The sequence below is a fragment of the Lactuca saligna genome, chromosome 8 (genome assembly GCF_052625555.1).
Source record: "Lactuca saligna cultivar CGN05327 chromosome 8, ASM5262555v1, whole genome shotgun sequence".
In the NCBI taxonomy this organism is placed as follows: Eukaryota; Viridiplantae; Streptophyta; class Magnoliopsida; order Asterales; family Asteraceae; genus Lactuca; species Lactuca saligna.
In genome coordinates, this window is record NC_136424.1 from 165,771,572 (window position 1) to 165,842,678 (window position 71,107).

General features: G+C 37.6%; 6 protein-coding genes across 9 annotated transcripts; 2 read left to right on the forward strand and 4 right to left on the reverse strand.

Annotated features, from left to right (window-relative positions):
- Positions 1–18,328: 18,328 nt before the first annotated feature.
- LOC145010272 (uncharacterized) lies at positions 18,329–18,791 on the reverse strand. Its single transcript, XM_078968835.1, has 2 exons — positions 18,630–18,791; positions 18,329–18,544 (listed from the first exon to the last, which is right to left on the reverse strand). Exons 1-2 carry the CDS (start codon positions 18,789–18,791, stop codon positions 18,329–18,331), a joined length of 378 nt encoding a protein of 125 aa, XP_078824961.1.
- A 930-nt stretch (positions 18,792–19,721) lies between these two features.
- Positions 19,722–23,206, forward strand: LOC145010963 (chloride channel protein CLC-e-like). Its single transcript, XM_078969559.1, has 7 exons — positions 19,722–20,201; positions 20,278–20,662; positions 20,784–20,984; positions 21,068–21,534; positions 21,607–22,235; positions 22,322–22,393; positions 22,771–23,206. The coding sequence occupies exons 1-6, from the start codon at positions 19,824–19,826 to the stop codon at positions 22,380–22,382; spliced, it is 2,121 nt and encodes a 706-aa protein (XP_078825685.1). The 5' UTR covers positions 19,722–19,823; the 3' UTR covers positions 22,383–22,393; positions 22,771–23,206.
- A 1,511-nt stretch (positions 23,207–24,717) lies between these two features.
- On the forward strand, positions 24,718–27,203 carry FRS9 (FAR1-related sequence 9). 2 transcript variants are annotated; one of them, XM_078970457.1, is made up of 3 exons: positions 24,718–24,869; positions 25,261–26,774; positions 26,880–27,203. In XM_078970457.1, exons 2-3 carry the CDS (start codon positions 25,296–25,298, stop codon positions 27,045–27,047), a joined length of 1,647 nt encoding a protein of 548 aa, XP_078826583.1. In that variant the 5' UTR covers positions 24,718–24,869; positions 25,261–25,295; the 3' UTR covers positions 27,048–27,203. The 2 variants fall into 2 exon arrangements, with proteins under 2 accessions (XP_078826583.1, XP_078826584.1); XM_078970458.1 differs by lacking the exon at positions 24,718–24,869 and having other exon boundaries at positions 24,877–26,774.
- Positions 27,204–29,169: 1,966 nt separating this feature from the next.
- On the reverse strand, positions 29,170–32,393 carry LOC145009303 (protein FAR1-RELATED SEQUENCE 5-like). Its single transcript, XM_078968005.1, has 3 exons — positions 32,024–32,393; positions 29,651–31,932; positions 29,170–29,511 (listed from the first exon to the last, which is right to left on the reverse strand). The coding sequence occupies exons 2-3, from the start codon at positions 31,829–31,831 to the stop codon at positions 29,338–29,340; spliced, it is 2,355 nt and encodes a 784-aa protein (XP_078824131.1). The 5' UTR covers positions 31,832–31,932; positions 32,024–32,393; the 3' UTR covers positions 29,170–29,337.
- A 1,599-nt stretch (positions 32,394–33,992) lies between these two features.
- On the reverse strand, positions 33,993–40,876 carry LOC145011464 (brefeldin A-inhibited guanine nucleotide-exchange protein 1-like). Of its 3 annotated transcripts, none has more exons than XM_078970191.1 (11): positions 39,604–40,873; positions 38,880–39,197; positions 38,409–38,745; positions 37,909–38,331; positions 37,511–37,803; positions 37,159–37,432; positions 36,567–37,066; positions 36,146–36,467; positions 35,681–36,056; positions 34,911–35,569; positions 33,993–34,794 (listed from the first exon to the last, which is right to left on the reverse strand). In XM_078970191.1, the coding sequence occupies exons 1-11, from the start codon at positions 40,626–40,628 to the stop codon at positions 34,198–34,200; spliced, it is 5,124 nt and encodes a 1,707-aa protein (XP_078826317.1). In that variant the 5' UTR covers positions 40,629–40,873; the 3' UTR covers positions 33,993–34,197. The 3 variants fall into 3 exon arrangements, with proteins under 3 accessions (XP_078826317.1, XP_078826319.1, XP_078826318.1); XM_078970192.1 differs by having other exon boundaries at positions 34,657–34,794; positions 34,867–35,569; positions 39,604–40,876; XM_078970193.1 differs by lacking the exon at positions 39,604–40,873 and having other exon boundaries at positions 34,075–34,794; positions 38,409–38,755; positions 38,880–39,052.
- Positions 40,877–52,647: 11,771 nt separating this feature from the next.
- On the reverse strand, positions 52,648–56,133 carry ERS (glutamate tRNA synthetase). Its single transcript, XM_078969388.1, has 13 exons — positions 55,674–56,133; positions 55,484–55,602; positions 55,155–55,276; positions 54,633–54,815; positions 54,432–54,550; positions 54,280–54,328; positions 54,087–54,188; positions 53,911–54,013; positions 53,752–53,815; positions 53,552–53,666; positions 53,365–53,465; positions 53,137–53,293; positions 52,648–53,046 (listed from the first exon to the last, which is right to left on the reverse strand). Exons 1-13 carry the CDS (start codon positions 55,976–55,978, stop codon positions 52,825–52,827), a joined length of 1,761 nt encoding a protein of 586 aa, XP_078825514.1. The 5' UTR covers positions 55,979–56,133; the 3' UTR covers positions 52,648–52,824.
- Positions 56,134–71,107: the final 14,974 nt, after the last annotated feature.

Here is a 71,107-nt window from a genome sequence, read left to right on the forward strand (position 1 = left end):
AGTCTATACTCTTCAAGCGCGGCGAATTCAATACATTATATAAATCGGAGATAGAATGAGAATTAGCCAACGGTGTCTAAATGAAAGTTATAGTACTCATAAATACCAACAAGTAGATATAAATAACGTTGAAAACGGAGCATGTATGCGAAAGATATGGATGAAGCTTAGTCTCTACTCTTTGAGCGCGATAAATACGATACAGTTTTTGAAAATCTGAGATAGAATGAGAATTAGCTGATGCGGTCTAAATGAAAGTTGTAGTACTCGTAAATACCAATGCGTGGATATAAAGAACTTAGAAAACGGAGCTTGTACGCGGAAGATACGAACGAATCTTAGGGACTACTCTACTATAAAACTCTTATAAATAAGAGATGAACTCTTCATAATTTCATCACACCATAACCTTTCTTTCTCTCTCTAACTTCTCTCTAGCCTCCCTAAACCCCTCCCAAGTCTACGGAACCTCCCTAGCATGAGAAGGAAGCCCCGAAGCGCCCGACAACTTCGAAAAAAAAAGCTTTCAGCTCGGAAACGCAGCTCCAGTGAAGCCCGGTTTTGAGAAAAACCCGTTGTAAGTGAGCTACGTCTAACCAACCATTAGTATAGCTTATGTTTTAATATATTAATAGTAGAAAGAGTATTAATTATTCTCAGTGAATATTCTACTAAACCCTAGTGGTAATGATACTAGGTTTTGTCGAAGGAAATTGTTTTAAGAGTAACGAAGCGTTGTCTGAGTTCGGATTCACCACCTCAACAGGTGAGTGCATGGTCTCTTTCATCTTACACATAGATATGAAGTATTTTATATAAAATACATGATATGTGTGCATATTATCTGTATACTTGCTATCTATGTTGGAAGAACGATTTTATACAAGTCTTATATGATTTAAACTGTATATGTATTTTATATCTACAAAAATGTTAGGGTAAAACATGGGAAGATGTAATAGACGATGTTTGAAAAAATGATGAGAGGCATCGATGTTGTTTTTGTTGATTCTGTCAACTAGCAGAGTATGGATGATGACCACGGACTCTTCTAGACAGTCCAGCGGAACGCTAGCAGGCTCGCAACCTGTAGGTGTTTATGAACGATGTGTTTACCGGTGTACTCCATCCCCCTCATGGTTGCCTTAAGGACATTTATTGTTGAGGAATCCCCTTAGTATTAGTGTCCATCCCGATGTTGATACTTAGTCTAGGTCCCTTATGATAGGTGTTTTAGGGACGTAATGTGAGGATAACGGGAACGGGTAATCGGGTTATTGTTGGTTGATGAAATTAATAAACTTATTTATTGTGGATCGAAAACCCTATGTGCTCACCAGGCTCCCAAGCCTGACTCACTCAGTTTCTTGTATTACAGGCAGTGGCGCACGAGCATAGATATCATGTTTTGGATGAGAGATTAGATATAGGCCTGTAGATATGAATAAATGTAATAAGGATTATATTGTACTGTTTATTCTTTTGATCTGTATCGAACATGACATCTCCAGGTTTTTTTAATGAAATACATTTCTATAGAAATGCTTTCATAAAGCGTTATCATATTTTATTATGGAACAAATTCCGCAACACTTTTATTTAAAATGTTACTCTGATTTTTAAACAAAGCATAAACAAAATCTGTCTTTTCTGGCCGTGAAAATGGAGATGTCACAGTTGGTATCAGAGCATTAGTTTAAACGAACTATTTGTAGGATTTCTAGGCTTAAGCTTAGAATGCTAAGCGATGATTGTGAGAGGAGTGTCTAGTATATTTTAGACACAAGCACTAGTTTATTTTAGGAAAGATGCCTAAAATGCTTTTATGTGCTTTATGCTATTATTCATACGGATCTATGGTCTGTTGTCGATCGGATCTGGAAACCTTATGTGTTTACGATTCTAAAGGTACGACTATGATATTAGAACTAGCATATAAACATTTCGGAGAGATAAGGTTGATTTAAATGTCTATCCAAAACAAAGATCTAAATTCACCTTATTCGGTGTATAAATCAAAATGGCAAGAACCCGCAGTGAAGCTGGGAATGCGAATGGGAATAGAAATCAACCACCTGTGATTGAACAAATACCGGTTGTGATAGCCGCTCCAGAGCCAATCGCTATGGCCGGAGTACAAGTGATGATCGAAATGATGTTGGATCGTCAAATGGAGGAAACCAGGTGTTTACTCCAACAAAATTGAGAGGAAGCTACCATATCGATCGAACATCTCGAACTGAATGATGGGCAGTCAGAAGGAGGTAACTACAGTGGGACTGTTGGTCAAGCCAACCCACCAATAGTTCTTCGAAACATCCAGGATGGAGGAAATGACGAACATGTATGCAAGTACAAGGATTTTATGGCATCCAAACCACCGTGTCTATCTGGAAGCCCGACACCGGTGGAAGTCATAAACTGGATCTCCGAGATGGAGACAATGTTTGAGAGTTGTGAGTGCAGCAACAGGCAGAAGACCTCTCTCACGGTTCTTCTGTTAAAATCTAGAGTATTGAGTTGGTGGAAGTTACTAGATGATTCAATTCCCAAGGGTGAAGCAGGCAAGATGTCTTGGGAGGATATTCTGGTACAACTGAAAATGCAATACTACTCCGAGCAGGATCTTTTGGAAATCAACAATGAGTTCCAAAATCTGAAGAAGGGAAGAATGAGCGTTACTAAATACACTGCAAGTTTTATAGAGAAAATGAAGCTTGTTCCATACCTGGTTCCAACTTAAATCTCCAAGGTTAACAAGTTTGCCCTCGGATTACCAGCAGACTTTGGTGCAATGGTCATGCAAGCAACCACTCTAAAAGCCGCCATCTGGGTTGCTAAGAATGTGGAGACCCAGATACGAGAAAATGGTCTGAAGAGAGCAGAGGTTGGAGAGAAAAGGAAATTTTATGGGTCGTCGAATTTCAGCAATAAGAGCAGGTTCTCAAAATCTGGTATGAAGAATTCTGGAGGAGGTGAAGCCAAATGGTGCGAAAAATGCAACAAGAAGCACCAAGGAAAATGTGACGGAGGGGGTCACTTGATTCAAGTGTGGAAATCCCGATCACTATTCCAACGAGTGCACATTCACTAAGAAGGTCTGTTATGAGTGCAATAAGGAAGGGGACATTTCGAGGGACTGCCCGAAGAAGAAGGAGGCACGAAGACCCAACATTCCACCAAAGCCGAAGGCAAGAGCCTCCCAGATGACACTCGAGGCTGCAAAGGAGGCAGTAGACGTCGCTTCAGGTACCTTTCTTGTAAATGGATTACCTATAAATATACTATTTGATTCCGGAGCAAACTAGTCCATTGTATCACATACGTTTGGTGGGAACTGGGAAACTAGCATTACCCGTAGAGATAATTGATAATGCCCTGATTGTAGAAGTTGCCAATGGCAGGTTTGTACCTATTAGTAATCGTATTAAGAACATAGCCATCGACTTAAATGGAAACGAATTACATGAAGAGTTGTTGCCCATAGAGTTGAACAGTTTCGACATCGTTCTAGGAGTGGATTGGCTTAGCGCCAACGATGCCGAGATATTATGTCGAAAGAAGATAGTAAGGGTAAATCCCCCTGGAAAGGAGTCATTTATGGTGTACAGGGACAAACGTATAATGAATTCTGGAATCATCTCCCTGATGAAAGCCCGGAAATGTTTGTCCAAGGGATACACATTATATTTGGCATTCATGATCGATGCTAAGAAAAAGAAAAAGGAGGTGAAAAATATACCGATCGTGTGTGATTATCCGAAATTCTTTCCCGAAGATCTTCCTGGATTACCACCTGAAAAACAAGTGGAGTTTCGGATAAACTTGTTACCAAAGACGACACCAATAGCAAAAACAGTGTACCGATTAGCACCGACGGAGATGAAGGAGCTCATGATGCAACTTCAGGAGTTGTTGGACAACGGTTTCATTCGACCTAGTTCATCCCCCTGGGGAGATCCGGTGTTATTCGTGAAAAAGAAGGATGAAAGCATGAGAATGTGTATAGACTACCAAGAGTTAAACAAGCCAATGGTGAAGAACAAGTATCCATTACCAAGGATTGATGACCTATTCGATCAGCTGCAAGGTTCAAGCTACTTCTCAAAGATCGATCTTAGGTTAGGATATCATCAGCTGAAGGTGAGAGAGCAAGATATTGAGAAGACTGCATTCAGAACTAGATACGGACACTACAAGTTCTTGGTTATGTTATTTGGACTAACTAATGCTCCAGCAGCGTTCATGGATTTAATGAACAGGGTTTGTAAGCCATTGCTCGAAAAATTCGTGATAGTGTTCATATATGACATTCTCATCTACTCGAAAAGCTAGGAGGAGCATGGCCAGCATCTACGAGAATTTTTGGAAGTGTTGAAGAGGGAGAACCTTTATGTAAAGTTCTCCAAATGCAATTTTTGGATCCGAGAAGTCCAATTCTTGGGTCATGTGGTTAACCAAGAAGGGATAATGGTTGACCCAACAAAAATCAAAGCAGTGATGAAGTGGGAATGATCAAAAAGTACCATGGAGATTTGAAGCTTTCTGGGATTAGCTGGATACTACCAACGATTTATCCAAGGCTTTTCTTCGATAGCTGCTCCATTAACAGCTTTGACCCACAAAGGAGCTATGTATACGTGGAGTGAAAAGCACGAAGAAGCATTCGAGAAGCTAAAGAAGAAATTATGTGAAGCACCGATTCTTTCTCTACCCGATGGAGTTGAATGCTTCGCAGTCTATAGTGACGCATCTAGAGTCGGGTTGGGTTGTGTTCTGACCAAAATAGAAAAGGTGATAACATACGCATCTCGACAATTGAAGGGGCATGAAAAGAGCTACCCAACTCATGATCTGGAGTTGGCAGCGGTAGTTTTTGCCTTGAAGATATGGACACATTACCTCTGTGGCACGAAGTGCAAACCTTCACTGATCATAAGAGTCTCCAGTATCTCTTTAATCATAATGAATTAAATATGAGGCAATAACGTTGGCTAGAGTTACTCAAGGACTATGACTGTGAGATACTTTACCACCCTGATAAAGCAAATGTTGTCGCTGATGCTCTCAGTCGAAAAGTCAACCTTGAGAGAAAAAGGCCAAGAGCGTTGAGAATAGAAGTTGTCTCGATGATTGTGGAAAGTATCAGGAAAGCTCAAAAAAGAAGCTTCAGAGATGAATGACCAAAAAGAAGAACGTTTGGCCCAAACGTTAGTTTTCGGTACAAACAGTCAACGACTGAAGGTATTCCAAGATCGAATTTGGGTACCTAAGACGGAAGGAATAAGAAATCTTCTGATGGAAGAAGCGCACAAGACCATCTACTCAATTCATCCTGGTAACACTAAAATGTATAGGGACCTAAAACCCTACTACTAGTGGCCGATGATGAAGCTCGATGTTGCAAAGTATGTAGCCGAGTGTGTGACATGTGCAAGAGTTAAGGTACAACATCAGAAACCATATGGGAGTTTAGAACCTTTGCCTATACCCATGGGTAAATGGGAAGACATCACCATGGATTTTGTAACTAAACTACCCACAACGAAGAACGCTCACGACATGATTTGGGTGGTCGTGGATCGTTTCACTAAGAGTACGCACTTCGTGGCAGCCAACGAGAGGTGGTCTATGGATAAGCTCACAAATGCTTATGTGAAGGAGATAGTAAGACTTCACAGTGTTCCTCTTACAATTGTATCGGATCGTGATAGTCGTTTCACATCAAGGTTCTGGAGAGGTCTACAAGAGGAATTGGGTACGAAGTTGTGTTTGAGTATAGCTTACCATCCGCAGACTGATGGTCGGAGCGAAAGAACGAATCAAACACTTGAAGATATGCTGAGAGCATGAACCCTAAATTTCCAAGGTAACTGGAATGAGCACTTACCTTTGGTATAATTTTCCTACAACAACAGTTTCCACTCGAGCATCAAGATGGCACCCTATCAAGATTTGTACGGACAGGAGTGTCGTATGCCTTCTTGTTGGCTTGAGGCTGGGGAAAAGTAGTTTATGGGTCCCGAGATAGTCCATGAGACTACTGAGAAGTTGAAGGTGATTAGGGAAAGAATGTTAGCAGCTCAGGATCGTCAAAAGAGCTATGCTGACAAGAAAAGACGACCAATGACTTTTGAAGTTGGAGATTCCATTTTGCTTAAAGTCTCACCGTGGAAGGGACTTATAAGATTCGGGAAACGGGGAATGTTAAGTCTAAGGTTTATTGGACCGTTCAAAGTTCTTCAAAGAATTAGGAATCATGCTTACAAGCTCGAATTACCCGAAAATATAGATGGTATTCATAACACTTTCCATGTGTGTTATTTGAGAAAGTTCACGAGAGAAGTGCCCGACATAATTCCAATCTCAGAGTTAAGAATGGATAAGAATAAGAGGCTCATCGAAGAGCCCGAGGCAATCGTTGACCGTAAGACTAAGACGTTACGACGCAAGATGGTTAATTTAGTGCTAGTCCGTTAGAACCATTCGAATGGGCCGAATCTCACATGGGAGACAGAGAGTGACATGATGAGTCGCTATCTACATCTGTTTGTTGATGCATGATTCCGGGACGGAATCATCCTAAGGGGGAGAGAATTGTAATGCCCGTGTTTCAAGGCTAAGCATTTGTAGATGATGTAATAGTCTAGTTCAACTATTGTAACTCTTTTTGAAGTAATAAAGATGAATTATTTGAGTATTATGTGAATTTATGTGCTTTATACTTAGTTATAAAGGTATAATAAATAAAGAATAAAAATAAGCATCAAAATTAAAGTGTGAGATAAACCTGATATCTTTACATAAAGTTGTATTCATCGAAACAAGGATTCTGGATATATAAGGAACACCAAAATCCGAGTTATAACGAAGAAGTTATGGACTGTCGAAGTTTCACGGCAAAACCGGCTCGGCACCGGGAAACGTAAAAAGTGAATTTACAATATAGGATGTTTCGACCTTAGTAATCTAAACGAAAGTCGTATAATATGTTAAACCGAGAGAGTCCATAAAAAGAACGCCCAAATCTGACTTCGTATTAGGAAGTTATGATTTTTCTAAGATTTAGCATAACGGTTCACAACCAGAATTCAAATTTTAGATTGGTCGATTTTCAGCCAAAATAAACTAAACGAGAAATGAATATATCGTTAATAGTAGTTAAACGATAAAAACACAGTTGAAAACGGGGCTCGTATGCGAAAGATATGGACCAAGCTTAATCTTTACTCTTCGAGCACGGCGAATTCGATACAGTTTTATAAATCTGAGATAGAATGAGAATTAACCAACAGTGTCTAAATGAAAGTTGTAGTACTCATAAATACTAACACATGGATATAAATAACGTCAAAAACAGAGCTCGTATTCGAAAGATATGGACGAAGCTTAGTCTCTACTCTTCGAGTGCTATAAATACGATACAGTTTTTGTAATTCTGAGATAGAATGAGAATTAGCCGACGGGGTCTAAATGAAAGTTGTAGTACTCATAAATACCAATGTGTGGATATAAAGAACGTAGAAAACGGAGCTCGTACGCGGAAGATACGGACGAAGCTTAGGGACTACTCTACTATAAAACTCCTATAAATAAGAGATGAACTCTTCATAATTTCTTCACACCATAACCTTTCTTTCTCTCTATAAATTCTCTCTAGCCTCCCTAAACCCCTCCCAAGTCTAGGGAACCACCCTAGCACGAGAAGGAAGCCTCGGAGCCCCCGACAGCTCCAAGAAGAAAAGCCTTCGGCTCGAAAATGTTGCTCCAACAAAGCCTGGTTTTGAGAAAACCCCGTTGTAAGTGAGCTACGCCTAACCTAACTTCATTATAGCTTATGTTATAATGTAGTAATAATAGAAAGACTATTAATTAGTCTCGGTGAATATTAGACTAAACCCTAGTGGTAATGATACTAGGTTCTATCGAAGGAAATTGTTTTAAGAGTAACGAAGTGTTGTCTGAGCTCGGAATCACCACCTCAACAGGTGAGTGCATGGTTCCTTTTATCTTACACATAGATATGAAGTATTTTATATAAACTACGTTCTATGTGTGCATATTATCTGTATACTTTCTATCTATGATGGATGAATGATTTTATACAAGTCTTATATGATTTAAACTGTATATGTATTTTATATCTACAAAAATGTTAGGGTAAAACATGGGAAGATGTAATAGACGATGTGTGATAAAATGATGAGAGGCATCGATGTTGTTTTTGTTGATTTTGTCATCTAGTGGAATATGGATGACGACCACGGACTCTTCTAGACACTCCAGCGGAATGCTAGCATGCTCGCAACCTGTAGGTGTTTATGAACGATGTGTTTACCGGTGTACTCCATCCCCTTCATGGTTGCCTTAAGGACATTTATTGCTGAGGAATCCCCTTAGCATTAGTGTCCATCCCGATGTTGATCCTTAGTCTAGGTCCCTTATGATAGGTGTTTTTGGGACGTAATGTGAGGATAACGGGAACGGGTAATCGGGTTATTGTTGGTTGATGAAATTAATAAACTTATTTATTGTGGGTTAAAAACCTTATGTGTTCACCAAGCTCCCAAGCCTGACCCACTCAGTTTCTTGTATCACAAGCAGTGGCGCACGAGCATAGATATGATGTTTGGGATGAGAGATTACGGATATAGGCTTGTAGATATGAATAAATGTAGTAAGGCTTATATTGTACTGTTTATTCTTTTGATCTGTATCGAACATGACATCCCAAGGTTTTTTAATGAAATACATTTCTATGGAAATGCTTTGATAAATCGTTATCATATTTTATTATGGGAACAAATTCCGCAACACTTTTATTTAAAATGTTACTCTGATTTTTAAACAAAACATAAACAAAATCGATCTTTTTTCTCCGTGAAAATGGGGATGTCACATGGGAGGAGGTAGGACATGGTATTGAAGATGATGACACAATTGATGTGATTACATGGCGTAACATCCCGGCTAAGTTTAGGGGCGAGTTTGCACCAATAATTGAGGTGCAGCAGTTAGCATAGGAATTCTAGGATCTACAGCAGACTACGGAGATGGTGGTGGAGATCACAGCTAAGTTTAGGGAGAGGGCCCTTTTTGTCCCGCAGTATGTAGCGAACTAGGAAATGAAGAAGGCCTGATATCACGAGATGTTGAGGAGCAACATCAGATAGTCTGTGAGCCGGTCCAACTACAAGACGCTGGAGAATATGATTGCTCGAGCCAGGGAAGGGGAGATCAACTTACAGGCAGAGAGGAAGAGGAAGTCAGATGGGGTTCATACATCCGCGGGATCGGGCAGGAGGGCCAAGGTATCAGATTCTAGATTGAGGGGTCATCAGGATCGAACCATTGTGGCAAGTGCAGCAGGACACATGAGGGTGCATGTAGGAGTGGCAGTGGCGATGATTATGGTTGCTTCGAGTGTGGTCGGATCGATCATTATAGCAGGGATTGTACTGCTACCATCACCCAGGGATCAGACTTGATATGCTTTCATCGCAGTCAGCGGGGAAACAAGAAGGCCCAATATCCAAGTTTGTCTACAGTGGGACAGGTGATAGCACCTTCCCCTGCGAAATTGAGGATCATCGACGGCCGTCAGGGCCGGGCAGAGGCTCCTGCAGCGAGGAGCGGGGATTTCTTGTTTACTACAGAAGAGGCATGAGCAGCTTCCGATGTTACAGGTGTGTATCTTTTGCTTTCCTATCAGTTTTTATTTCTGATTTTATTGTCATTGTCTTGCATCTATATGAGTAATTGTATCCTGGAGTTATAGTTTCTGCTTATGATCGGGTTATATGTCATCTGCATACCATGATTCTCAGAGTAGTAGTGTAAGGTCATCTCCTTATATAGTGGGTTCTCAGGATGTGGTAGATGTAGCAAGTGCGATTGGAACTTGGTAGGTGTTATGTTAGTCTTCATAAATCGTATTTCTTTAGTGTTGGTTAGGTTTGGGAACACTAACATTGGTAAGCGTTGGTCTCCAACAGATTGATCATTGAATAGTAAAAAGGATTGGGAATCATTCTAGTTTTGTGTGTTGTAAGATACTAGTTGAATCAGAGTGGGGGAGAATCATTTACGTATCCAGGAATAGAAGTAGATGAGAAACTAGGATGAGTTCGCATTTCCATTGGGTAGGAAGATGGCCCAAGTGGCTGTATGGTTCAAGGAGTGTGAGAGTTGCAAGTTTGGGAAACTTCCCCAATTTTGGGTTCACGTCTTCTTAGTGTTTTATAGCATGTGTTGGGGAATCAGATTGGGAATTCCCGTCAGGACGTAATTTCAGTCAGGATGCTAGACCGCGTGAGTGCTCGACTTGGGACGTGTTCAGATTGGTAATCAACGGTAAGACCATGTTCATCGGTTGAGTTAGCGTGGGAAGTATTATAAGACTGTGGGATAGTCGTAGCATTCACCAGCAGCCAGATAGCATGGAAGTGTTATACGACTACGAGACACCCGTAGCATTTTTCATGCAGACAGATAGTGTGAGGAAGTGTTGTTAGACTACAGGATAAGTCGTAGAATTTACAGGTTCATTCAGATAAGCTAGATCCAGGTGGGTTAGTTCGCAGGATCGTGGAGAGGCCACAACAAGATTGGAATCAGGAAAGGATAGGTAGTGGGAATTTGAGGTTGAGTTGGGCCTGTATAGCCCTAGATAGATGGGACCTGTGGGAAAGGCCGCTCCATGATACAGTTTGGGTGGGACTCGTGGGTGAGATCCGTGTGCTTATAGCATTGTAGGTGGGAACTGGCAGTGACCGTTGGGGTCAAGGAATGGGGTCGGGGATCCCAGGATTTATAAAGCCAAGAGTGGCAGTAGATAGGGAAATTTTGATAGCCAAAGTTTTATTCGGAAGTCGCGGGAAGCGACTAAGAGAGTGTTCATTGGCTCAGCAACCGGGTGGGAAACCTGTATTCCAGATAGTTGACAGTTAATTTGGGACCTGGGAGGTCTCGGTTCATTTAGAAAGTGGATGAAAGGCATAACGATGTTCGGGCAGAAGAAGTGATGTGAGGATTCTTGTGTGTGGGGTAACTTGCAGATCGAAAGAATGAAGACACTTACAGTTAGACTAATCAATCTCAGAGTAATTGACTTGACCCTATTACACAGCTCTCTTCTGAGTCTAACCATTGCAGGTATGAATCTTCTACTCGAAGGATTATCTGAGCCTTCTATCAAGTATAATTGTCCTTCAGATGGTTATGTGTGGGCAGTCTATCAGGGAGACAGACCACTATAGATTTCAAATTTCGGATAGGAAGAGGTGGTTTTGCAGGAGTTCAGGACTTGTTTTCTTCGAGTTGGAATTTTGGTTTGGGTTCGGTTATCTCGGGAAGGTTGTTTTCTATGCAGAATCATCAGTTACCCAAGTTTTTATCAAGGTCATAGTGCTCCTAAGGCTTCACCTTGTAGGGGTGACATCTGATATAAGGTAGCGAGGCCTGTAGAAGCGGCATGTGAGTGGTATCCGAAGGGATTGGCAGCGGCAGACTTCGTGGACGAAGTCTAGTTTAAGTGGGGGAGATTTGTAACATCTCGGGAATTATAAGATTCATATGGCATGCATAAGCTTGAATCAATTAAGTATGGAAGTTTTTCAAGCCTAGGACTTTAATTGCTAGTTTGGTGTTGGGGGAAAGGCTCGAACGCGGGTCGTTCATATCTTGAACGCTCAGCATTCAGTGCATGAAGTTGGACATGGAGGCCAAGACGAACATGGGGCGTACCAAGGAGGAACACAATGCTTTCACCTTTTGCACTCAAAACCCTAAGTGTGCAGTATCTAAGCAACCTAAGACCCAAGGCTCTTCATTCTCTCGAATGCTAACCCTAATTGTGAGTGTGTGAGATTGGAAGACCATCCTTGAGTGTATTTTAGAGTTCTTGAAGAAGAATGACAACCTTGGAGTCTCGTTTATCAAGGAAGAGCTTTTGGATCCAGGTTCTCCAGCTCATTTGTAAGCCTCAGAAGGTATAAAGTTTCTATCTTGCTATCTTATAGCTTAAGATCTAAATTAGGGCTTGGTTTGACTTCTTATGATCATATGGATTCTCTTTGGGAGTTTAAGCTACTCCAAGAGCCTAGGGTTGAAGATCCTCACATTTTTGAGTTGTTAGAGTCATAAAAATGGTAACTTGATGGTTGAGTACAAACCATGCAAAGGTTTTGGGTCTTGGTTTATGGATTGGAAACCTTAATGGATGTTTGGGTCCTTTTTGGGCCATGAAAAGGTGCCAAGTCAAGGACTTTATGGATTAAGACTTTGATAGGAAGCTATTTTGAAGATTTAAGCTTTGGACTTAAAGTATTAAGTCATTTGTGTGTTTTTGGTTTCTGTTCTGGAATGTCGTGCGTAAGGATAAGGAACGTCGCGCGTTCCGGCTTGGTGTCATGATGGATGGTCCGGTGATGAACGCCCAGCGTACCATAAGGGAATGCCTAATGTTCGTGTCACCAGAGGACTTTTTGGGTGTAACACCCATAAAATTCAAGCCAATTTAAAAAATTTTAACCCATTCAAAAACCATTAAGTTATACAACTTGTTTTCAAAATAGTTTAAACATCAGAGTATCCCCAGAACCAAATCACAAAATCATGAAATATGAGGAGCGGCACGATCACGCCTTTGCCTTGCCACGATCTCCTGATGTACCTGAAACAATAAACTGAAACTGTAAGCCTGAAATCTTAGTGAGTTTCCCCCAAAATACCAACCACATACAACCATAATCATATCATATCATATCACAATACAGAACAGCCATGCCTCTCAAGTCTGCAGTGTGACTAGTCTGCCCTCAACAGGCCTTCTGTCCACCTGGTCCACTCTCTGGGTCTACAGTATGAATGGACCGCCCGCACCAGGCCCTCAGTCTATCTGGATCTATCCCGAGCCTTCGGTATGACTGGATCGCCATATGGGACTACAATCTATCTGGACCGCTCGTAGGGTATGTTGGCCTTTAGCACAAAGTAGGACCTCCTCAACCCAAACATCAAGCAAATAACCATGTGCCCATATAACAGTTAATCACATCACATTCGATAGACAAACAAATCAATCTAGCAGATCATAAAGCATAGCAACATCCTAACCAGGATAACGACGTAACCGGTCACTAACATAGCATCATCCTATATACCAGGATACCGACCTAAACCAGGTCACTAACATAATATTGTCCTAATTACCAGGATGCCGATCTAAACAGATCAATAAGCACATCAAACAATACACGTACAGATATCAGATATAACTATTTCACAAATCATCGATCATAGTAATCTCTCATAACCAAAACACCGACCTAACCAGGTCACTAACATATCAATCCTAACGGATCATAAGAGCATGACAGCATACTGTCTATCCGGATACCGATCTAACATATCATAACCACATGTAGCATATTGTAACCATGATAACAACTAAAAGGATCGGCATTGGTGCCTTAGACCCTATTGATATAGTGAGGATAACTCACCTTGCAACTGTCGAACTGAATCACGAGAGCACAATCCCGAAGCACTGCCTCAAACTCCAACACCTATATCCATCAATAACCATTGACATAAATATCCAAATTACCATAATATCCCTGAAGGTCAAAGTCAACCTTCCGATTGACTCTACTCGCCGAGTCACCCCATGACTCGTCGAGTTCAACAATCTCCGAATCTCATCCTGACCAACTCGCTGAATCACCACTCAACTCACTGCTCTGAGTCTTAACCAGAAAAGGTTGAAGGTTCTGCTTGTGACTCACCGAGTCCAAGAATAGACTCGTCGAGTCCACAACAATCTTCATCAGACTCGACGAGTTGTTCTTCAACTCGCTAAGTCCAAGCTCATTATCATACGACTCGCCAAGTCACCTATGTGAATCACCGAGTTACTACACAACTCAAGCCTAAAACCCTAGCCTAACTCGCCGAGTCATCTCCTAGACTCACCGAGTTCAAACGTTCATGTCCAAAATCGAGAGATTCGAGCTACTCCTTTGCTCCAAAAAATAGATCTGGATCTCTAGAGTCCATTAGCAACATAAAGTTGCTACCTTTACGTGTGTCATGCCCCATTACTCCAAAAACCAAGCTACAAAGGAACTTAACTCCTAAGGAATGGCTTTTGCATAACAACTAGAAAGGCTTTCTGCATCAGTGATCCACATAGAACTCAGATCTGGAGTTTCAACTCCAGATCTAACTCATGCACCAAGATCTCATCAATATTTCTCCAACCAAACCCTGAAACTCCATGAAAATGGAACTAGAAAGGAGAAGGCCAAGGATAACGATTCCTTACCTCCAAAATGACCTCCCACTGAAGTATAATCCGGATCTCTTCAAGTCTCCTTGATCCAAGCTTCTTGATCTTCAAGATCCCTTCACAAATCACACCAATTTGGTTCCAAGGCTTCTCACAAACGAAATTAGGGTTTCTGGATCTCAAAGGGGGCTAAGGGGGCTGAGGGGAGGACATTAAGTCATTTAAATAGGGTGCAAACCTGAAGATTAGGGATTTTTCCTCATCCAGCACCGACTCGGCGAGTCCAGCCGCCGACTCGGCGAGTCAGGCCACTTAATCACGTGCCCGACACTCGCTTCGACTCGACGAGTCAAGAGACCTACTCGCCGAGTCCCATCCTGTATTTTCATATAGCACCGTTCAACTTCTTGCTTCTGAACTTGGGATGTTACATTGGGATTTTGGTCTCGAACTTGGTTTGGGGTTTGGCCTTTCTATTTTGGTCCATGAGTGGACTAATCTGATTAAATTTCCCAGTTGGGCCTCAGGAGTTGGGGTTGGGCCTTTGTGGGCCCAGTTTAGAATTTAGACCTTAGAGGACCCAGTTGGCAGTTGGGCTTTAGTGGGCCCAATAGGCTTGGTCATTTGAGCCATTAGAAAATTATTATTATTGGATAAGAACCATGGGGCTTTTGAGTAAGGCCCATATTTAGTTGGGCCCAATTTAGAATATTGGGCCATTAGTTGGCCATTAGTGGGCTTGAGAAGTCTACCTAGTATTGGGCCTGTCATGTTATCGTTTTGGGCCTTAGGGATGGACTAAATTAGATTAGGGGTAAAATGGTAATTTTACCCTAAGAAGGATTATTCGGCCTTATGGAAGTGTTTATCTTTTGGGCCAAGTTTTGGGTAGATTTCATTTTGAGACAAGAGTATGTGAGGGGTGGAATGGTCTTTTACCCCAGTGAGGACTAATGGTTAAGTTATGAGAATCCCGAACTTATCTAATTTGTATGATTATCAATAGCTTGGGGAGTCGAGAGATCAGCAGTTTGGGGATCTGCCAGCTAACAGCCAGAGGTTTATCCCTGGGATTCTGCATTCAGCTTTGTGAGGTGAGTTTTCTCCTGTAGGAATGGGTCGAAGGCACCAATGTCGGCTCGTTTATGTATGTTATTATGTTCCAAACTAAGGTCTGATGTCGGGCAATGCCAATGTAAGTTATTATGTTTCCGGATTCCAATCTGATGTCAGGCGGTGCCCGAGGAATGTTTGTATGTTTGATGTCTTCGTGATTTTTGCATGTGCTTGTTTTATATGCTTCCAAATTTCGGTCTGATGCCAGGAAAAGCCCGAGGAATGTTTATATGTATGTTTCTGAACTACGGTTTGATGTCGGGTGGTACCCAATGAAGGAATGCATGTTTAGTTATACTTGTATGTGTCTGGTGGGGAGACAAGTGTGGGCGGGGTCCCGTATCTCATCACTAGTTAGAGTGGACAGGGTTTCATATCTCATCATTAGTAGAGTAGTGGAGGGGCCCATGATAGGCGACGCCTTAGGATTGGAATATATAGTATTATGTATGATTCCTTCTGTGCTAGCATGATTATATGTTATTTTTTGTATGTGTATAGCAGGCAGGGCCCAGTGACAGGCGAGGCCTGGGAGAAACAAATATGTATACCGAGTGGGGCTTGATGCTAGGCGGGGCCTGATACCGGACTTTGTCCGATGTTGGGCAGGGCCCGAGGAAGGGGTGGGGGACCAATTTATGTGATTATGTGTATGATATATGGTAGTTTGGGGAGACTCACTAAGCTTTGTGCTTATAGTTTTCAGTTTTTGTACTTCCGATAGCAAGAGGAAGAGCTCGGGATGACTGCAGTGCACACACCATTTGTTTAGCCTGTGATGTTTTTACTTTGATATGTTTGACATATGTTTATGATATTTTAAGATACATGACTTCTAATTTTTATGTGATGAATTGTTAACTATGATTTTATTAATGATTTAAAACGAAACTTTTGGTCCGTATTTTGGGATGTTTCATGTCACCCCGATGAAAATCCTTAGGCTAGGTCCCTTATAATAGATGCTTTAGGGACGTAATGTGAGGATAACCAGAATGAGTAATTGGGTTGAATGATTTGATGAAATTAAAAAACTTAATTATTTTGGGTTTAATACCCTATGTGTTTACCAAGCTCCCAAGCCTGACCCACTCAGTTTCTTGAATACATGTAGTGGCAAAAGAGCACATGAGTGATGGTTTGATGAGAGATCAATGGATTATAGGCCTTTAGAATAAATAGATGTTGTAAGGCTTATGTTGTTTCTGTTTATGTTTTTTGATTTGTATTGACAATGACATTTCGAGGTTTTTAATATAATGAAAATACATTTCTTCGGAAATGATTTGATAAATTTTTTATCATATTTTTGGGAACAAATTCCGCAACATATTTCTTCAAAAGTATACTCTAATTTTCAAATAAAGCATAAACAAATCGGTCATTCTGGTCGTGAAAATGGGGATGTCACACCTAGGATGAGGCGTTTGCATGCACTTGATTGTCAACGTATTCTCGATGTTACTAATGTATGTAGTTTAGACCACCTTATAATTTATAATTTGATATGACATAAATAACTTACGATTAACCTTTATATATTGTTTTTTTATGCAATGTCCCCGTAGCAAGTTGTTGCAGCCTACCGCACAAGAGCGTTCTACTAGGTAGTGGATTGAGAGTGTCGAGTGGATAAATGTTGCATATTATGCTAATGTTTGAGTTATGGTTTTCTTTGTCAAGGTTTTAAAACAATTTCCTTTTGAGGATGTAGCAAAAACAAGTTTATCCTTTCGAAAAACATTTTGTAGAATATTATGATATCGTACAAACATCACTACATGTTCTTTAAATCAACAGTATCATATTGTTGGCTACCTTTTTGACTAGTATGTCTACTCTTAGACTTAACGTTACTTTTGCCACTTGATTTGGTCCTACTTGAAGATTCAATTTTTATTGACTCTGTAGGAAATGAAATTTCACAGCTTCTGTTTGTGTGACCGATCCTTTAGCAACGACTACATTTTTTCTTAATCGGACATTCACCTTGGGATGGGAAACGGTTATGGTTTTTAGGTTGTCGGGCTTGTCATTTGTCCTTCAATGGTGGCAAAACAACCATGACTTCATTTGGTTCTTCGTATTCAGTTGGAACTAGCATAGGAAACACAATCTCTACATATTTTGATCGATATGTTTCCATTGTGAAGTATGACGACACCCATGCACTACAATGTTGATATTAGTTCCTTGAATATTGGCATAAGGTATACCCAACAATTACCATTTCCACACATACAATAATGACTTTCCAAGTTTACTATACCATTTTTCATTTGGTCAGACAGGTCAGTCACCTCATTTCTACTTTGATCAATCCGGTATACCCGAAAAGCAGAAGATTTGTTGATCCTCCTGTCGATGACCTTCTCAACATACTTAATAACATCCATTTTGCTTATAGTTATAACAAACATTTATGTATATGTTGTAATGCATAGTAAATTACACTAAAATTATAATTGAAGTATTGCAATATAGGGAAACACTTACCTCCAACATTACGTCACTAGCACCATCATTGTTGCATAGTTGCTCGAAAGAAATCGATCAAGATTGTTATCAGTAGTTTCTGTGCATCTCTTGGTAATGCATTGACGGACTCGGAACTGTTTGATGTCATAATATTGTACCAAACCACATGGAAACATGACCTTGCCCATCTCTCATTACCGATTCTGTCTAGCCATGTCAAACCATCATCATTTAGTGCACGACGTAGCCTACTCAAGCTTTTTTTGAAATCAGATTCTCGCTAAGCCTTTGCAGCCTCCCAAAACAAAATCTTTGTTCTCTCTTGCTTGTCGATCTTTGCTCTAATATTCATCTACAAATGGAGACAGTAGAGTCCATGATATGAATTCGGGAACACAGCTTGAATGGTCATTTCAATTGAAGTGGATCTATCTGATATGATAGCTAAGATGGCATGTCCCCAATACATTCTTTTAGTCTTGATAAAAACCAAATCCATGACTCTTCACTTTCAGTTTTCCCAACGCCAAATGCAATGGGGAGGATTTGGTTATTCCCATCCATGCCTACTGCTAAGAACATGGTGCCTAAGTATTTCGCTTTAAGGTGTGCGCCGTCAATGATAATAATAGGACGCAAACATCTTTGAAACGCTCGAACCTAAAAAGTCATTAATAATCTAATTATAATGAACGCATGTGTATGGACATTAAATATAAAGAAGTATGTATATAAAATATATTACCGTGCAACCGATAGCCATGAAAAAGTATTCAAATTTGTTATCATCACTCGTCTTCATATGTGTAACCGTCCCTGGATTCTTATTCTCCAAGTTGTAATAGTATAAAGGTAGTCTTTGAAAGCTTTCTTCAAGTGTCCCTCTCAATAGATTTAGAGCATACATTTTAGCATTCCATACTTGCCGGTATGAAATATGTACACAAAGACGGTCTATTTAAAGTTCGTTGTATCTGTTTCTCCCGCAACATATTATCGGTACTATCAGCTAATATGCCCTTCGAGAAGTGATCCAATACCTTTTTGTTGGCTTGTCGATGATGGGGACGTAGATACGCTGGCAAGTATGGAATGCTAACGAAGTTGATATCATTGTTTATATCTACACCAAAGCATATGTCCAGAGCAAGATACGCTGCTATTGCCCTCCACTAGAAACTAGAACTCGAAAGAAACATGTATACTTACTTATTCCAGAATGTTTATGGAAAGTATCGAACACACAAATGTATTGCATATTCGGAAGAAAAATGTAGAAAAACCCTAATTCTAGCTCTCTGGAGCGTACGGCCGTTCTGGATTTCAGTCCGGAATACACTTTTTCAATCTGGAAGATATGAAGTGTCAGATTTCGGACCTCATCATCACCAACCGGTACCCACTTCGGAACAATATCATAAATACTTCGGAATCAGGGGCGTAGCTAAGCTTCAACAAGGTAGGTCCTAGGACCTACCTTTTTTTTTAATACAACAAATATATATAGAAAATATGAAGGACCTATCTCATTTTTGCTAAAAAAATCCACCTAGTTTTGCTAAAAGGCGTAACTATTTTAGTTTTATTTGTATAAGGAACCATGTGGTTTTTGGTTCTAGATTCACCTCTGTTCGGAATATCGTATTACAGATCACACATCCGGAACAAAACTCCGTTCTCCGGAATATGGTATTTCGGATCAAGTTGTTATTTTCAAAAAAATATATATATATTAGTTATTTTTATTAAATGGTTGTTTATAATGGTTAAATTACTCAATTTCCAAAAAAAAATAATACTATTAGTTACTATATAAAACTTAAATATAATAAGATGACAGAAATCGTATCCGTTAAGGCTGAAAGACGTGGTGGTCGTTTGCAGTTTGCAGAGAGTTAGAGTTGTACGAAAAACCAAACATTCTCCTGCATTTTGGATTATGCGGACTGTAATTCCAATTGCTAATGCTCGTAATCTTCTTCATCAAGCGTCGTATAACAATCACACTTCATCATCACTCTCATTCCCAGTCTTTCGCCTCGCTGCCGGTAGCCTTCAGCGCAATGTTCATCATGCTTTATGTTTCCACCCTCGTCCTCTATCCATTTTTTGGATCGTCAGAGCTGACAAACCTCAAAGAATACAATCGGCTCGAGCCACTAAGGATGATCAATTGCCATTGGAGCGTGGAGGTCAGAAAGATTTGGGTGGAGTGGGGGCGGAAGAAGCTACCCTTTTAGGAGAAAACAGTGGCATTATCTCCGCCTGTTTTGTTGGTCTCCTCACTGGCCTCTGTGTTGTTCTCTTCAACAACGCGGTATGCGATTTCCCCTTGTAATTCTTCTAATTTTGCATCAAAATGTCACAATCTGCTAATGAGTAATTTGTATTAGGTGCACGAAATCCGTGATATTTGCTGGGACGGAATCCCATCTCGAGGTGCTTCATGGTTAAGAGAGTTGCCAAACGAGAAAATGTGGATGCGAGTAATCTTGATACCCACTTGTGGAGGATTAATCGTTAGCTTGTTGAACATTTTTCAAACTACCTTTTTAGATGAAGGAGATTCAGCAGATAGGTTAAAAGCTGTTATGAAACCGATACTGAAAGGGGTAGCAGCTGCTGTAACACTTGGAACTGGGAATTCTCTTGGCCCTGAAGGTCCAAGTGTTGAGATTGGCGCATCAGTTGCTAAAGGAATCGGTTCATTGTTTGATAAAAATGCTCAAAGAAAACTTTCTCTTAAAGCTGCAGGATCAGCTGCTGGAATTTCATCTGGTTAATTCTACTTTCTTTTCTTCTGTGAGATCTAATTTCCAATATCGATCATGTTCATGTTCTCTATTAATCACTTACACAATAACATGTATTCTTGTTGATTTGTGGGATTTGATTTCAGGGTTCAACGCTGCTGTTGCTGGATGCTTTTTCGCTGTTGAATCAGTGTTATGGCCATCACCTGCTGAGTCATCATTATCACTCACCAATACAACATCAACAGTTATTCTCAGTGCTGTGATAGCTTCTGTAGTATCAGAAATCGGCCTTGGATCTGAACCTGCATTCACTGTTCCAGATTATGATTTCCGTTCAGCAACCGGTATTTGTTCAAAATTACAATTTTACCCTTCTAGGTAATCCCAAGTCCCAACTCTAACATCTTCTTCAACCTTTTTGTTTCAGAACTTCCATTATACCTTCTATTAGGTATCTTTTGTGGGCTTGTATCTTTAAGCTTTTCTTCATGCACATCATGGATGATGATGACAACAAACAAGATTCAAAACACCTTCTCCATACCAAAACCAGTATTCCCAATACTTGGTGGCTTTACAGTTGGGCTCATAGCCTTGTTGTATCCAGAAATTCTCTATTGGGGATTTGAAAATGTTGATACCCTTTTAGAGACACGACCCTTTGTGAAAGGTCTTTCAGTTGATCTTTTATTACAACTAATAGCAGTTAAAATAGTAGCAACATCATTTTGCAGAGCATGTGGATTAGTAGGAGGATATTATGCTCCATCTCTTTTCATTGGTGCAGCTACTGGAATGGCATATGGGAAAATATTCGGTTCTTTCATTCCTCAGTTTAACTCAATCTTTCATATATCAGGCATGGAGGTTGCATCACCACAAGCATATGGCCTTGTAATATTCATTACTTTTATAGTTTTATTAATATACAAAAAGATGAGAATAATAATAGGGAAATTTTTGTAGGTTGGGATGGCTGCTACACTTGCAGGGGTGTGTCAAGTGCCACTTACTTCAGTGTTGCTTTTATTTGAGCTTACACATGATTATCGAATAGTGTTGCCACTTTTGGGAGCTGTAGGGTTATCTTCATGGATAACATCAAGGTCTTTAAAGAAAAAGGATGATGGTGAAAATGATTTTTCAAAAAAGAAAGAGAATGAAAACAATAATAAGTTTGGGACGAAAGAGCTTCTTGTATCGGAAGCCATGAGAAGAGAGTATGTGAGTGTGGTAATGAGCACCATGTTAATGGAAGTAGTGGCTTTGATGCTTGGAAATAACCAATCTTATGTTCTCATAGTTGATGATGATAACCTCTTGATAGGTTTACTCACACTTGGAGATATACAAGACTTTTGTAAATTATCACAACAAACTAACAAAATACCTCAGGAACTGATTGTGTCTGAAGTATGTTCACTGAAGAATGACATGTGTAGATTCCCACAAACTGTAACACCAAAGATGAGTTTATACTCAGCTGAAGTGATTATGAATATGCATGGTGTAACTCACTTGCCAGTTATTTCAGAAGAACAGAAAGCCTTCCCAGTTGGAATCTTAGATAGAGAATCTATCAGTTTAGCTTGCAGGTTTCCCAAAAAAATTCATCTCATGTGATTATTGTCAAAAAATAAAAGTAAAAGATTCATATAAATTGTCGTTCTAAATGGTGTAGGGCTTTGGAAACAAGAGAACACCTTGTATGGTTTTCCACACTCAACAAACCCACAACTTGATTTAGAGAGAGGTATGTAGTGTATTAGTATTACAGTATTGTACTATTAATATAGTACAATACTGTAATACTAGCGGTACTAGTAGTACACTACTGTACTACTAGTACTGTAATACTAGCCGTGTAGCATTGTACTAGTATAGTACTATGCTATAGTACAATACTTTATAGTTTACTAGTAGAGTATTGATACTCATGATAATGGGACAAAGGTTGCAATAAAAATGTGATATAAGGATATTAAAGGACATGACAGGTTGTACTATGTTAATTGGACAAAAAAAATTATCATCGAAAATAGCCCTAGAAAGTTGACTTTACACTTGTGTGTGGTATTTTATGATTTCTTCTATTGGTTTTTTGCAATAATGAATTTTTTTGGTGTACAGATATAATTTTTAGGTGCATGCCAATGTGAGGAAACTTCAAGGGGAAAATGAAAGATGTTAATAGAGAAATTGGTTTGGGTGTAGTTTTATACAACATTCAAGTTGACGTGTTTATCCAAAAGAAATTGTAAAAAGAAAAGTTGGGTTGCGAGGACAATTCAAAGATATGCTTAAAAAACTAGAAATTGAAAAATATACAAAGATTAGATTAGAAAAGTTAAGAGATCAAGGGATAAGGTGTGGCCTTACAGTTATATGGGAATCTTGGTGTATGTAATGTGTATGTGTGTATATAGCATTTGTTATTGTTTCAAATGTGGTAAAGGAATAAGAATACTCTCAAGTTGTTTTAGATAATTAAGCAGAGACGTGATGGTGATGTGTTCCAATATTTATTATGAAATTTTGATAAATGTGAATTCACAGGTTTTATATATGAATTATGAGCTTGAATATTTGCTATGCTTGTATAATTAAGTTGACATGTTTAGTAGGAGGAACGGGTGTCATAATCTCCTAGGTTCATTATTATTCGGATAAAAACAAATTATTCAATTGGATAATTTGAATTGGGTTATATGGTTTATATATTTGGATTTTTGTATTGGTTTGATTGTTATTATTAGAACCGAATAAACCAGAAAAATGAATGTAGTTATTTCTGTAATATATATTTGTAACTGTTTATTAATTTACGAGAGTTCCCAATGCTTTTATTTTGTCCTAGTTGATTTTGATCGACATTAGAAATATATATGCTTTTATTTTGTCCTAGTTGATTTTGATCGACATTAGAAATATATTGATTTTCCCTAATAACCTAATATTATTGTCTATAAGTACTTTTAAATTATATGTTATTGTGAAACTATAACATTAATTTAATAACGTATATAAACAATAAAACTATATCAAATCAAAATTATGGTTCCAGAAATAAGTTAATGTGAAAAAACTCTGTGAAGATTTCTTAAGCTTTTAGATTGATTAATTTGAGATTTGGTGGCATGAAATAGCTTAAAAATTAAGTTTTCCTGCTGTGGAGTCATTTACAAAAGAACTTGGCCAGTCGGTCATCATTAATTTAATAACTTATTTGATAAAAAATGTATAATCACTGGGAATATAAGGGATATATGTGGTTACCGAAGATATAAGAGAATGATCCAATATTTTCATATTTAGCCAAATAACAACTATATCTCAAAATTTGCATGTTCGATTAAACAAATTTAGTATTGGACTAGCTTTATATCAAATAAATATAAAATTTTAATAAAATAAATAAAAATAAAAAGTCATTTGGAGCTCATATGTCGGATTTCAAACTAATGATGACAAAGTAAAAAATGCATATCGAAATTTTAAGAACATGGCCGAAATCCAATATCGGTTTTGAAATTTTCAAAAGGATGTCTTAAATCCAAAATATCAAGAAATTAATTCGTTATTTACAAAATCTAACAAAAAAATATTGAAGAATCATACCACAAGTTGAAGCAGAATACAATATAACTGCATAAAAATGTCATTGAATTAAAAATCCGATAATAACAAACATTTCATATCTAAAGGGGTAAAGAAAAAACAAATTACAAGTTTTTAGGTGTAAATGAGAGAAAAATCAATATATATCATCCAAAATCTAAAAATGCCTAATTGTGAAATTGATGGTCTTTTTAATAACAAATAACAATTTATATTAATTTTTCATAATAATATGGTAATTTTCGTCGTTATCACTACATAATAACTTTTTCATGAATAATACTTCAGTTTTTCGAAATTAATTTATGGATCAGCTCCCATTTAACAAAGCAAACGAATTTTGGAAAAATATCATTTTAGTGTTTAGGATAAAATTACTATTTTATGACAAAGATAAAAGAGATATTCTATTTTGGTCATTTCTTGATCGTCCTCATAAAAATTGTTACTCAAATATGCAAAAAGCCGGTAGCTTGGGGTTTATGACTTTATGTTAACTTAACCATAATAGGGCAAGAGATTTGTCACTCCCAAATCCCAATCCCGACTGATAGGTGTCGCCGACGAATTCCTGCTCGAGTCACCAGACGTCCGTTCTACTCAGCCGGGAGGTGATTACACTTCTTTCTCGATTCCTCAAATCGTATACTTCATTATTTGATATAATACTTCTGTTAAAGGTGTTCAATGTTGCCTTTTGGTTTCAATTTTCCACAATATGTTCATCCGAAACCCTACTGTGAAACATTCATCGTTGTGTTGAAGCCGATAGCTGCTTCTTTGTATTTCCAGGAGAGAAGCAAAGGGGGAGATGCCAGAGACGATGCTTTCCGTGTATCGTGTTTGTTTCCTTTGTTTTTCTCTGGACCGAGTGAGTCAGATTGCATATGAGAGAGAGAGAGAGAGAGAGAGAGAGAGAGAGATGGAATTAGATCGAGAACAAAAAGAGAAAAGGGTTTTGTCGAATTAATAAATTCTTAAAAAGGTTTTTCTCTATTCCAGGCTTCATCCTGCATCCGGATTCCGGCGATCGACAGATGAGTATACGGAGGAGCCTTGGGAATGATGGTGATCAGCATGTTATTGATTATCTGAAGCGAATGCAAACAGAGAATCCAAGTTTCTTCTATGCAATTCAATGCGATGGTGAGCAGTCTAATCGGAATATCTTTTGGGTTGATTCATCGTTCAGGATGAATTACAGTTATTTTGGTGATACTGTTAGATTAAACACTTCATACGTAGCCCATCAGTTTAGGGTTCCATTGATCTCCATAACTGGGCTCAATCACCATGGTCAACCAGTTCTATTCGGTTGTGGATTGCTTCATTATGAATCTGATTCTTCTTACATTTGGCTACTCCAAAATTGGCTCCATGCAATGTCAGAAAACCACCCTGTCTCCATCACAACCGAACCCAATCATCACATTCAGATGGCTGTTTCACAGGTTTTGCCCCAAACCCATCATCGATTCTGTAAATGGAGCATATTTAGAGAAACCCAACAGAAACTCTCTCATATTTATCAAACACGACCTTCGTTCGATAAAGATTTTGGGAATTGCATTCATGAAACAGAGAAAGTAGAAGAGTTTGAATCTTGTTGGCAATCTCTTCTTAAAAAATACTCCCTGATAAACAACGAATGGCTTCAATCAATCTACAATGCACGTCATCAATGGGTTCCTGTTTACCTCCAAGACACATTTTTTGGAGAATTATACACAAAAATCCCCGAACAAACCCTAAATTTGTTCTTTGATGGTTACATGGACCCCACAACATCAATACAATCTGTAATCAAACAATACGAAGCTGCAATATCATATTGGAATGAGATGGAATTAAAAGCAGATTTTGAAACAACAAACACAATGCCACTTCTTAAAACCCCATCTCCCATGGAAAAACAAGCTGCCAATCTTTACACCAGAAGGGCATTTTTGAAATTTCAAGAGGAACTAGTCGAGACCCTTGCAAACCCTGCAACAAAACTTGAAGATAACGGAGCTTTCACAACATTTCAAGTGGCTAAGTTTGGGGAAGAACAGAAACATCAGAAAGGGTATATTGTGAGGTTTAATTCATTTGAAATGAAAGCTAATTGCAGTTGCCATATGTTTGAGTTTTCAGGCATTATTTGTCGACATGTTTTATCGGTTTTTAGAGCAAAAAATGTCCTTACACTTCCTTCTCAGTATATTTTGAAGAGGTGGACAAGGGATGCTAAGAGAGGTGGTGAAATTGTAGTATATGGTCAAGAATTACCAAATGATTCTTGTTGTAATTCTTTGAATGCAAGATATAATAGTTTAAGGCATGAAGCTATAAAGTATGTGGAAGAAGGAGCTAAGTCTATATCTGTTTATAATGTGGCATTGGAAGCTTTACAAGTGGCTTCAAAGAAAGTTTCTGCTTCAAAGAGACAAAGTTTGATGATGAACAATGGTGTGGTGTTAAATGGAGAGATGGATCTTGGTAATGGAAGTCAAGAAATGGCGTATCAATCTAGAGTAAGTAACTTGTTTCTTGTAGTTACAATTTTTATTTGTGTGTATATGTAGCTTAAGAGATTAAGTCATCATGTATATCCATTAAGTGTGGTTTGGTGTTTTTAGGGTGAGAAGGAAAAGAAAATCCGGGAATTGAGTGCTGAGCTGGAGGATACAAATAAAAAATGTGAAGCATATCGTGCGAATCTATTGGCTGTTTTGAAAGATATGGAGGAACAGAAGCTGAAGCTCTCAGTTAAAGTGCAGAATGCAAGGCTAAGCTTAAAAGAATGAGTTGCTTTCATCTGTTTTTTGGCCAAAAGCATGTTTGCTTTGATCTTTTTAACCTCCACCAAAAGTGAAACCCATGTACATCAAAATCAAGCCACATATTAGTAGAAATATTTGTTGCAATAAAGAAATTCGGAAGGAAATCTTGTTTTTCATCAATTGCCTTTTTTTCTTTGCCATAAGAATATCGTCTTTGGATCAAGGGACGTGAAACTAGATTGTTGGTTCTAAAAAGACCGAAGAAAGTGAAAAGAAAAAATTGGATTGGGGTTTAGGGTTTAGTGTTTATATTTTGCTTGATATGATAGTTGGGTAGCACAAGCACCTGTTTGATTCCAATTAATAGCTTCAAATAAATTCTTGTGCAATAAACATGTAAGTTCTTACATTGTTTGATGACATGACAACCTCCTACTAAAAACTTTAAACTAAAAGCCGATACAAAATGAGCATATATGTAGATAATGAAAAACCATGACTTGCTTATCTCATGTGCGCCAATAAAAAAAAAAAATCATTGAAGTATGGGACTTAGATGCAAATGAGTTTTCAATAAGAAAACTTAGATGAATGGAAAGGAACGGCTTGTAACCAAGGGATTTATAAAGGCTCAGTGGTATTGACCATGAAGAAAAAATTTCACTTGTTGCTATGTTAAAGTCGGTAAGGTTTTTATTTGACATATCTGACTATGAATATGACAAATGGATGTCAGTCTTACTTAATGGGAACTAATTAGAGGATATGTAATGATTATTTTTTTTGACATATCTCCAAAGAATCCTAACAAGATATATAAGCTTTAAAAATACATTTAAGGATTTAAGCAAGCTTCTTAGAGTTGGAAGCTTCTATTTGGTGAAAAGAAAAGAGTTTGGGTTTCACAAAAATGAAGATAAGCCATTTGGATACAAGAAGTTCATTGTATTCCCTTATAATGTATGTGGGAAAAAAAAACATCACACCCTTGCAGAAAGTCAAGTATTGTCTAGGAAGATGTTTCTCTACGAAATATGTAGGAGAATTTTCATATATATATATATATATATATATATATATATATATATATATATATATATATATATATATATATATTAGGCATCAAAATTAAGATACATAGAAATAGGTCAAAATGACTAATTGGACTCGGTTAAAGTATGTATATAGATAAAATCATGAAACAGTTTTCAATGAATAAATACACTAGGTGTGAGATCCGTGTATTACACGGATTGATTAAAAAAAATCAAATACAACGATGTAAAATATTAAACATTTTTAAAATAACATTTTGAAATAAATAAGATTACAATGATAAATAATTAAATACTTCCGATTAGGGGTGGCAACTCTCGACACAATCCGTAACCCGACACTGATCCAACCCGAAAATATACGGGTTTGAGTTGAGATTTTTGACCCACCAACCCGTTTATTTCATGGGTTGGGTTGGGTTATCTTTTTGGGTTCACGGGTCAACCCGCCAACCCGTATATATATATATATATATATATATATATATATATATATATATAGACACACACGCATTACAATTTACAATCCCTATCCCGTTTGCCCCCGTTAACATCCTTGCTTGGTTTCTTGATCTATTATGCTATATTACACTAATATTTATTTTTATTTACCGTATTTTTAGCTCGTTTATTTTATTTACTTCATATATTACACTAATTATTCAAATACAAAACATATATTTATTTTTATAAATAAAATAGAGCGTGTGTGAAACCCCCATGGAAGAAAATGCTGCAGATCATCATACCAAATCTTCTCTCTCAGGTTATACACTACGGACATATGCATATCATAGGAATGAGATTTCTATCTTAGTGGGAGTAATGAGTTGATTGATAAAATCCAAATTGTAACATGATGAGTGATGACATATGTTTTGATTTAAAAAGTTAAATGCATATGTATGAATAGCCTTAATTTGTCACAGGAATCACAAAGGAGTTTGAAAGGTATTGTGAAATATTGTTTGATATCCCAAGAGATGGATGATGGATATGGTAAACGATTAAAATCACTTCCCATCTCATTTTCTTCCATGCTTATTATCTCAAGTGTCACATATTGCATAACAAAACAAAACAAAAGATGGGAAGGCTGAAAATGGATGGAATAATAATAATAATGATAAGGAAACTATACATATATGTTGGGCATGGGCAATTGGGCATCATCAAAGAATACTCTTTCAGCCAAGAAAACAGCTACAGCTATCGCTATAATAAGAGAAAAAGAAGAAACTTTACTTTGTTTTGTTTACTTACAAGCAATCTTTCATACTATACTTTATGATCTGGACTTTAAGTGATAGCTGTTGTTTATGGTCTTCAATGTCTCTCAAAACTGAAACCAAGTTGCTCCTATAAACTTCACACTTTCTCCTACCTGAATCCACCTCTTGCTTAAGTTCTTCAATCTTCCTATCCATCTCATCCTACACAACAAACAATCATAACTTATTTATCTCAATACCATCTGTCCTCTTTAATATCCAGCAGAAATTAAATGCAAAATAAAGATTTTAGTTCAAACAAAACGAAAATCCATATAAAGCTATATATAAAGAAACTAACCTCTGATAAATTCTGATCCAAATGTCCACAATGATTACCAATATCCATTTTTGTCAGTGTCCCATTGCTTCTAGAATCTTCCCTGATACGCCCATTAACCATAAAACCTGTTCCTTCATTTTTTGCTGACATGGCAACTTTCCTTGCAGCCTCTTCCAAAGCAACCATGGCCACATTATATGTATCAACAGATTCAGCCCCTTCTTCCACAAATTTAAAAGCTTCATGCCGAAGGGTATTATACCTCACAGTATGTGACTCCAAATAACCAGAAAACGCATCATTACCTCTTTCTTCAAGTATCACACTACTCTTTGCATTTATTGTCCATCTTTTCAAAATATAACATGAAGGAAGTGTAAGAACATTTGTCACTCTAAAAACAGCCAAAACATGTCTGCATAAAAGACCCGAAAATTCAAACATACAGCAACTACAAGTAGCTCTCATTTCAAGAACATTGAAGTTGACACTGTAAGATTTGTTGTCTTCACCAAATTTTGAAACTTGATATGTTGTCACCTCACCGTTGTCTTCTACTTTGGATGCCATTAAAGTAAGTGTCCCGATTAATTCCTCTTGAAATCTCATGAAGATTTTTCTTGTGTAGAGTTCGGATGCTTGTTTTTCCATGGGAGATGGAGTTCTTAAAAGAGGGAGGGAGTTCATTGTGTCATAATCTGCTTTCACTTCCTTCTCATTTCGGCTTTCCAATGCTTTTTCGTATAACTTTATGAATTGATTTAGAGTTGTTGATGCGTTTATATACCCATCAAAATAAGAATTCATGCTATCACTTCTTTGGGTTATAGACATTTCTGCAAAGAAAGTGTCACGTAAATAGACAGGAACCCATTGTTTACGTGAGGTGTAGATTGCTTGAAGCCAATCGTGATCACTAAGATCATATTTATCAACAAGTGACAACCAACAAGCTTCAAATTCATCAACTGAATCTGTTAAATTCACGGATTTATGGAAATCCGCTTCGAAATTTGGGTATTTGAGGAACACGTGAGATAACTTTTCCTGGCATTTCTTGAAGATGTGCCATTTGCAGAAACGGTGACGAGTGTCGGGAAAAACTTGCATGATGGCTGATCGAATGACTGTATCATGATCTGTGGTGATTGATACTGGGAGGCGGGAGGACATGGCTGAAACCCATGTTTTGAAAAGCCAAACGAATGAGGATTCGGATTCGTTTATGAGAAAAGCACAGCCGAATAACACGGGTTGACCATGATGATTGATTCCAGTGAAAGGTGCAAAGGGTAAACGATACCTGTTTGATCTGTAGGTGGTGTCAAATGTGACTGTATCCCCAAAGTGAGTGTAGTTGGATCTTGCTTTTGTGTCAGCCCAGAAGAGATTACCTGTTAACTGTTCTTCATCCCCCTGGACAGCATAGAAGAATGATGGATTTTCTGCTTGCATTTGCTTGAGATAATCAAGGAGAAGCTGTATGTCTCCTTCTAAACTTCTTTGCCTGTTGTTCCTCATGTAGTTTCTACAATCTACCTCTGTGAATCCGACTTTACTGATGCCACCATACTCTTTGATCAAGGCTGACATGATTCTCCTGGGACCCATTCCAGCAGCCTGAAGAGTATCAATCAGAGTTTTAGCAGGACCAGAGATTTGGCGATGGGATCTCAGGCAGTGGACTTGGTCCGGTGGAACTAATTCATGGTTATGCTCTTTCACAAACGTTGACACAATCCATTTCCCTGAATCCTGAATCTTCACAGACATTGATGCTTTGCAACCTACTCTGGTGACAGTTCTAGGTCGTTTAATCTCTCTATCTTTGGTTCGTTTCTCATTTAGGTTGCGAAATCCTTCTTTTGCACAGACAAAGGATCTCTGTATGATGGCTCCATCTTTCCTGGACCTACGGGAGGAGCTAACACGGGTGCTGAACCCTACACGACGAGCATATGAGTTATAGAAACCCTTGGCAGCTTCTTCAGATTCGAATTCCATCCCCTCAAAAGGCTCGAGATCCAGGTCGCGTTGAGGACCGTAAGTTGAAGTATCGAAGAAGAGACTCCCACTGCTGGTTCCGACCATGGCGGCGGTGGGAGAATCATCAGTCATCTCTTCATCGTCGATAATTGCTACTGAATCATCTCCACCGCCTCCTAGTCCTATGTCGAATTCGATCACCTCGTTTTCCATGTCCAATTCCAATCCAGGTCCAATTCGAAACGGATGAAGCTTGAATGACGTAATATAAGTATTTCAGTAGGAATTGAGGTCTTCGAATGAGAATTTGTAGTCTATGTCAAAGCATAAACAATAAAAGTCATGACATAAACCAAGGTTCCATGAGAGGATCAAGTTGGAGGAGCGAACAAGGGAATAACTTACCACCATCATTGATACGCTGCATTGAACAGCTTCATGTGCCTGACTATTATAAATACATGTATAGAAAAAGCTGGGATTGAACAATAACAAGGAAGAATCGGAGAGCTTTGTTCCAGTATTAGGGTTTCTTATAATATGATTAGATGAAAGAGAACGTTCGATTAGTATTGAGTATTGCTATTAACAAGCAGGTCTATCAATATGAGAGGGGAAACGAAGAGTGGAATCGCATTTGGAATCGGTGGTTGCGGATCTCCTCCTCCTCTTTCTTCCTTGTTTCTGGCTTTCTGCTCCTCCTGCGTTTTTACTCTTGAGGTTCGTAGCTTTAGGATCTATTTTGGCTTTAAATTTTTCACTTTCTTGTTTTCCCAAAAGGAAAGAAGAAACAAAATATATGTTTTATTTTTTGGAAACTGAAGTATTGAACCTTTTTTACATATTATTTAGTTCATAAAGTTTCAACGATTTACACTAGTTTCTTCAACTAAAAATATATATTCTCTTAGCAACTCCTAAATGGTCTAAAAACTTCATTATTGATATGAAATAGGTAAACATTGACCATCGTGAAAATCACATTATTCGGGCGTGTCAAGATATTTAGGCACTATTAATATTTTTGACATGTTAAATTGTGAGCCCGATGTTTGAAAATTCTTACTTTAATCGTTTAGATTTTATCTCACCGGTTACAACCCTAAGATCATGAGTTATACTCGGTTACTCACCTCACCACATCCCTCTACCTCAGCACAATCTCTTGAAAACTTCACCACCTTCTCCTTCCACACAAACAATGGTGCGTGCAACATGAGCAACCATTGTTGTCTTCTATACAAAGAAGAGATGAACAAGGAGAAGAAGAAAGATGCAATAGGATAGCAGTCTTACATTAGCCGTGGTCCATTGTGCCACATACAACGATCCATCATTATCATTGCACAACAAGGAAAGGGTGACGATGTGTACAGTCGTGGTGGCCTTGCTACCTGGCCACGAAGCCCTCTCGTGTCTGATATACCTAAGGATCTGAGTAAGTAGCACATAAGTATATGTTATAATCAGGCCCGTCCCAAAGGGTGGGCGATAGAGGCGACCGTCCAGTGCTCATCTTTTAAAGGGGTCCAAATTTTTTATGGAAAATTTTTATATTTACAAGATAGTACAAATAATTTTCTTACAATTATTGAGTTATTGTAAAAAACTTGATGAAATTCGTGTATTTTAAGTGCCCATTTTTTGCTCTCACCCTGGGCCCAAAATATATTTGGAACGGCCCTGGTTATTATCAAAATAGAATGAGTGGCAAATATAAAGTTGCAAAATATTTAGCAACTCGATTAATGAAGAAGTAATATATTGTTTCATCTTAAGGAAGAATCGAACAATAGTCAAAATTATTATTTGTAAGGAAAGCAAGTTAGAACTTACACCTCATAGATAATTGGGAATCTTGAAAACATTAAGGGTTTTCTTAATTTTTTTGGTAAGTGATGTTTTCTTTTAAAAGACTTTAATTTTAAGCAAGGATACATTTGGTATATCAAAATTAGCTTATAAACTAGTTTTTTTAAAATAATTATTAACATGAAAAGCACGATAAAAATTTTGGTTTAGTTCTTTTTTTATCTCTAACTAATAAAACATCATTTTTTTATTAGTTAGTTTTTTAAAAATAATTATTAACATGAAAAGCACAATAAAATTTTTGGTTTAGTTTTTTTTGTATCTCTGACTAATAAAACATCATTTTTTATTAGTAAGAAACTAGTTTTTCAACTTTCAACTATCTATTATTCTTCAGGTACAAAATGTTTTTCAATTATGTCAGCAATTTTTCGATTTTTTTTTCTTGTGATTATAGAATCAACGTCAAGTGGACCAATAATGATATTCTCTTCACACATTAGCTATCAATAACACAACTACCTCACAAATTTACCATTAGCAAGCCGTTTGTATTGATGAATGAAAAGAATGAGCACATGCCATACCATACCATACCCTACAATACAAATACAAATACAACACTCACACTACAATCCCAAAAATGGAGCACAAGATAAACAAACCATGTCATAACCAAAACTACACCACTACCCTACAAATACATATATATTTTTTCAAGTATAATATATATAATTACAGAAAAAAAAAAAAAAAAAAAAAAAATGTCAGGATTTCATTATTATTATCGGGCCTATACATCTCTGAAACAACTCACTCAAAACCATCTGTACTTCACGCGAGCTATGCTCACACCTCACTAACTCCACCATCAATGGAAAAACCCGAGCCGCATACTTTCTAAAAATATCATTATCCACTTCACTCAAAACCCTCAAAGCCGACACAAGCAACCCTGTTCTCGCACCTAACTCTTCCTTCACTGCTGAATTCAACGGAAGTATCCAATGAACATGTTCTTGTTGTTTTTCTAATTTAGAACAGTTTAAGTATATTTTTATGATTTGTTCACACGTTGAAAACAACTGAGGTTCGATCTCCATTTCAGAAGATAGATCCGGGTCGGTTGCTAGTAAGTGGTGGAGGAGGTTGAGCATGTTTTGGTACGATTCGTTTTCAAAATGGATCACGGGCGGGTCGGATAGTTCGAGAATGGAGCATGCTTTTTGGAGCTTTTTGTGGAGATTTGTTTCGGAGGATAGTTGTTGGGAATGGGATACGGTTTGTAAGAAGATTTCCAACACGATTTTCACACTTGATGCTTTTAGTAAATGTTGGTGCATGTTGTAGAGATCCGTTGTCACCTGTTATTTTTTTGTTATTTTGTTAATAATAAGAATATTTTTGAAAGTGCAATGCTAATAAGTAATAACTACCTGCATGATAAGTAGTTATTTTGTTAATAATAAGTAATAACTACCTGCATGATAAGTAGCTGAGTTGATATATGTGTTTTCATTCGTGAAACAACGTATCCCGCAGTTTGCAAGTTATCATCTTCATAATCTTGAATTGAATTAGAACCATTTCCATCTCCATTTCCATTGAGCATCTCAGCATCATCGTAGATTTGGCCAACATTTGGTGGCATCTCAATTCGATCCATAACCCTAACAAGTTTGAAAAAACCGGGTAACATGGAACCCGAAGTGTCTTTCAAAGCAAGAAAAATAGAAGCCCATTCGTCTTCAGTCAACAACCCACCCAACTCACCCACGAGTCTCATTAACCCGGTTACTCCGGTGCTAGCAGAACCTTGACCCGGGGTTTTCAAGAATCCTGCTAGTAGCGATATAACCGAGGATAAATGGGCCCCACGCATTATCGGGAAAAAGTTTATGAATAAATCGATTAAACATCGAGTTGCTACAGAGCAAGTTTCCGAATCCCATGTCTTGTTTTGTTGATTTTCTTTTTTTTCATTTACGGGTTTGAAAACTGGAAAAACTACGGTGTTGATTACTGTTATCCAGAATGAGCGGGAGAAGAGATGTCCATGGTCTTTTAGGATGTTGAAAAGGACTTCTAACGCGCTTTTTCTAATCGCTAATCTTGGGTCCGATGTTAATGAAGATAACCCTGAAAGTAATGATAAGAAAAGTATCATGTTTAGAGGATTAGGAAAGTAAGTAAGTAAGTTAGTTAGTTAGTTAGTTAGTTAGTTAGTTAGTTAGTTGGTTAGTTAGTTACCACTGAGTAAAGGGATCCAATAGGATGCATGTTCATCTTTCTCCATGGGAGTTTGTCCATCGGTTTCAGCAGTTTCTTTAACCACTTGAATGCTTGAAGTTGAATCATCATCAATAGGAACAGTTTCTTGATTGCAGATAAGTCCACCTTCTGCAAGTTTCACAGCACAGAATCGAAGAAAAGCAATGGCGTTGAGGCTTACATCACTGTTGAATCTGCTGTTAGTGAAGGTGATGAGGCATCTCACACAATCAGTGAAAGTAGCAGTTTCGGTTTCGGTTATGTAAGGGAAATATTCGCGTACTATTTTCTCCATTGTCTCAAATGCTAACAACACAATGTTCTTCCTTTCATCAGCTCCAGCTGCTGTTAATGCCTATATAATCACATATATATACATTTCAAATAAACTTTCACTTTTTCAGTTTTTCCAAAGTTAGTTTTTTAAATTTGACTTTGACTTACCATGAAAACGCTTTTCCAACCGGATTTTACGTTATCGACCCTGCTGAGGATCATTTGTGAGAGGCAACGAACAATGAGTTCTCTGATTTCAACAGAGTTGCTTTTCTGCATGACAATGACAAAAGGCCTTAAAAACTCATTCTGGAAATTGTAATTTGCCAATTCTTCGCGTTCAAGAAATTTCATGGAAAGTTGGCGTAAGGAATCCATGACAAAAATGGCAACTGAAAGGTTTTCTGATAAACCAACTGAAACAAAGAAGTCTGAAAGCACGCTCCATATGCGAGACCACACTAATCTGATTCGGTTCATGTTGTAGTGCCTGAAAAAAATCCAAATCATAAGGTGTGAAATTACTTATTTAGACATTGAAAAGAAAAATAGAAAAGAAAAAAGAAAAAGAACAAGGATAGGATCTTACGCAACTTCAACTATTTTAGTGAGACTGAACACCCGAGGATCTGTAACAGACTGCAACTCTGTCATGGAAACTTTACAAAGAGCTTTCACAAAAGCTACAATAGCTTCACTATCTAGTCTCTGGCTATGAGCAAAGATGTGATTAAGCTCGAAATTCCCAATTTGTTCAAGAAGGTTTAAGTTGGAAATGAAGTTGTTGATTTGATCTGGGGTTACTAATCCTGATGTGTGATTATTGGAAGAAGTGCTGTCATAAGAACTGCCTCGAACAACAGCCATTACAACTGGATTTTGAAGGGTTCCTTTCTTTTTCAAGGATGTGAAATTGGACTTTACAGATTTCTCTTCTATTTCAATGTTTGATCCACTTAAAAAAGATGCATCAGATGGAGCACCTTCTCCTAATAGCTGTAAATGCTCGAATCTAGATAGGCATGTCAGTATGTGTTCCCATGAATCTTGAAGATAGTTCCCGTCTTCTATTGCGATTGCTATTATTGTCTACCAATATTTTTTTTTTTAAATTTAAAATGTCAGTTTAAAGATTTTTGGAAAATAAGAAAAAAGAAAGGGAATACCGAATAGGTGAATACCTTGACAGCATCGACATTTTTTTGCTTCATATCTGCAGCACAATGAAGGTATGTGAACTTGGCAACAGTTGTGACTAATGCATCTCTTTGTGTTTGCATACCCATGACAGCTGTCACATGCACAGCATGGCGAATGCCATGTAAGCAATGATTAGTTGCTGCCCTGTCATCACTCTGGTCAAGTGTTACACTGAAGGCAGCAAGCATTGGGCCCCAACAGACTTCCACCATAAACCTCAATATGGCTGCATCTGCTACAGCATAGTAAGTAGATCTGCAGACACAAACATACAAAGAAATCAGAATGGAATGGAATAGCAAATTCCAATTCCATCGGAATCAGCAAACTTACTCTGATTTTCCTGATTTTGCCTTGAATTGTTCTTGGATGTGTCTAATAAGAGCTCCATTTGCACCCAGTGGCTTTTCCTCGGTTTGTTTCCAAACAAGATTAAGTATACCATCCAACCCTAATAATTTATTAACACTGTTTGTCTGTTTGCTTTGTGGTATTGATGAAGCATCTGCTTTCATCTTAATTTCATTTTTCACAATTTGATCATAAAGAGCACCCAAATACTCTTCAGCTAAGTCCTTTCCATCATCAATCCCACGGTTGTTCCGAATAAAATCAGCTTTACTCATCTTTCATATAAACAAACCAAAGCATCAAAATCAGAAAATATATATATTTATAAACTGGGAATAAATAAAAGGTTGAAATTGAAATTTGAAAATTGAAATCCTGACCTTATCTTTCACCATGCTGTTATGGGCATCCGTATTGAGCATAATCACAGAATATGCAAGAACATATGCTGTGTCAGCACTAGTGAAGGAATTAGGGTTGCACTTACAATATCTTTCAGCAAATTTTTCCATGATTCTGTCAATTTTTTGAGCCTCACCAGGTAATCTGAAACCCCTTAGAAAAAACCTAAGAGCCTCACCAAAATCCCTTCCATCAAAATTAAAGGAATCCACATAAGCATGCATTACTTTTAAAGAGAAATCCTCCCTTTCACCAAGATAATCACCAATCATTGTCTCATTTAAACCAGAAGTGTTTTTCAAAAACATTGCAACTGATTCAGGTGTCCCTTCAACTTTCTTGTTACTTATCAAAAACTCAATACCCTTCGAAGGCTTCCTATTGAACAGAGCAATACCTTTCTGCAGTATCATTCAAGGTTATAGTTTTAGTGCATAAAAAGTAAAAACCCTAATTTTAAGATAAGTTATATTTATACCTGAAGTTCTATCTTGTAAGCTCTTCGTTGCTCTAATGTAGCAGTGGAATGTTCAGAATTTGGTTCTTGATGCAAATCCAAATCAGGAAGACTTACATCATCTCCTCCTACACTCATGCTACTTTCAAGAACACTATCATTATTATCAGATGTGTTGTTCTTTACACCAAATTCACCTATTCTTAGCTGTTGATCCATCCAAACTCCCATTGATTTGATGATCATAACCAAACATTTAACAGATTCAAATCTGAATGTCAGATCATGAACAGGAGACAAGGTGGTTGTGGAACCAGGTGGTGGACCTAGAGCAGTTTTCAGAAGACCATTCACAGTCCTGCAAATGTCTGACCGAATTAACAAGGTTTAAATATTGTATTTTCCATTTTAATGTTGTTAAAACATTATGTTTTGAAAAATAGCAAAACATGATAACATGAGATGCTTTAGAAACTTTAACCGGTTTGTTACCTTTCAAAAATGTTTGGGGAGTCAACATCACAATCATAGTTGACAAAAATGTCGATCATAATCTGTGAATCCTGAGATACTTTATCCAGTAAATTAAGGATTGTCATCTTTTGTATGAAACTTGGCTGAAGGACATTTTCAAGAACACGGAGAATGAGCATGGGGAAAAATATCCCGATTTCTGATTTCAACACAGATCTGTATTTGCTTAGTAAGCTCTGAAATATTGCACAGAGAAGCTGAAATATTGACATGACTGAAAGTGCACTGTTCTTCAGTAAGGACAAGCAAAGGAACTGTTTGATCACGTTTAGGAACCTGTGAAGTAAGAGATTGCAATCATCAAGCCTAAGAAAGTTTATATGTTTAAATTATTGCTGGAAAGTAAAATAAAATAGAAGTATAAAAAACAAGCAACTGGAGGTTACATTCAAGATAACTGATTAATATAATAGAATATTGATATTTTAGAGCTTTTACATACAGTTTTAGTTCCTTTTCGATTAAAGGCATGAAAAAGTCTACAGCTTGGTGGTTGAATTTCTTGTCCTATACCTTACTGACTCAAGGTACTAATTGAACTTATGAAAATGGCATTGTCAAAGCAACATATATTTGTTCTGATGACATGAAGTTATCAGGCAATCTTAAGAGTGTTAAGAGGTATACAGACATTTATCTAAACATCAAAAGGTGTCGATTTAAGAGACATGCAGTTACTTGCCTCTCGTTTGTACGCCATAGTGGACCTGCATTGTCCATGATTACCTTCAATAGCTCCAGAGACAACATCTTTCCCCTCAAAAGGATCTGATCGTCAGATTGGTCCTGAGAAGAGAATTTCATCGACAGCTTGCATAAATTCTTGAAAACCATGACCCCATCATCCCTTATCTTAGAATAACCACTCAAATCCTCCTTATCTGGCAATTCAGCATGCGGAGACTCAGCTTTTTCACTGGCATTACCGTCTTGCAGTTCAGGCAAGGATTTTGCATTAAGATCAGCATCAACTACGTTAGTGAAAACAACCTCGTTAATGAAGTTCTGAACAAACTGTATAGAACTCCCCTCATTAAGATTTCTATCATTGAACTCTAACAGCTCGGTAACGGATACTGTATTGAAGGTGACTAGCAGGGAATCCCCTTCTACCCTAGCGAATATGATAGCCATCATCTGAGCCAACACCGACTTTGCACAGATCTGGTTAGTTCCATTGACACCTCCAAGATATATATTATAGCATGTCTTCACAATCTGGTTAAGGCATTCGGCCCGGATCAAAACAGTAGATGATCGAACGGCTGAGAGCAAAGTTTTGAGGACTGCGAGCTCAACAGCCTCTTCGCCGAGACCACTGCACTTGCATATAGAATCAATGAGACGGAATATGAGGGAGGGGGGTTGTTCAGAGGGGTCGATCTCGCAGCGGATGAGGCGGAGGGAGAAAAGACGGAAGCAACAGTCGAGGGCGGGTTCGACGACTTTAGGAGAAGATGAATCAATGGCTAGGATGAGGGGAAGGATGAAGGATTCAGCGTCGGAGACGGAGGAGACGCCGTATAGAGGAGTTGATGAGGAAGAATCGTCGGTGAGGGTTTCGAGCTTGTCGAGGGCGGATTTGCAGGCAGCGACGATGTGAGAGTGTTTGCGCCAGGCAGCATTTTTTATGATCTTGTCGAGTGATGGCCCCAGTAACCATCCGCAGCGGGATTGGCCGCCTAGGGTTTGAGACCCCGACGACATTGCTGTTGATGGCAGGAAGAATTCTCAAATGCAATGAGCTAAAGAAGAAGATGAAGATCTTGATTTTGGTTTTGATGTTGATGTTGTTGTTGAAGATGGGAGATTGACGATAGATGATCCCATCTGGGAATCAATTTCATTAATGAGATTGAGATTTGATCTGAATTGATACTAAACGCGTATCGCCTGTAAATTCAACCCACGCACGAAAAGCTCTTAACTTCATTTCGAATCTACTCTTCTTCTTAACTAACGCTTCCTTTCCTAAATTGATTAAATTTGTCAATAAATAATTACTTTTGTGTCGGTTTCTTCTATAAAGTTATAGTATATTATTTATATATTATATATTATATTAAATAATATACATTTCCCCATAACGATAAAAAAAAAATGTTACCCTAAGCAAAAGAGGGTTTAATGGGAAAAAATAGTTATCAAAAGTAAATAAATATAGAAAAGCTTTTAATATATAAAATAGGGTAAATTACACCAGTTGTCCCTCGTGGAGGTGCCAAAAATCGTGTTTAGTCCCTATTTTAAATAATTAACTCGAACAGTCCCTCGTTTGTTTAAAACTTGCACGTTTAGTCCCTATTACCATAAAATGACTATTTTACCCTTAATAATTTCTTTTTTTTATTTTGTTTTATTTATTTATTAGTTTTAAATAGAAAAAAAAATAATAAGAAAACAAATATCCCCGCCCCTCTCCTTTTCATTTCCTGCAACAAGATTCTTCGAACCCACCACCACCTATCACCACCAGCTCTTCCGGCACCACCACCTATCATCGCTAGCTATTCCCCTGTTTAGCGCCTTATCCATAACCCTAATCTCACAAAAACGACCATCGATTTCACAGAAAACCACCATTATCACTAATCACAGCCACCAATCTCCACAAAAACTACCAGCGGGACCATCACCTACCTTACTTTATTTGCTGATCTTTACATGATCAAACTTGTAACTCAAAAGAAAGAAGAATGGTGAATAAGAATCTCTGATTGAGAGATACAGGGGCGAAAGGTGGGTGATAGAAAAACATACATCTGCGATTGATCCACCTGTCACCTTCACGCTAGATTCGATTGCAACTGTGGAGCTTGATGATCTCCATATCTCTGCCAATTTGCAATGATGCAGGAAAGATTGAAACCCTAGCCGCCGTCGGTGGCAGTTGTGGAGCTCGACGCATATGTCGAAACCCTAGCCGCCATTGATTGGATATGTCAAAACCCTAGTCGTGGAGAGTTGTGTTGATTTGGAGACGAAGACTGCGGCACTATTATCAGGTGGTGATCATCAATCGAAGAATCAAAAACGATGGGGGATGAGTACTTGTAGCACCTGGTTTCTGGTATGTGAATTTTATTTGAGCATTGCCCTATTTTAGCCTTGGACTCGGCGAGTCATAAGGTCCGACTCGCCGAGTAGGGACGAGACTCAGGACACGTTTAAGTGGGCGACTCGGTGAGTCCATATCCTGGACTCGGCGAGTCACCGCTGCTGGATGAAACCCTAAGTTTCAAGGGTTTGCACCCTATTTAAACCCTCATTCCGCCCCAACTCGTCCCCATTCACCCCCCAGAACTCCCCAACATCGTTTTTCCCTTATTTCCTTGAGAGATTGAAGTGCTCTTGGTGTGTTCTTGAAGGTTTTGAGGAGAAAGAGGTGTAGATCAAGAAGAGGGGAAGGAGATCAGGCATCTTTGTGTCATTTCAACATATTCCTTGAGGTATAGCTCGTTTCCCCTCTGTTTTCAAGCTTGTAATCCCTTATTGCTTCATTGGAGTCCTTCTTGGGCTCTTCCCCAAGCTTGTTTGTGCTTTGTGGGTGATAATAAGTTGTTAGCCTTTAGATCTAGGCATGATTTAGTCCCTGGAGCTTGGATCTATTGCCTTTATGGGGTCATATGGCATGAAAGCCCTAGATCTACCTCTTTTGGTGCACTTTGAGCCTTAAAATCCATATTAGTGAATATCTACACGTAAAGTTGGAAACTTTACGTGTGAATTGTGTCCTATAAGCCCAGATCTGTGAATGGCATGGACTGGAATCGAGCAAATCGGTGTATTTGATGGATGCATGGCTGCGACTCGGCGAGTCATATATGTGACTCGACAAGTCTGGTCGCAAGTCACTGAACTGGTCCCTTTAAGATGTATCGAGTTGAGCCGTGAGTCACAGGGGTTGACTCGGTGAGTTGGAAGCTGAACTCACTCATGATAGGACTCGGCGAGTCAATGCCCTGACTCGGCGAGTCCAAGGCAATCTTCATAGATCAAGAACAAACTCGGCGAGTTGTTCATACAACTCGGCAAGTCTTAGCATATGTGTTCTTCGGATGAAGATGAACTCTACGAGTTGTTCATACAACTCGGCGAGTAGGATGAAGGAGTTGAATGACAGTTTAGAAGATGAACTCGTCGAGTCATAGCCCAACTCGACGAGTAGAATCAGGGACCCAGGACAATAGTTTGCTAGGGACTCGGCGAGTGGAGATCCACTCGGCGAGTTGGGTCAACTAAAAGTTGACTTCGATTTGACTTAGGGCTAGACCAGGGGTAAAATGGTCTTTTTACCCAAAGGACAGTTAGCAGTGTATGATTAAGTATATTGTGGGAATTACAGCCGGGGAGTTTCCGGAGCAGCAGCAGTAGTAGTAGGTGATCAATTCCCACACAGACCAGCAGCTATTTCGAGGTGAGTTTCCTTCCAGTAGTAACGGGTCTAAGGCACCAAGGCCGGCCCGTATAGATGAGACGTTAGTATTATAGTGTGGGCCGAGCCCGTATCTATTAGTTGAGTTGATTGTGTTATATACCAGCATGATAGAACTGTTTACACTTGTTGTCTGTGCGATGCTTGTATGATATGAGTTGGCGGTTGAGTGTGGGTGGGGCTCGTATCTCTCCGAGAATGGAGTGTGGGCTAGACCCTTATCTCCCAGGTAGCGAAGTGTGGGCGGGGCCCGTATCTTTACGAGTGTGGGCGGGGCCCGTATCTCTCAGAAAGTGAGGTGTGGGCGGGGCCCGTATCTTCACGAGTGTGGGCGAGGCCCGTATCTCCTAATTGCATGTTATATGTTAAATGCTTGTATGGTATGGGGGAGCTCACTAAGCTTTGTGCTTACGGTTTCAGTTTTGGTTTCAGGTACCTCCTCAGCCAGGGGAAAAGAGCAGGCGCGGTAGCAGCATGTCACACACACACTCTTCGTTTTCCGCATTTACGAGATTCACTGGGATTGTACTCTGATATTTGATGGGATGTATGGTTTGACTTTTAAAACATGGTTTGCGATGTGTTATGTTGTGATCAAACAATGTTTTTATTTATTAATGTTTTCTAAAGTAATATTTAAAAATAAAATTTTTGGACATGAAAATTGGGTCGTTACAGTACTAGATCATCAGTGATTGGAAATAAACAAAGGAACTTCGTCTATCGTCACCAGTTCAAACGTCGATGGTGATGAAACGATATTACACAGACGATGGGAGGTTGTTCATCACGGAAGAGAAGGTCGAGATTCCAGAATGAAATACCCATCACTGTCCTTCGTGTGAAAATGGAGAAGAGAGTGAAACTATGGAGGAGGATGAGTGTAGGAGAGAGAGAGAGAGAGAGAGAGAGAGAGAGATTAGTGGTTGTGGTATTTTCTGGCGTATGAGAGAGATAGATATTTGGGAGACTTGTTTTTATTTCATTTATTATTAATAAATAATAGTAGATTAATTAAAAATAAATATCCAAGGGCATAATGGTCATTTCAAATATGGTGTGGACTACATTTGCAACAAAAACACATATCAGGGACGAAGCGTGCAAGTTTTAAACAAATTAGGGACGATCCGAGTTAATTTTTTAAAATAGGGACTAAAGACGCTTTTTAGCACCTGCACCAAGGACGACTTGTGTAATTTACCCTATAAAATATAGATTATCTCATATTCATTAAAAATCACTTTCGTTTTTATTGTGTTTCTTCTTATTCTTATATAAATGTGACACTTAGCTAACTTATTTCTTGTCCATTGTGATGATGACTTTTATGTTTGGATTGTTTTTATTTTTTATTTTTTATTGTTGATTATTTATTTCATACTATGATTTGAAATTAGGTTATTTGTCCCTATTTTGTTTATGCTATATTCATATTTTTTTTTATATGGTTAGTCAAATAAATTTTGAGTCTAGGCAAAGGAGGAAAAAAAATGCCTCTATGAAAGAAAATATTAATAAAAATCCCCATATTTATGAAAAAAAAAAAAACACATTTTAGCCTTTTTAAATATTAAATCCCAATAAGGTGAAAAAATGAGACGTAGACAATAGGGTCGGGTGCTTAGCCCCCCTAATCTCTTATCAAACTTTAGCAAAATTACAAATAAAATGAGTCCATTAGTAACCTTTAAGCCATTGTTAATTAACTGAACCTTATAGCCCTTCCTAATTATATTAAAAACCCATTTATTTGTTATAAAAAAAAATTAAAAAAAAAAAAAAAAAAAAAAATGAGGATATGAATATTAAATCCTACCGCCTCCACCTATTTATCTTATTTTAGGGTAAATTACACGAATGATTCCCATGGTTTACAGTAACTTGTGCGTTTGGTTTCTAACTTATTTTTCTAACCCGGAAGGTTCCTACTGTTTGTTTTTGTTACACGCTTGGTCCCTGTCTTACATAAAAAATCTATTTTTCCCTTGATTTTTTAATTTATTTAAATAAACACACCCTCAATCTCATCCTCTCTCCTTACCTTACCTACTCTATCATTTTTCTCTATTTAAATAATTATCTTTTTACCTATCTTAGGGACCAAATGCGTAACAAAAACAAACAATAGGGACCAAATGTGTAGCAATAACAAACAGTAGGGACCTTCCGAGTTAAAAAAATAAGTTAGGGACCAAACGTGCAAATTACCCCAAATCATAGGGACCATTCGTGTAATTTACTCCTTATTTTAATTAGCAGTTGATTATATTTTCATTTCTTCATAAATAACTTTTGTTAATTGACTATTCACTAATCACCAAGATAATGCGTAGCTATTTTTACTTGTCGACAAGGTTAATTTTCAATTAAGATATCGTTTCGAGATTCGAGACAATTTCAGTTCTCTAATTAAGAAGGTAATTTCTAATTCTTATCGTATATTTTATTTCTTGTTACTTATAAATAATAATTTGATTAGGTTTGATAATTTGGTTTATTATAATCATATGGTAAATTATTAGTAGAAAAAATCATGGATTTTTTTTCAAGAAATTCGAAGATGAATATGAGTCGATGTTTATGGTGTGTTGAAATTTTTTGAAAATTGATACTATGATGGTCGATGGAGCTTCTATATCAATAAAATTTTCTTTGTGAATTTCTTTTAAAATTTAAAACTATATTACTTTATTCGGATATAACATTATATTTTAATATATTATTATGATGTGAGTGTGTCAGCCCTCGTTACTCTTAAATCTTGGCTCCGCCTCTGAAGAAAGTTGACGTAATTTTGCATTACCACTTCCATTTCATCAATCTTAAAGGATGTGCAAAAGTGAGTTATGGATGAGGCACTCTTCTTCGTGTTGTGAAATTTCTCTTGAAGTTAAAGCATATGTGACATCTTGTCATTAAGGAAGAACTCATGTAGTTTGTCACAAAGATCTTTGGAAGCACAATTGTCACTAGAAATGATTTGTAAGAGATTAGCATCACAAGTATAATAAAACCAAGATTTAATTTGAGAGTTAATGGCATCTCAATCCTGATTATCATCAACTTGAGGTTGAGAATTTTCGATTATATAGTTAGGAACTTTAGCACATTTGCACATGTCAATAAAGTACAATGCCACAATTTGTATTTTGAGCCATCAACAGACAATTTAAAGCTAAATTGTAAGAACCCAAAATTTGGGAGATTTAATTTTGGGTCAATATTTGACCAAAAGGGCAAATCAGTCATTTAGAGGAATTTCATGAACTAAGAAGACATAATCTCATGAAATTAGTCAAGATAAGTTTAAGTCGCATTTATAAAATGAGATAAGTGAGTTTAAGAAAAGAAATGCAAGGGATGGTGCATTTAGGCTATAAAGGGTCAAATGGGAATTTTATGTTTTTGGGGCCAAGTTTGTGACTTAATAGATTAAGATATGTATGTAGTCTGTCAGAAGTGACTTAATGGAGTTGTAGAACTCATCCCTACCTTCACATGGATATAAATATCATAGAAAACTGGTTTGAAACGAAGAAGATATGAGTGTCAAAAGATTAGAAGAAAAATGCCCCAAAATGGAATGGAATCAGCTAAGAAGTTGTTGATGTACAACCACCGCAGCGTGGTTTCCAAAACAATAAATGGATTAGAGTTTCGTCGTAAATATAGGGCAATGTACTTTGCATCGTGGTGTGGTATATGTGTACGACATTGTGGTGGCAAAAGTAGGATGTTATTCGAGAAGGCACCATGGCTCGGTCAAAGGGAGACTGCGACCTAATAGTGCGCACCACAACACAGTAGGCATGTTGTCGTCGCGCGGTTTCACGGACCATAAAATAGATTTAAATTGGTTAAGGGCTTATTCTCGGACCAAAAACTTTCCTAAATCGTTTGAAAGTTGAGGAATGGTGATTTTAGTGCTAAAATGAGCTAGAGATGATGGATTGCAAGGATTAACATCCTTTCCCCCTTAAGGTAAGGATTTCTTCCTTTTATGAATCTTTGAGCTTCAATGGTGAAATTGTTAGATTAGTTAGATTGTTTGAATTAATCAACTTATAACTCGATTTGTATGTTATTGAAAGTGTTTAGAAGCTTTTTATGTGATTTTCAAGGTGAAATTAGGGTTAACCCTAACTAGTGAGGAAGATGAATTTATGCAATAGAGTTCAAATTGTAATGAATTAGGTAGTATATGTTGCTTAATTCATTAAGGTATAAAAGATTTAGAGATAGAAAATAAGATGTTATAATTATGATCAACTGAGTGATTATTTTGGTATATAAAGCTATTTTTTTTTTGAACCGGCAAATATAATATATAACTACTACTAAACTAACACCCAAATCCACCTATGTCCACGACGGGACTTGAACCCTCAACCTCAAGTAGAGAGGGCACCACCTGATACCGCTAGGCTACAAGCCCTTTGGTGGTATATAGAGCTATTAATAGGTTAAGACAAGTTCTAAAGAGCGTAATATGTTGTATGAATAGGCCTTAAGCAAAGAAGACAAATCAAGATGCATCAATTGGAGATTTGAAGCCAATGGTAGTTTGTTTTCACTAATTAACAAGATGGGTTATACTCTCTCTCTCTCTCTCTCTCTCCCTCTCTCTTACTGGATTATAATGATATGTTTTATGATCTTATGAATGTATATGTATGCATGTTTATATATGGATGGTAATGTGTCAAATACCCACAAAATATTATGTAAAGATGGAATGTGATTACATAAATTTTAATCTTGTAAAATGAGTAGATATGTATGGTTAGATGTTAGTGGTATTGTGTTAAATACCCATCATATATTAGATGAAGATAGAGTATGGATGTATGGCTAGATGCTAGTGGTGTTGTGTTAAATACATATATGTTAGTAGATGAATATTTAAATTAAGTACTTAATGAATTAAGTACTAGATTGATAGTGGAAGATCTATTAATGACATGATAAGATAGAATGCTACGAGACATGTGAGGTATAAGACTACGGGGATACCATATCACTCACATGAAAGATTATGAGAAAAATAAAAAGATGTTTCATATGGGAATATATAAGGATGATTCCTACAAGAATGAGATTATGATTCCTTTGGAAATGAGATTATGTTTCCTTCGGGAATAAGATGATGATTCCTTCGGAAATGTAGATAAATGATTCCTGCGAGAATGAGATTATGTGTGGTTGGAGAAGGTTGAGAAAGGGTTCCATGAATGGAACAAAGTAAGAGGTTTCTTTAAAGAACGTGTATATAATCTGCCATGGATTTGTAACATCCATCAAATTTACACCAAAATTAAACTTTTAATTTTAACAAAAGAAACAAATAGTAATTGTTTTTACAAAACATTTCCAACTCATTTATCATCAGAGTGTCCCAATACAAATCATAAGGATGAGGAGCGGTACGGTCACGCCTTCACCTTCCCTCGATCTCCTAAAGTACCTGAATCAATAAACTAAAAACTGTAAGCCCGAAGGCTTAGTGAGCTACCCCCAAAATACCAATACCGAACTGACAGAAACCATGTCAGTATCAATCAATCAATCAACATGCATACTGGGCCATCGGCCTGACTGGTCCGCCATATTGGGCCTACAGTCTCTCTGAATCTATCCCGAGCCTTCGGCATGACTAGTACGCCACGTGGGCCTACAGTCTCCCCGGACCGCTCATAGGGTATGTTGGCCTTCAGCACAAAGCAGGACCGCCTCAACCCAACCCACAAACAAATAACCATGTGTGCATACTATCTTATACAGGTATATACAAACATCAAGCATATCTATCTCACTGATCATCAATCATAGAATTCTCTCGTAACTAGAGCATCGACCTAGCAGGTCACTAACATACCAATCCCTACGGATCATAAAAGCATAACATACTGTCTCCCCTAATTCCGATCAACCAGATCATATCACATGTAGCATACCATAACAATAACAACTAAAGGGTCGGCCTTGGTGCCGTAGACCTTATCGATATAGTGAGGATAACTCACCTCGCAGATGCCGAATCGGAAGGTAAGCTCCAACTATTGGATCACTCGTCACAGGCTCCACCACCTATAAACATGGCACAATATACTCATAAGTCCTTAGCCCTATAAGGCACTCCATAACCCACTAGTCAAATCCTGATCAAGGTCAAAGTCCTCGGTCAAGGTCAGCAGTCCATGTTGACCTCAACTCGCCGAGTACACTCGGCTACTCGCCGAGTCCTTGAAGCACATTCTAACTCTCCGAGTCATCGGGGTGACTCGTCGAGTTCCTTCGAATCCCGATCAAACCTTGAGGCCACTCGTCGAGTTTCCTCCTTTCAACTCAACGGGTATACACGCAAACATATCCTTGGCTAAAACTTACACAACTCGTTGAGTTGTTCTTCAACTCATCGAGTTTCGTGACCATCTTCATCTAACTCGCCGAGTTGTTCAACCAACTCGTCGATTTTACGGCTTCCTTCATCTGACTCGCCGAGTTGTTCATCCAACTCGTCGGGTTTAATGCACATCTTCATATGACTCGCCGAGTCGGCTTTGTGACTCGTCGAGTCCCTTCAGTCATTTTAACATGCAGACATCTTTAAGCCATGGCAAGGTCCTAAATTGCTGATCTAACTTCCTTAAGCCTGCTTATCACGTAAAGTTGCAAACTTTACGTGCATGCATTGCTTTACAAGCTCTTAATGTCAAAACCAACTTTTAATGGGTGCTCATGGACCAAAGGAACCTTAATCTCGACTAAAGCTGGAACTTTATGCTTGTATGATTCAAAGAGGGTCCATATCTGAAGTTACAACTTTAGATTTAGCCCATAGATTGCCATACCAACTTAATACCCTTATAAAACCCTAAAACTCATTCAAAGATGAGGTATAAACTGAAATAACTGAGGGAAATGGTTAAATACCTTCCCAAAAGATGTCCACAGAAGTAGAATTCGAATCTCCTCCTAGCTCCTTGCCTCAATCACGTGTTTCCCCAAACTCCTATACCAAAATTCTTCTCTCAAAGCTTCAACACACAATGGTACACACACACACACACACACGAGTTAGAGATGCAAAGGGGGTTGCAAAGGAACTAAAAGAGGCTTGAGCTTCTTTAAATAAGGGTGCAAACCCCGGGAATTAGGATTTCACTTTCCAGCTCCTACTCGCCGACTCCCACAAAGGACTCGTTGAGTAGATCACTTAACTCGCGATCCAACCCGCTGCTACTCGACGAGTAGGGCCAAAACTCAAAATATTTTATTTAAAGTATTACTTGAGAGTCGGGGCGTTACAGGATTAAATGTAGATGATCCATAAGGGATCATAGTGATCCACGAGGTATTCAAGAAAAGAAAAGTGACAAGGATCTATGATGGATCAAAGTAAAGGACTAAGTCTGAATCATTGTACACCGGTAAGTCAGAACTATGTTGTCCCCTTATATGATAGATGAAATATCACATATGATTAGACTATTTGTGTCTAAATGAGAGTAGAATGGTAAAGCAAGTGGATATGGGAGCAGAGAGACAAGAGGTGAGAAGAGATGAGATACAAAAAGTATGTGAAGAATAGAGTAGATGACGACGAGAAGAGATGAGAAGAATAGATTATAGTTAAAGAGTATGAGAAATAAAGAGAATAATGGTAGAGTGAAAAGAAAGAAAGGAGAGAGATAGAGTATGACTGCATGAAAACAAAGTATGATATAACTCATCAGATATGTGGTCTGATGTTGTAGATTTTTCATTTATTGCAAGTTAAGGTAGTAGTCGTTGTACGAGAGGAGGTAGAAGCATCGAGGGCTTGGACTAGAAGTCACTTTTATTTTTGGTATTTCCTTGTTGCTTTAAATTATGGTTGGGATTTATCGTAAACCCCGGTTATAGCCTAGGATGTAAAGTGTTTTTGAGATTTAGAATTCCGCATTTTTATAGAATACTCTAATAAATCCCTAGAATATTTAGATGGAAAAGTCGTGTCGTTACATGAACAATTACAATTTAACAGATAATATATAAGAGTAACTCATACAAATCGTACTTGGTGGGAGATACGTGAAATGAACCCACATTGATCGTTAATCCAATGTCGTCTTATGGGAACAACGTGACATCCGTAAATTTTGTAATTTTAAACAATTTAATGTTTGCTTCATAACAAAAGTCTCTAACTTTAACATCGAAAATCCCCAGATTAGTCTAAACACTTTAATAAAAAATGTTACTCAAACTTCAATGGCATGTAAACTCACATATCAAACCAACATTAAGCATAAACTAAAATAATCAACATAATAAAGACTAAAGTCTTTGACTCGGTTCTTTAGTTTCTGTGGACTATTTGGTTCTCACAATCAACATAATATTATTAACTATAACCAATTTGAAATCTAAGACGTAACATGGACATTCGGTGTGACAAAAAAAATTGACATAAGTGAGTTTTGATTTTTAGTATTATTATGGATGTAAAATAAAGATTAAATGATAAAAAAATAAGAAGAAAAAAAACCATTTTTCTTAAACATTTTGCAAAAAATAGCCAAACAATTAACATTTTTTCCTGAAATTAATCAAACAATTCAGAGGTAGATGTGCACAATGACCAAACTTAAGGGTTGTTTATAGTTGTTGACTGAGTCAGAGCCTAACATGGACAAAAGCTCTGACAGCATCTGTCTTTGACTGAAACTATGTTGTTTTATTACACATCCGATTAACTGTGTTGAATGTTGAATAAAATTTATCAAATTGAGAAAAAAGTTATCAATTATATTATTCGGACAAATAGTTGAAATTTATAAAGAATTGAACAAACAAAAGCATCAAAAGTCTCGTGAACTTTTTAAAGTACAATAATGTAATAAAAATAAATCAAAGTAGAATGTTATAACAAACAAATTATATATATATATAGTTGTTTCTTGCATTCAACCTTTTACTTCTACTTCCTCAAGTTTAAAGTTATTTTTCTCAAATTTTATCTAATCATATACAAACAACATTTTTTCATACCAGAAGACCTTTAATTAATTTTAGAAAACAAACATGATTTCCATTTTCTCCAGTAATTTTTTGAAGGCATTTACAAGTTCTTGTATGTCTGAACATCTAGTTAACAATAGCAGCATAATGGTTGTAGTTGGAGGATATGATATGATGACATACACGTCCAGAAAGCTATTATCTATGAGCAGCTTCTTTTAGAGGCACATGATTAGGAATCTGGAAATTAAACATGTATCAATATCAATAATTACATAATCCATATAAAAACAAGTGCCACTGTTGATGGAAATTAAAGGTGTATCAATATCAATATCATGAGTATTCATGTTTTTCCACTATTAGAAAAGTGCAAGCAACGCAACAAGAACATACAATAATAGACCTATTAAGCTACAAAATCTGAATTACTTATTGAAAAAAAAAAAAAAAAACATATAATCAATGAGAAGCAACAGTAGCAGGCTCATCCACCTTTCTAAAGGCTTCCCAATCAACTTCTCTCAATGATTTCAAGCGTTGTTCCAGTGTAACAAACCCAAGCTGAGGTGTCACAATCCCATTGGTCCCAGCTCTATGAATCAAAACTATACTCTCTCCCATGTCAGGCCCATGCAGCTTTCCAGTCAGCAAAACTCTCAAAGGCATGAACAGCGATTTCCCCTATCACATTATAAATATTATATCATTATATAATGATAAAAAAAATTATCCTTTTTTTTTTTTTTTTATAAATTATAATTATAATCTAACCTTTCGTTTTAATGATTTGCCAAAAGCTTTCACCCATTTCTGCCACCCGGATTTTCCTTCTTCAAGTGCACTCATAAACTCCCCATTATCATATGCAGCTAACAAGCTTTCTGCAACCACTATAAGCCCTTCTTCCAACATCTCTCTACCTTCAGAACTAGAAAAAAAAAACAATTTTATAAAAACGACACGTAATTTTTATAAAATTTGCATTATTTTATTTTATACCTTGATAGAGTATCATGAAATGGATACGATAGTAAATCAGAAAGTAACTTTTCTGCATCTGTTATCACATCAATCCCACCTTCTAGAAGCTTATAAGCATCCTGTATACAAAAAACAATAATTATAATTATTAAATGTAATGTCAATTGATATATATATTTTTTAATATAATAAAATAATTTCTTACTTCTATAAAGATTCCTTCTGATTCCTTAAGGATGCCAGAGCTCTTCCATTGATCACCAACTGTCTTTATCAGCTCTTCCATGGGAAGAGCTTTTAAATGCAACCCATTCATCCATCTTTATTTATTTTTTTAAATTTAAATACAAAAGTTATAAAAGGTGTATGATGAAAATTAATAATACAATGAATTATTTGCATTACCTCAATTTGGTTGAATCAAATATGGCTCCACTTTTGTTGACACGATTAATCGAGAATTTTTCAACTGTAACACAAAAAAGAAATACATTTATGCAAAAAGACGAAAAAGGGCATATCATGTGTATAACATTAACACCAGATTATATTACAAGAACTAACCTAGTTGCTCAAGGGTAAAAAATTCATCATTAGTCCCATCACTCCAACCCAACAATGCTAAATAATTCACAATTGACTGAGGTAAATACCCCATTTCCCTATACTGTCAATCTCAAAAGTTAATACTTAATACGCATCATCACTTCTAGATACAAGGGTAAAATGGTCATTTGTACCTGTCCTACTGAAGTTGCACCATGTCTTTTCGACAGTTTGCTTCGATCAGGGGCAAGAATCAATGACACGTGTGCAAAAGAAGGCATTGGAAACCCTAAAGCCTATGAGAAAAAAAAAACAACAAAAGGAATGATTAATAATTTCATCATATGAAACTTTTATTAATTCTAAAATAAAATAAAATAAAACTACCTTATATATCAATGCTTGCCTTAGTGTATTAGGTAAGTGTTCTTCTGCCCTGAAGCACAAGTGTTTAATACAATACTGTAATATAAATTATATAATATAATCATATAATAATAATATTAGATATATAATAATATATAGATTTAGTGATTTACCTTATAACATGTGTTATTGCCATGGTGGCATCATCAACAGTGACACAAAAATTATAAACTGGTTGTCCATTACTTCTCATAATCACAAAATCACCAAGTGTGTCTAGATTCCAGCTAACCTTTACACAACATCATTAAACAATATCAAATTTTTAATGTCTAACAAGTAATTAAATTAATTTTTGTATAAAAATTAATTACCTCTCCTCTAATCAAGTCGTTAATTGTTAAACTCCCTTCTTTAGGGACACGGAATCTGTAAGTATATGGAGTTCCTTTTGATAACTCTTGTTGAACTTCTTCATCTGTAGCATGGGCCCACTTTCCACTGTATACAGGAGGTAGTTGTTTTTCCTTTGCAATTTCTTTCATTTGTTCAAGTTCCTAAAAGGTTTTAACAGGATAAAAACCAACATAGCATCATATAGAAAGGACATGCAGTATGATTTGAATCAAAGATAATCCATTCACAAAATTCATGTTTTAGTATCTTGATTTTAAGGGGTTGAATAGGCAGATGTTATAATTCCTTGCAATGTCTACCACTTGGCACTTCTAGAGTTCATTTTTGTAACATGAAGAAAGAAGACAAAGTGAAAAATAAGATTGCAGATTGGAAAAGGATAAGTTTCTTTCAGTGGCAGCAGTGCACATCAATAAATATGACAAAGTTCAAGATTCACATCCATCATACACATGTCTCTCAAGTTCAAGGGCACTTACCTCATTTGAGCAAAAGCAACGATAAACTTCACCAGATTGTAGAAGCTTCTCAGCGTATTGTTTGTACAAATCATTCCTTTCTGATTGCCTATATGGACCATAATCACCACCAACTCCAGGGCCTATATGATCAACAGCAAATGTTGAATCAAAGTTCAAAGAATTTCCAATAGAATTCAGTTTTAAACAAAAAATTCTTCTAATCGCATGACATTTTGTTGGTTTTTTCTCCGTAACCATGAAAACTCATACGGATTTCGAAGCTAAAACTTGATCCATTAAAAAGTGATTCTAATTTAGGAGAAAGCAAATGGGAGGGAATCTCCAACCTTCATCCCAAGCAAGGCCCAGCCACGAGAGGTCTCGCAACACAGCTTCCTCCGATTCCTTGGTTGATCTCTCCAGGTCCGTGTCCTCTATTCTCAGTACAAACTTCCCGCCTTTAGACCTGTTCCGATTCGAAATCTTCGTTATAGAAGTATAGAACCTTCTTATCAAATTAAGGAGAAAGCAACCGACCTAGCGTAAAGGTAGTTGAAAAGAGCAGTTCTGGCGCCACCGACGTGAAGATTACCGGTGGGGGAAGGGGCGAAACGGACGCGGACTTGTCGGTCGTTGAAGCTATTGCTATCGTCTGAAACTGACGCGGAGATTGAGAAAGTTCGTTTTGGAACAAGGGAGATGCTGATAAAAGTGTTGCTGGTTTTACGGGTTTGTAACAAAGAAGGACGGAGTATGAGCTTTGATTGAGGGAAAACTTCCGGGATGACCACTCGAGTCCCACAGCCGATCCCGATTCCGGCGAGGGTCGCCATTTTCATCATCTACAGACCAGCCTGCAGGTATAGCTACTATAGATAACGATTATCCGAAGGGGATTGTGGATTTTGTCACAAGCGATCGAGAATTCTGACCAAACTTGTATCGGGTTTGAAGTTTCCGGTGAGCCCGCAAAGGCCCATTGCTCTTTTCAACAAACTTGAGAAACCGGGTTCTGATCCGTTCAACCGGATCCTGAATTCCTAATACCAAATTGGCGATTTGTGTGTAAAACTAGGACTTCCACCGGACAAGCAATGTTGACGGCTTAACCGAACCAAATTGAACCGGGTAGTATCAAACCAATATATGAGTTAATTTTGGGATTTGATTTTTGTTTTTATACAAAGATTCATCTATTATAGTTAATTTAAAAAAATAATAAATAGAAATATCTAAATATTTAAGAACTTTGAATTTATAAAAAAATAAAAAAATAACGAATTATTATAATGAAAATGTTTTTTTATCTTTTAAATTTAAATAAGTAAACAAAAAACTAATAAGTTTTAATTTTAAGAATTTTGAAATTGAAGGTAAATTCATTAATGACATTGATTCTATTTGTACTACATTTATTGTAATTACTAGAGGAATTCTCGCGCGTTGCGCGGCGCAGGTTAAAAATATATTATTAGAATATAGTTTTCAGACACCTTTTAGTTAATTCGATTCATTAATTTAGGTTCTTTTATTATTATTATATTTAATGTTTTCCTTTTAACTATGTTAAAAATATACATTGAATTTTTTTTAATATTATTTGATATTTTACTTTAGGTTTTAAATTTTACACTAAATTTTTAAACTTATTTAATATATTAATGTAGGTTATTTATTTAACTATATATTAAAGTTAACAAATTAAGTATATCATATTGATAAGTCATAAATTCATCTATTTATGATAATGTTTACAACTAAAAGCATATTTAAGTTAATAAATTAAGTATATTATATAGGAATATGAAAAGTTGGGAGTTTCAAATGAAAATGGTGAAAGAAAAAATGTTTCCTTTATAATACAGTATGATATGATGATTATAGTTTTAATTTTTAAGTCATCGTGACATATATAATTATTTGATAATTTTATAAACCGTTTAAAATTGTGTAAATTATATATCAAACGTATGATAATCTATATATAATGGGTAACAAAATGTATGAACAAAAATATGAACTACAACTTTTAGTAACATAAAAATATAAAAACATCTTTTATAACATTTGTATTAAAAAGATATATATACAACGAATAATAAAAAAATATGAAAAATAAACACTACACCTTTTAATAACATAAAAACACTAAAACATTTATTATAAGATTTATATTAACTTTTCATATTTAAATCAAAAATCTCTTCAAATAAATTAATGTTTTTAATGAGCAAAACTTTACAACATTATACAAGAAAGAAAAATAAAAAGTTATTAGTGATTCCTAATTAATAATCATAAGTTAAAAACTATTGAGTTGTAACTAATAAATATATATAAATTAGAAAACTCTTGAGTTTTAGTGTGAATTTCAAATGAATACGAAATGTGTATATATTATTATTATTATTATTATTATTATTATTATTATTATTATTATTATTATTATTACTACTACTACTATTATATTTGTCTAAATAATTGGTTTTGATGCATCATTTTTAATCCCTTCAATTATTAAACATAAAGATATTTAATTATAAATTTATAACATACATGGGTGCATATATATGTTAAGCAAATCACATATAATATATATTTTCATAAATGTTATATGTAATTTTTGTCATAGTAATATGGATAAATTACTTTCATATGAAGAACATATCATGATAAGTCATCATAATTACATATCAAATGTTAAAAATTATGTTATCTTTTAAATATTGTCTTGTAAATATGTTGTGTAGGATAACCCAACAAAAAAATAATAGAAAATAAGCATAATCAAAATAGAAAAACTACAATCAAATAAATAAGAATATTGGGTGTTGAATATATAAATAAAAATGTTACATAAATATACTTTTAAATCAAAAGAAAAAACTAACATTCTTCTACTTTGCTCAAAAAAAAAAAAACCAATATCCGTTTTCTGAATCTTCTTTCTTTATTGAACACCATTCAACAATAGAAATTTGATGACAATTCTTCATTAACCTGCAATCAAAAAAAAAATTGAAAAAGAAAAATGAGAAAGATATTTCAAGCAAAACATTGATGTTTGGAGAGTCACATTCAAGATTAAGTAATACATACAAATCACATATAAATGTCAAATGAGAAATTGAGCATAACAAAAGAATAGAAAAGCTTCATTTGTTTTGGTTGAAAGAAAAAATCATATTACAATTACCATCGATGCGACATGACTCATTTCTTCAAATCATCATATTTAGATTGTGAATTCTTTAACTATATGAAAACTTTTGAATCATAATATCTTCAACCAAATGACGACTTTTTGTAAGAAAAACGTACTAATATAACTACATATATAATGAAAGTGAAAGGGTGTCGGGTTTCAAATGCATGAGGTGTTGAACTTATAGAGTGTGTGATTTTCTTGGAATAAGATTATGTGATTAATTACTTTGAAGGTGAAAGGGCGTGGGGGTTTCAAATGCATGAGGTGTTAACAAATTTTTATGGGGGTTTCAAATGCATGAGATTCAAGAAAAAATACTAGCTTTATAAGTATGTATGATTATATTAAAATATTATGCAGAATTAAAAAAAAAAATAGAAAACGTATAAAATGACATATGGAAAAAAATTAATTCAAAATAACCATAAAATGACAATTGACAAATTAAATGAGAGTGTGAACCGAGGGATGAGCAAACGCGGGACTTCATCTCATTGGAGATCACTTCAAAATTTTGGAGCAGACTCTTGTGTTCTTTGGTGCGGTCAAGGAAGGGATTATGGAGATTTGGGATAAGCGCATGGGCACGTTATGCACAAACATTTTGGCTATTGTGGGCGGCTCTAACTTTTTCCTTCCGCAAGTTTTATGCTTGTGGAGCTCCCGAGTTCTTTGGGGAGAAGGACCCCATTGCTAATAGGAGGTGGTTAGCATGCATGGTGAACACTTTTCGGTCGAGCTTCTACCTCAAGTGGTCGAAGGTTATATTGCTTCTTATCTTCTGAAAGACAGAGCCCGGGCTTGATGGGAGGAGGTGGACTTCGCTTTGGGAGGCAATGCCACTGAGACAATGACTTAGGAGGAGTTTGTGACCCATTTTAGGTCAGATTTTCCACCAACTATCAAGGTGTAGTAGTTGGCGAGGGAGTTTCATGACCTTCACCAGACGATTGAGACTGTGGCAAAGATCACTACCAAGTTTAGGGAGAGGGCTCTTTTGGTTTCACAATATGCCACAAACGAGGAGATGAAGAAGACAAGGTACCATGATATGTTGCGAGATAGTATAAGGGTGTTTGTCATCTTTTCAACTTTTCAGACTTTAGTGGACATGATAACTAGAGCCTGAGAGCAGGAGATTGATTTGGAACACCTCGGGAAGAGGAAACCAAAGCACATGCAGACAGTTGGGGGTCCTGCAAAGAGACTCAAGTGTAACATCCGGATTTTCAGGTACTTTGTTTTGTGATTCAATTTTGAAGTTTAAGGAGAGACTCGACGAGTCGAAGGCCTGACTCGCCGAGTTATGTCGGGTTGCCACGTGGATTTAATGAGTAGACTCGACGAGTCAGAGGACTGACTCGCCAAGTAGGTCCTGGGCAGAGAAAACCCTAATTTTCGGTCCTATGGCCTATATAAGGACCTTATAACCTCCTATTTGCGGCCATATCTTCTTGAGAGCAACCCTAAAGAGTCTTTGAACGTGTAGAGTGAGAGGGAGGGTTATCTTGAGCATATTAGTGTAAATTATGCAAGAAAGGAGGAGGTTACAAGCTAGAAGGGCACAGGAGATTACTAGATCTGAAGATTTCATTCATAGGGTTTCAGCTGGAGGTATTATATTTGCCGCCTTTCCTTCCCTAATTGTGTAGATCAATTATTTTGGGGATTAGGGCTTGTATTACCTTCATGAATGGGGTTTTGGGATGCATCAAACCCTTTCTGAGCTTGAGATGTAGATTTGGACCTTGTAAGGTCTAGAGAGTCCGAAAGTATGAGGTTATAGAGGAGCAACCATGGAGCTTAGAAGCTATGAAGATTTAATGGAGTCATAATGGTATATAGAGCAAAATATACCATGCATGGACATCAAGATCGGACCTTTTCGTGACTTTTGGATGATAGGAGGCTAGATCTATGAGTTAGACTCTCAGATCTGACCTCAGGAGACCAAATGAGTAATGCCATGGAGATGACTCGTCGAGTCTATGAGGTGACTCGACGATTCAGTTAGGGTTTTCCCGACCAAGCTGAATCGTGTGTAAACTCGGCGAGTTGGGGGTCAACTCGACGAGTTGAGCTGGACCTTCGTGAGGCTTCTGAGAAAGTGAGCGAACTCGACGATTCATAAGGGTGCACTCGGCGACTCGGGTCAAATAGGGACTGTTGACTTGAGTTTAACTTATGTTGACTGTAGGGTTTGGTCAACATGAGTAATGGAGGTCATGGAGGGGTAAAATGGTTTTTTACCCACTTCAAGAGTTAGCAGGGAGAGAGAGTGGCCCTTGGTATATTTGAGTGTGATTAAAGTATTATTTAGAGATGTGTAATCTATGTGTTACGCGAAGGCTAGTTTGAGATGTCTGAGTACGAGGTTTATACTAGCCAGCTCATGAGGTGAGTCTTCCTACTATACTTTACCTAGAGTGGTACCTTTTGTATGATTGAGATGCCTTATGTGCTTACATTGCGAGTTGTGATATCCTGCATTAATTCTTTGTGATTTATGTTGTGTATTTTTCAAAGCTTTCATATTTAGGACCAAAGGGTCCACAGAGTTAGGACTGAGGGTCCACCAAGTTGTGGGACTGGAGGGTCCCACTGAGACACATTGACCGGAGGGTCTTACAGAGCTATGGCCTCGAGTGGCTAATGAGCTGTGTGTGGTATTTTAGGAACTCATTAAGCTTCGTGCTTACCGTGTTATATGTTGTGTGTTTCAGGTTTTTCTCAGGATCGCGGGAAGGCATCAGCTCGATTGTACACACCAGTGAAAGAGTTGTATTTTGAGGATCCTGAAGTATTAGTCAAAGAATTATGTAATTGTGTGTTTGTAATTCAAATCAATGAGCTTTTGTGAAAGGTGTTACGAGAATTATATGATTTTAAAATAAAATTTTTGTTTGAAAATTTATGGTGTTACAAGTTGGTATCAGAGCTTTGGTTTGAGGGATTCGGATACACCTTTGGGTATGTCTGGACTCAAACTGGGGAGTTGAGAAAAATTTTCAAAAAAGGAATGAGTTTTTCTAAAATAGAAAGAGTTTAATAGAAATCGAGATGGAGCAGTGTGTATAATCAGCCAGAGCCCAAACGGTGATTTCCCAAAATACCCTTACTTATTTGTGTTATGAGATATTATTGAGATATTAGTGATGCATGCTAGAAGATAAGCTAGGTAATTCATATATTAGGGCTAGGGTTGCCTGATTTGTGATGCCTTAGCCTAGGAGTTGTTGTTATATGTGATGTGCTTTGAGTATGTGCGGAGTAAGAGTAACCAGTATGAATCTTTTAGAGAGAGATTTGAGTAGAGGAGCAATCTAGGAGAGATACCTAGACGAGCATTAGAGGAGCCTACTGAGAGAGTAGTTAGATACCCGCGTGAGGTAGAGTTGCTTGAGTTCGGTGACACATTTGAGAGTGTGTAGAGCAAGTGGAGTTGTAACCTAGAATGGTTTTATGTGATGGTGGAGATTATTCGATGCTCGAATGCTGCTTGCTTCGTGCTTTGTGGAACTCTTGATGATAGGAGTCAGCTACTAAGTGAATATGACGATATTTAGGAGGTAGACGGCTGGCATCATAAGAAGTTCTTCAGCAGCTAATGGAAGGGAGGTGTGAGAACCTAGGAAGAGCCTAGGGAGTGACCTTTGCCAGATGAATATGTTGATAGAGGAGAGTATTCGCAGGAGAGCAACCAAGATGACGGGATTGGCGATTGAAGAGGTTGAGCAGCTAATTAGGAAATCCGGGATGATCAGTGTGGAAAGTATGGGTAGATGTGGCAGGTAGTATGGGTTCGTACTACTGAAAGTAGAGGACCCATACTCGATACAGGGAAAATTCCAGAAGCTCTAAGTCACAAACTGAGAGGTGATCGCATGGTTCGAGTACCATGATTCGTAGAAGATTGAGAGGTGATAGTGTGGTTTGAGTACCATGATTCGTGGGGGTTAGTACTTCTTGTTTTCCAGTTATCCCGTTGCGATTGATTATATTGAGACCATAGGTGATAGAGTGTGGGGCCAAAGGGCTATGACGAGCAAGTCTTAATGGAGTATACCTTGAAAGAGAAAGTGAGTTCATTTCCAAGAGATTTTATCGGTGAGATGCCAGTTGGAGCCGCAAGGCTCAGGGATGAGTAGAGATGATGCTTGTTGGAGGAACGGGATTAAGTTGAGCCATCGACTGATGGATGATTCGTCACTTTCTGTGGCAAGAGTTGCATTGTTCCCGTTCTTGGTAAATGTGAATGAGCTATCGAGTTTATGATTTTAGAGTTTGGAGGTAGTCCCCATACGGTAGCATTGGTGGTGACCTTTTCATCAGAGTATTTGAGCAGTTTGTCTGCTAAGAGGTATTCTCTTGCACCATAGACTCATTGGTGGAGGTTGAGATGAAAGAGACCCAATAAGGTGCCTTTTGAGTATGGCATGCATTTAGCAACAGTTTCAGAAAGTAAATAGGAATATATCGAGGCAGTGGCCCTCGTTGTTATGATGTGTATCAATTGTGAGAGTAAGGCCTTGTGCTTTGATGATGATTCTCATGTGGGGAGGCGGGTAGAGGAGTCAGAGACGAGGTGTGTAATAGTGCATTATTTCCAGACTGAGGTTCAGCGTTATTTCAGAACAGTTGAGGTATCTGGTGGTGTGTTCGCCTAAGATTTCGAGACGACCAAAGGCAATCAAGTTAGGAGGGTTCTGAGACTCTTGTATGAGATATGGGATAATTGGAGTTGCTTAGCTTCCATCAGGAAGATCATTGAATGATTATGTGGTACGTTCCAATATTCAAGGGTGATGTACCTGGAGAAACAGTCTGTGGAGTAGACTATTGGTATGCCATTTGGTGATGGTTCGAACCCTGAGTGGGGGAGAATTGGGTATTCTATTGAGAGGATCATCGATTCGTTCTTGTACGGATAGAGAACTGGTTATGGAGGTCTACGGTGCAGACATATGAGACCTAGGTTATTGGTGGATGAGGCGAGGGGCAAGATGGCAATATTTATGAGTATGTGTTTAAGAAATGATGTGTGAATCCACGATAGGTGGCTGTTGGTCAGAGAATTTATTGTGGCTAGGGATTTTTTGGGCTTGCAAATCTTGAGTTTGAGGCGATTGGGTCATTGAGTTCAAGGTACAATAACAGAGATTTACGGGTATATGTATAGCATGTGATCTATAATCCAGGAGGGGCAGCAGTTGAATTGTCAACCAATTTCAGAGTCGGTATGAGTAGTTTCATATGGGTAGTGATCAGTAGAGGATGGAGCTTTGGGTTTTCGTCAATTGTTCTGAGCAATGTTTTAGAAACCGGTTTGAACCGGCCGGTCGAACTGATTGGACCAGGAACTGGGGGAGAGAGCGGTTCAGTTATCACCGATTTTACATTGATTTCTGAACCAAATTGAACCGGCCGGTTTTTAGAAAAACCCGGTTGAACCGATCAAAATAAACCGGTTAAACCGAATAAAAAACACATGAAAAAGAACCATTTACATACTAAACTTAGGTGATTTTTTTCCAAATCTATTGACTTTTCTCTAAATAAAAACATATAATTAACGATATAAAGTTTTTTGATGTGGTTGTATTCATCTAAAACTATATTTCATTTCGGAATTATATTTTATTTTTCTTTTTGACGTATATGGATTTATGTAAACACTAAAACTTATGGTTATGGTCATTTTAATGTATTTGGATTCATTTACAAATTATTTTTATGTGTATTTTAAATGTTTGAACGTTTAAACATCAAATTCTTAATTTATATAAGTATGTATGTGTAGGAAAATAGAAAATGACATGAAAAATAGAGAGACCGGTTCACCCGGCGGTCGAACCGGTTGAACCGTGAACCGGTCACTATACCGGTTCAACTAAAAAACCGGTTTTTAAAACATTGGTTCTGAGTTGTTGACGATGCCTCTGTGCTTCAAATTGGGAGATGGAATATTCCGAGGCTACAAGTGGGGCAAGAGGAAGATCGGTTGTGAGATTATGAAAGAGACGTGCAGTATCTGAGTATGATGCTGCGAGTATGAGATCAACGAAGAAGGCAAGATATCATGAGGTTCTGTAATGGTGCTCCAAGGTATCCGAGTATGATGTCCAAATTTTGGATTATGTTGAGTTTTGAGTTAAGAGATGACAAGTATCTATAGTCCCAGTGGGAGCCCTTCGGCTAATAGACAACAAGCTAGATTATTTAAGAATGTGAATTACAGCGAGAAAAGGAGTTTACTCATGACAATTGTCGTCAGGAGTAATGATGCTTGTTTTTAGATGTGTGTGTAATCACCTATCTATGTTGAGCTGCGAAGCATGAGTTGGTGAACATGAGGTTATGAGGTGATAAGAGAGCAAGTGAATCCGGGTGGGAGTATTCGCTTGGGGTTATCAGGAGAAACCGTGGAGTGAGCCCACGGTGAGTCAATGAGTAGGAGAGTGTTGTAAGGTTACAAGGAGTCGTAGCATCCATGAGTCAGCAAAAGAGAGCATAGTGATACTACGGAGAGTCGTAGTATTCACTGGATAGTGAGAAAAGGCTGTGATACTGCGGGGAGCCATGGTATTCACTGGTCAGCGAGAGAGTGTCTTGATACTGCAAGGAGATATAGTATTCACTGGTTAGAGAGAGAGTGTGTTGTGATACTGCGGGGAGCCGTAGCATTCACAAGTTAGAGAGTATCGCAAGACTACGTAGTATTCACTGGTCATAGTGTGGTGCGGAGGAGTTCTTATGCTTAGGTAGCCTTACCACTAGAGTCTTCGGGAGCCTGGTTGCATAACCAGGGGCGGGACGGGGGTCTCTGTATCCATCGAGAATTGTTGTATCCCAGGTTGAGAAGGGATTATCGTAATCGGAAGAAATTGGAGAGATAATGTGTGCATAATCCACAAATTTTGGATCACGAGTAAGTACCAGATTGGAAATGAGTAGTTCCAATTCTGCTGTTGAATCAAACTCTTGAGCTCGAGTCTGGATTCATTCGTGTTATTGAATAGGCGAGATGAGGTTCCAGAGTCATAATATGGGTTTCATTTTGAGGAATATTGGTCTCCATCTGATATCTTGGGCCGGAGTGGATCAGTTTCATTGATATGAAAAGTACCATGAGATACAGGGAACCAATGGGTGGTAGATGATAGAAGTCGGAGGTTAGACAATTTCGGATGAGTTGTATCATTCTCTTGGGGCAAAGCGAATTTCTTGACTTGTGTGTCGCGGTGAGTTGAGGAAGCGATCATGAGAAGGAAGTCGGTGAGACATTTTGGTTTGCAGTGAATGACCTTGGGAGGTTCATCTTTTAGGTTGGAAGTTGACCTGATGCTCGGTGTTGGAAGGGAGATTTGGGAGGAATCCATGTATTTAGAGGTCAGAGGATACTTCCAAGCGAGCATGGCCTTTTCTTGTGTTTGAGGTCAAGGCTTCAAGGATCGTTCCTTCAGAAGAATTTTAACAGTTGTTCAGGCAGTGGGTCCTTATTGGGTTGTGACCTTTCCATCCCTCTTGAGTTCGACAGGGACCAATTAGAGAATCAGAGGAGCAATAAGTATTTGGGTTATTATTCGAGGAGCGAATAACATGGCTATACATCGAAAGGGGCGGTTTGGTAGTGTGACAGACCTCTAGAGTTTCCAGATTCAGTGAGCTAGAATAAGTATCGTTGTGGCAGTCGAGTCTGTCCTGATCGGAGTTTGAGAGCTTTGGACCAGGTTCCATTGAAGGATGATAGTGGTGTGGTATGAAGTCATATTGGGTAGTGCTTCCCGGACTTTTATATTTTAAGTTGTGTGATGCTAGGGCGATTTCGAGGGCGAAATCAAATTAAGTGGGGGAGATTTGTAACATCCAGATTTTCAGGTACTTTATTTTGTGATTTAATTTTGATGTTTAAGGAGAGACTCGACGAGTCGAAGGCCTGACTCGCGAAGTTGTGTCGGGTTGCCACGTGGGTTTAATGAGTGGACTCGACGAGTCAGAGGACTGACTCGCCGAGTAGGTCCTGGGTAGAGAAAACCTAAGTTTTGGGCCTGTGGCCTATATAAGGACCTTATTACCTCCCATTTGCGGCCATATCTTCCTGAGAGCAACCCTAAAGAGTCTTTGAACGTGTAGAGTGAGAGGGAGTGCTATCTTGAGCGTATTAGTGTAAATTATGCAAGAGAGAAGGAGGTTACAAGCTAGAAGGCCGAAGGAGATTTCTAGATCTGAAGTTTCATTCAGAGGGTTGTGTAGATCTATTATTTTGGGGATTAGGGCTTGTTTTACCTTCATGAATGGGGTTTTGGGATGCATCAAACCCTTTCTGAGCTTGAGATGTAGATTTGGACCTTGTAAGGTCTAGAGAGTCCGAAAGTATGAGGTTATAGAGGAGCAACCATGGAGCTTAGAAGCTATGAAGATTTAATGGAGTCATAATGGTATATAGAGCAAAATATACCATGCATGGACATCAAGATCGGACCTTTTCGTGACTTTTGGATGATAGGAGGCTAGATCTATGAGTTAGACTCTCAGATCTGACCTCAGGAGACCAAATGAGTAATGCCATGGAGATGACTCGTCGAGTCTATGAGGTGACTCGACGATTCAGTTAGGGTTTTCCCGACCAAGCTGAATCGTGTGTAAACTCGGCGAGTTGGGGGTCAACTCGACGGGTTGAGCTAGACCTTCGCAAGACTTTTGAGAAAGTGAGTGGACTTGATGATTCATAAGGGTGCACTCGGCGAGTCGGGTCAAATAGGAACTGTTGACATGAGTTTAACTTCTGTTGACTGTAGGGTTTGGTCAACATGAGTAATGGAGGTCATGGAGGGGTAAAATGGTTTTTTACCCACTCCAAGAGTTAAGCAGGGAGAGAGAGTGGCCCTTGGTGTATTTGAGTGTGATTAAAGTATTATTTAGAAATGTGTAATCTATGTGTTACGCGAAGGCTAGTTTGAGATGTCTGAGTACGAGGTTTATACTAGCCAGCTCATGAGGTGAGTCTTCCTACTATACTTTACCTAGAGTGGTACCTTTAGTATGATTGAGATGCCTTATGTGCTTACATTGCGAGTTGTGATATCCTGCATTAATTCTTTGTGATTTATGTTGTGTATTTTTCAAAGCTTTCATATTTAGGACCAAAGGGTCCACATAGTTAGGACTGGAGGGTCCACCAAGTTGTGGGACCGGAGGGTCCCACTGAGACACATTGACCGGAGGGTCTTACAGAGCTATGACCTCGAGTGGCGAATGAGCTGTGTGTGGTATTTTAGGGAGCTCACTAAGCTTTGTGCTTACTGTGTTATATGTTGTGTGTTTCAGGTTTTTCTCAGGATCACGGGAAGGCACCGACTCGATTGTACACACCAGTGAAAGAGTTATATTTTGAGGATCCTGAAGTGTTAGTCAAAGAATTATGTAATTATGTTTTGTAATTCAAATCAATGAGCTTTTGTGAAAGGTGTTACAGGAATTATATGATTTTAAAATGAAATTTTTGTTTGAAAATTTACGGTGGTACACCAAGACTTTTAATCAACGAGTGAAAGACCAAAAGGGTCGAGGTCAGTGCAGCACGTGCGGGAAGCAGCACGATGGAGTTTGTCAATTTAGGGCTTCGAGTTGCTATAAGTATGGCAAGCTTAGTCAAGCCAGCAGAGATTAACCCTGGGGGACGATTTCGTTATGTTTCCATTGCAACCAGGTAGGCCACAAGAAGGTCAACTGTCTGATGTTGTGGGGTTGAGCAGTATGTGTACCTGCTCCAATTACTTTGAGGATCATTGATGGTCGCGAGGGAAAACTGGATGTTCCCATGGTGAGGACCATGAGCATTTCAGTCACAGGCTGAGGACCCCGAGCATTTCAGTCATAGGCTGAGGAGATCCGAGTTCCACCAGTTGACATCACAGATATTTTATTTTGTGAATCTTCATATGTCATTTCGCATATCGAGAGCCATGCTTAGAAGATATTTGTTGGGTTATGAGCATAACATAATTCCTATGGTGTTCATGCAACCCAAATTGCTTTGATCTAGGTTTTTCTAATTAAACATACAACATTGAATACCAAAGCAATAAACCCTAATTGACTAGCATACAAATATGAAAATCACATATAATTAGGGTTAGGAATATTACCTTGATTGTTATGTAGCAATAACAATCACAAACCTCCTTGATATTGACTTTTGAAAGCTTAGTGTCTCAAATATTGCACCTCTAATGGAGTCACAAACACCACTAGCAACAAGACGACTTATGAGAGAGAGGAGGAGGCACCAAAAACGTCTAGGGTTCTCTTAGAAGTGTTAGCCACATTTTTGGGAGCCTTAGGGGTCCTTATATAGTTGAGGCTACTAGGGTTTTCAACTTGGAAACCCTAATCAAGCTGCTTAGGCCCTAAGCAACCCAAAGATCCTTCCAGAAGGCCCGTTGGACGATTTCTATATGGACTCTCATATAAAATTCGTATCAGTCCACAAGAAGGTCAACTTTGTAACTATCATATAATTACAATATCAGTCCCCTTGATTCAATTAATCTCTTTTGACCATAAAATTAATTATAAATTAATTCTTGATCAATATTAATTAAACAATATGATTTCTCTTTTAATATATTATTCATATAATATATTAATAAATCATAATTAATTCTCTTTCTCCGTAATTCATCCTATCAGTTGCTATGGTGAAGGCAGCCCAAAAGGACGATGCTCATAATCGGGTCAAGTACATACCAAAATAGTTATGGGCTTAGACACCTAATCTAACAGTCTCCCACTTGGAAAAGTCTAATACCTATTTTGCATATGACTTCAGAACCTGATCAACAATCGTAGCTTTCAAAAGCTGCTGTCAACTCTGATTTTATCAGTAACGCATCCTTTAGATAAGGGATCATATATTCCTCAATTCTAGCTATCCTATGAACTGATACATGGATTTTAATCATACTCTTTGCTCATGTGTTGTTTCCCGATTTCCGATTTATGACGAATGACAACAAACTACAATTGAACACATCAACTTAGTCCCGGCTTGGCCAAGCACTTAGGGTGTCATCACTAAATCATCGAAGGGCCCTCAAATATCACTTTTATCCCACTTTGGGTAAAAGGAACAGATAAACTTCGACTTAAATGCTCGCTTGTACCTACTCATCAAATCACACACAACAATATGTTTTATAACACCAAGTTTCTGGTGCGTTTACATATTATCGGTGCGCAACCAACTTGAAAACTACAACTCACACGTATCGGTTTCAAGAATATAAGATGTTATCGTCTCACTAATCACCCGTGATAAAATCCATGAAGTGATTCAAGTGAGCTTGGGCTTAATCCAATACTCAAATCTTATTTCCGGAGCATTTATGAACACTTCAACAGACTTTTGCGATGTCTAAAACGTTTTAGACAATCTACAGTCAGATTCATGACGGTCTAGCTTCAATACCTTCTTCCAAAGTATTTAACGACTGTGGATGGTTTGAATAATCTTATTATTCGGGAAGTCAAAACATGCAAAGTGAAAACACAAGAATAACTGAATCCAATATGGCCCCAAACTTTTGAGTATAAATAAAACACCTTTATTTAATCACCATATTGATTACTCATTATTCATTGTATAATGTTTCGGATAATCAACTTATTACTTGAATTATAACAACAACTGTCCCATGCTCCAAGCATGCACACTATGTTTGCCTATGGTCCTTACTTTGTGAAATAGATCAATTGAACATATTTCCAACGATACTCATTTCACAATTCCTAATCCTTATCATAAGTGTAAGAATACCAAATTCTTGCCACTATTAGATTGTGTTAGATTCTAACATTTTATGCAATGATCCTTTCGTAATGTCATAACCACCAAATCCACCAAGAATTTGCCAATGATATTACAAAGTGCTCTATGAAGTCTCACATTCAAAGTACATTCCTTTGAACATCCTTCTTGCATAGAAGTTTCTAATATTCATAGATTCTTAATATCCAACTCCCATTATGGAATCATTTCCATATTTTCCATACGACAACTCATTATTAATAGAATCATATCTAATCATAATAATGTCATTATGGTCCATTCGTTACTATACTTCCAACTGCCTACAAGTGACCAATCCTTGGCGAACCTTAGATTGTCATTGATAGTTGTTTAATTAATTTAGTCAAATCCGGTTCTAGTTTTTTTCCCCTCTTAATGCTCTAGGCATTTGGAAAATTTAGAATGTTCGAATATTACAACATATGCAATCGATCCTATACCCAAAGTGTATGGGACACGAGTCATAATGAAAAACATGATACTTTACTAGTTTCTTACTATAATTGTAAGACTGAAATTTTCAAAACAAAATTTTCATTTAAATTCGCTTATCTCATTAACACTTTTCATAAAAAATTCATTTTTACTTAAAATACAACACATGACTCTTTTGTTCAATCAATTGATAACCAGGATCCTCAAAACAAACGCTTCCTCTGGTGTGTACAATCGAACCGATGCTGTCCCGTGATCCTGAGGAAACCTGAAACACATAGCACAAAACACTGTAAGCACGAAGCTTAGTGAGTTCCCCAAAATACCACTCTAACACATATTAGCCACTCAAGGCTATTACTCTGCTAACCCTCTGGTCAGTGTGTCTCAGTGGGACCCTCCAGTCCCAATTCTCTGTGGACCTTCTAGCCCTAACTCTGTGGACCTAATGGTCTGAACTCTAGTAACTCTGAATCA

Bases quoted from the DNA above. Each gene is read 5' to 3' on its own strand.
- LOC145011464 (XM_078970191.1), bottom strand. From the start codon at position 40,628: ATGTCGTCGGGGTCTCAAACCCTAGGCGGCCAATCCCGCTGCGGATGG. The intron at 38,332-38,408 runs GTATAAATATAA...ATGATACTGCAG, and splicing joins CTTACAAGATAGAACTTCAG to AAAGGTATTGCTCTGTTCAA. The intron at 37,804-37,908 runs GTCAGGATTTCA...TTTATATGAAAG, and splicing joins ACAGCATGGTGAAAGATAAG to ATGAGTAAAGCTGATTTTAT.
- ERS (XM_078969388.1), bottom strand. From the start codon at position 55,978: ATGATGAAAATGGCGACCCTCGCCGGAATCGGGATCGGCTGTGGGACT. The intron at 54,189-54,279 runs GTAGTTTTATTT...TTTTTCTCATAG, and splicing joins GGCAAGCATTGATATATAAG to GCTTTAGGGTTTCCAATGCC. The intron at 53,294-53,364 runs GTATAAAATAAA...TTTTTTTTCTAG, and splicing joins TTTCATGATACTCTATCAAG to TTCTGAAGGTAGAGAGATGT.
- LOC145010963 (XM_078969559.1), top strand. From the start codon at position 19,824: ATGCGGACTGTAATTCCAATTGCTAATGCTCGTAATCTTCTTCATCAA. The intron at 20,985-21,067 runs GTATTTGTTCAA...TTTTTGTTTCAG, and splicing joins TGATTTCCGTTCAGCAACCG to AACTTCCATTATACCTTCTA. The intron at 21,535-21,606 runs GTAATATTCATT...AAATTTTTGTAG, and splicing joins CACCACAAGCATATGGCCTT to GTTGGGATGGCTGCTACACT.
- FRS9 (XM_078970457.1), top strand. From the start codon at position 25,296: ATGAGTATACGGAGGAGCCTTGGGAATGATGGTGATCAGCATGTTATT. The intron at 26,775-26,879 runs GTAAGTAACTTG...TGGTGTTTTTAG, and splicing joins AAATGGCGTATCAATCTAGA to GGTGAGAAGGAAAAGAAAAT.
- LOC145010272 (XM_078968835.1), bottom strand. From the start codon at position 18,791: ATGTATGCTCTAAATCTATTGAGAGGGACACTTGAAGAAAGCTTTCAA. The intron at 18,545-18,629 runs GTAATATATTTT...ATGACTTTTTAG, and splicing joins TCATGGCTATCGGTTGCACG to GTTCGAGCGTTTCAAAGATG.
- LOC145009303 (XM_078968005.1), bottom strand. From the start codon at position 31,831: ATGGAAAACGAGGTGATCGAATTCGACATAGGACTAGGAGGCGGTGGA. The intron at 29,512-29,650 runs GTTAGTTTCTTT...TTTGTTGTGTAG, and splicing joins TGGATCAGAATTTATCAGAG to GATGAGATGGATAGGAAGAT.